The sequence below is a fragment of the Ursus maritimus genome, unplaced genomic scaffold, assembly GCF_017311325.1.
Source record: "Ursus maritimus isolate PB19 unplaced genomic scaffold, ASM1731132v1 scaffold_6, whole genome shotgun sequence".
Taxonomy (NCBI): Eukaryota; Metazoa; Chordata; class Mammalia; order Carnivora; family Ursidae; genus Ursus; species Ursus maritimus.
In genome coordinates, this window is record NW_024426774.1 from 66,291,858 (window position 1) to 66,363,946 (window position 72,089).

Sequence of the window (72,089 nt, forward strand, 5' to 3'; positions counted from 1 at the left end):
AATTGGAGATATTCCTAAAGCATGTATAAGTAGAGAAATCATATGAACAGTCAACATTTATCCTGCCAAAGGGCAGACCATTTTTGACTAAATGCTATAATTAGGATATTCCTCTGCTATTTATGCTATCATGAATATACAATTTTGTGCTGGAAAAGGCTTCTGAATTGATTTAATCCTAGTGCCTCATTTCACAATGGTTAAACAACTTTCACAATATTAGAGAGGATCATTCTGTCAATGGAAAACTAGATACAATAACTCAGGGATTTTATCTTCTATACTGGTATCCTTTCTTATAGTCCCAAGAAACTTAAACCTCATTACTTGCCATCTCCAACAACCTCTGTGAGTAAAGCTTCTAAAGAATCAACTTAGTTTTCAGTAATCCTTTGTTTAGATCATATGAATAACTGGACATTTATTTTTTCATCTTTTCTGTAGCAAAATATATCAGAGATATTGGCCAAATACTTTCCACTCTGGAGTCTCAGAAAAGGGTAACATCTTCTCCAAAAACAGGAAGAATCCCTGGAACAAAATCTTGTGTCTAGGAATATCTCAGAGGGTAGTATTTATAAAACATGATTGGAAGATTAAGCTTCATAAGCAAAAATCTGGTCCATCATTTACTGATGTATAACTTTAAAAAAATCCTTAATTTTTTTTTGGAATTCACCAAAAAAAATTTTTTTTGGAATTTAATAAAAAGGAGTAAGGAGAAAGCCTACATATGTAGCTTAATAATGCCCAGTGCTGTATAAGTACTTTGAGATTGACATATATTAGAAAGTAGTATTGGAAAACTTATGCTTGCTTATAACTAACCTGTGTGAAAACTGATGAAAGCCTTCTTACCCCAAATAGGACAGCAGAGACACTGGCTTAACGGCAAGATAGACTACCATTTACAGCTTCTTGCAGACATATCTCTAGCATTTTGAAAAGTGTGCATTGTGAAAAGGGAGCTGAAAGCTAGGGATAATGAGAGGCCAGATGGAAAGAAAAAGAGAGGCAGGAAAGCGGATCAGAAGGCATGATAGCACAGTAGTTAAACAGATGGACCCTGCGGTCAGATGATGTGTTTTCAAAAGCCAGCTCTACTATATGTAGACTTTTTGACCATGGACATAGTATCTTACGTTTCTGTGACTCCATTTATTCATATATAACATTGGGAAACTTAACTGTACAACAGTAGAATTGTTGTGAAGATTAAATAATATGCACAAAACACTAAAACAGTGGCTGGTATATAACTACTCAGTAAGTATTAGAAACTCTGATTAGATGCACACATTGACGTTAAGTGCAAGAATATGGTCAGAGGTGAATATGATGAATAATCCCTGGGCCAAACAGGTTGAAGAGAACAGAGTAAAAATTGTGTACAGGTGGAGTTTAATAATTTGGAGTCTTGGAACAAACAACACTCAGATACTCAGGAAGGGACAGGGTACAGTTTGCAAGGCTTAGAAGAAAAGACTGGGGCCCTGAGCTCATTTTCAGCATTCTGGCCATTTCAGGGGCTGGAGATTAGGAAGATAGGGCCATAGTCTTAAAGGAAAGGTGCTGAGGTCCTGGGCTTGTTATCCCACCAATTAAAGACAGAGTTACTAAATGTAGATAAAAAGCCTGGGGTTTAATCAGAGGAAAAGAAAAAGACCATAACTTCTTTGGATCTTGAAGTAAAAGTAGAATTAGCAGAAAGAATAACTGGTGCTGAATTAGCTGTACCACAAGACCTATCTCAAAAATTTCCTAGGGAAAAATTTAATACCTAAATCTCAGGCATATCAAAGTTATAGGTCTTGATTATGAACCTGTAGGTGGGAAGTAAGTGACACCTACTTCGTGGATCTTTGAAAACATAGCAAGAGCACAAGGACGTGTGCATCCATGAGTTTGTTAAATATCTTATAAGGAATAAAGTGATTTATAATTTTGATTTTTTCAAATTTTAGTTTCAGAACTCTACTCATCTCTGTTGTTAAAAAAGTTAAATATCAAAATGTAGCAGCATGCTGGCATTGGAATCTTAAGACAACAGAGTAGCCATAGATTCAGATTCTTCAAATATTTTACCTGCATCAGCAGTGCCAATATTTCATTAATTATAAAAATATATAAAATGTAAGAACAAATTTAAATGGGTATTATATATATATACCACTCTTCAATATATATTATTATTTGTTAATAGTTGACTTCTCCCCACATTTTAAAAGGCAAGTAACAATAATAAAAATGAAAATAGCAAAATATAAATGTAAATAAAAATAAACAAATGTCAAGCTTCATCATTTTGATAGATTATCTCTTCCCAAATAAAAAATGTAAATCAGACCTATCCATTTTTAGATTTCATTAGTATTACTTTATACTATAATAAAAAGTATATTTTCAAGTATAATCAGCTTTAAATCACATAAGGAAAAATTCAGATTCATTTGGATGAATGATATCTAAATAATTCTGAGTGACTTAAATATAATTCCAAAGAGTAATGATTCATATTTCACAGAGTGCTAGAATAAATGAGACAGGGTGCCTAACATGACAAAGCAACAACAAGAAAATTAAAACAACATTGTTTATTAAGCTTTATTAAACTTTATCTGACAGGCACTGTTCTAAGACACATCTCTGGAACAGGTTCTATAATGATTCCAATTTTAGGTAGGAAGAACTGAGGCACATTTCTCTTCAGTAAATTCTTCAGTGTAACACAACTGGTAATATAAGAAGCAAGATTTGTACCTAGATGGTCTGGATCCAGGGCCTAAATTTAACCACTTACTATATCCAGCCTTACAAAATGCTATTCTACAGGCATAATGCACATAAACAACTACATGTTTAGTCCTCACTTTTGCAAGCATTCTGATACTATGAGAATCACAGAGTTGCTTTCTGAAAGTCCTAATTCTATTTCTGGAAGTAATTCACCAAAATAGGGTCATCTGTGAGAGCATCAAAAACTTATATTCTTGGGGCACCTGGGTGGCTCAGTTGATTAAGTGTATGCCTTTGGCTCAAGTCAGGATCCCAGAGGATGGAGCCCTGCATCAGACTCCCTGCTCAGCAGGGAGCCTGCTTCTTCCTCTGCCTGCCATTCCTCCTGCTTGTGCTGTCTCTCTCCCTAGCTCGCTGTGTCAAATAAACAAATAAGTTCTTTAAAAAAACCCAAAAAAACAAAAACCTTCTATTCTTTCATCATTTTTTAAATTCCCCTATCATAATATTTTCCATGGTATAGACTCAATTATTCCTCAATCTGAACTAAGTTGAGTGTTGTTTAACCATTATTCTTTAGAATACAGTAAGTCAAAACTCAACAGGAAATTAAGCATAGTGTGTTAAATGGATGTTTGTGTTAACTGCAGAGCAAAATGAAGACTTAGACTAATATGTGCACGTCCTGTAGGAAAGTTAACATGCAGAACTTAATTCAAAGAAAACACTAGTATGCTATTATGACTTCAGTCAAAAGAAAAAAAAATAGGGAATATTTGAGTTTAAATGTGGCTATTGAATTGGCATGTGAAAGAAATCTCTGCATGCAATTTGCTATCTTTGATTCAAATCTAAAATCATGTAAGGAGAAGTGCCTTATAAACAGTGCCTAAAGTCAAAATCCCATGTATTACATTTAAAATGATACCTTCTGTACATTATCCAAAATTACTGTATTTAGTTTTAATAGCACTACTCTTAGTGACCTGGAACATGAAGAAGTGTATTGGAAAACCGTTCTTTAAAAGGTCACTTTGTGAGTTGGTCTAATGAGCCATGTTTCTGGTCAACAGGGAAGGCACCCCTAAAATGAGCCCAATCAATTGAGTCCACAGAAAACAAGCTGGGTATTTCTCATTCTTTCATATTTAGCCTACTCTATCTTTTAGCACCAGACTTTATTGCTGAGTACTTTGGGGAAAACATGTCTGCTAAGACTTCTCTATAAAAGTAGGGGAAAATATAAAATGTTAATATAATTGTTTCATAGTTAACTTTTTCTTAAAGGTAAATATTTTTCTTCAACCATCTAAGAAGGAAAAAACTTAAAATTCAGGGACATTAATAGTGGAAATGTCAATGCACTCTGGAAAAATTAACCTGTTCCCTTTTTATATGGTCTCTTTACTAGCCACTTTTTTTTTTTAATTTTTATTTATTTTTTTGAGAGATTGAGCATGCACAAGAGAGCAGGGACCATGGGGGGAGAGGGAAAGAGAGAGAGAAAGAGAATCTCAAGCAGGCTCCACGCTCAGTGCAGAATCCAAGGCAGGGCTCCATCTCAGGACCCTGAGATCATGACCTAAGCCAAGATTAAGAGGCGGATGACTTAATCAACTGAGTCATCCTGGTGCCCCCCTGGCCACTTTTTTGATAAAGTATAAGGCTGCAACCTGGAGTCCCTATAACCACTTTGAATTCTGGGTTCAAGTGTAACCCATATAAAAGAGAAAAATAAAGAAACAGAACTTTATTCTGAATTTCTTTCTGTTATGTATTACAAACTTCTTTCAAAAACTTCTTTTTTTTTTTTTTTAAAGATTTTATTTATTTGACAGAGATAGAGACAGCCAGCGAGAGAGGGAACACAAGCAGGGGGAGTGGGAGAGGAAGAAGCAGGCTCATAGCGGAAGAGCCTGATGTGGGGCTTGATCCCAGAACGCCGGGATCACGCCCTGAGCCGAAGGCAGACGCTTAACCGCTGTGCCACCCAGGCGCCCCCTTTCAAAAACTTCTTAACTCCTGGGAGTTCTCAAAGTATATAAGCAAATCAGTATATAAGCAAAAGGAAGATACTGGGATTGTTGATGTAAAAGCACTGAGAAGAGTGTCATATTGATTCATTTCCTTACTCCCTGATTTGAGTGCAATTACTTCTCCAGCTAGTGGACTTACATTAACAGGCAGTAATACTATGAAAGTGCTGACTCTGAGATAAGGAGTCCAAGTTACCATATGTCCCTAGACACAGCCTACACTTCCCACTGCAGATGACAGGATGAAGTCCTAGGCAAGGAAAAGGGGGTGATTCAGGTTTTGTAGGGCATGAAACTTTTATAATTTTGTGGGTGCTCATTATATAAAAATACAAATTAGGGGCGTCTGGGTTTGCACAGTGAGTTGAAAGTCTGACTCTTGGTTTCAGCTCGGGTCGTAATCTCAAAGTTGTAAGATCTGAGGTGGAGCCCTGCATTGAGGGGCTTGTTTGAGATTTTCTCTTCCTCTCCCTCTGCCCCTCCTGCTCACTCATGCTCTCTCTCTCAAATAAATAAAACTTAAAAAAATACAAATTATAAATACAAAATTAGGAACAAATGGACATATTTTGAATGATGAAAGTATCAAAAAATTATACATTTTATTTTTTTATTATTTTTAAAGATTTTATTTATTTATTTGACAGAGATAGAGACAGCCAGGGAGAGAGAGAGGGAACACAAACAGGGGGAGTGGGAGAGGAAGAAGCAGGCTCATAGCAGAGGAGCCTGATGTGGGGCTCGATCCCATAACGCCGGGATCACGCCCTGAGCCGAAGGCAGACGCTCAACCGCTGTGCCACCCAGGTGCCCCCCAAAATTATACATTTTAAAAGCTGACTAATATCTCAACTGGAAAAAAAAATATGTTGTCATTAGAATTCATTGTGAAGCACCACTGTCGGTGCTAAACAGTGCTATGTTAAGAGGCACTGTTTCCCAGAAAATCTGCCTCTAGAAGGGACTGTCCACTTATTGAGAAGAGAGTTATTTCACTTACATTATAGAGAAGATGCTGTAACTACATTCTGATGGCACAATCTGGATTTACATCTTGACAAAATTTAAAAACTCCCTCTTGTTTGAAAGATAAATATTGTAGAAAAAAGCTAACGGAGAAAAAATTAAGAAATAAGGCCTGGATAACTTCTTAATGATTTAGATACATCTAAATGCGAAATTTCAAGGATTATACTATATTCTTTATTCTTCACAAAAGACTAAAATGTTTCATATTACTTGTTTTGGAAATGATGATTTGTTTTTGGGTTTTTTTTGGTGAATGTATTTTTTAAATGCAAGGTTACACACAGCTCTGTTTTCTTAATGTTTCTGCATAAATCAAACAGGTGTACTTGATACATATTTATGGGGGATTTTTTTTTTTTTTTTCATTCTCTGATCTCAGGAGACATCTCAAAAGGAAGCAGCTAGGTCTTTGAAATGCATTGGTTTTGTGATTGTACTTGTAGGACAGAGTGAGTAGAGTCTGAGTTTCCCTCATAGTCTCACCAGTTAATAATTTTTATAATGCTAAGTTAACATTCTTACAAAGGTTCTAAATAAAAACATGATTCAACAAAATTGCAAGCAGGTAAGTACACTTGCTTCAGAAGTTTTTAGATTATTTCACTTATTCAGAAATGAATTACAAATTCATTCTCTATCAACCATCAGATATAAAGAATTGTTCATAAAAGACATTAAAAGAAAATTATGTGTATGAAGACAGTTGAAATGAGAAAACTTAGCAGGAAAAAAATCTGAGAACAATTACAAATATGTTAAGCAGTAAAAATGATAAAATATTACCTGGATGAATAGGTTCTCAAGGAACAGATTTTGTAGAGAGAAAAGCACTTCAAAAAAGGATAAATATTATGTCTCAATTAAATCCAAAGTTTGTCTTTCATTCTAAATGCTATAGCCAGGTTTGGGCTCTTGGCATTTTTTAACCAACTCATTTTATACAGTACCTTCAGTACTCCTGATTATTTCTTGTTTTGTTTTTTTTTTTTTTTTCCCTGTGACTAGGTCTAAACCCAAATCATAAATTATTTAAAATCTTTTAAGAAAACCCCTTATAATTTAATGAAAAGTTCAGTTCGAATGCTAATTCTCAATATTTATGGTTAAAACTACTGCAGCTCAAACTGAAAAGAAACCAAAAGGTCTTCGGTCATTATTTACCCAGATTTAGTTTAATTAACAGTTTGGACTCCCTGCGTAGTTGAAACTATTACCTAGCTATTTCGCTTAATCAGCAGAAAACTTGGTAAATGTAAAGCCTCATAAAATCTTCAGCCATGCTTTTTTAGTTACTGTAAATAATGAAGTTACAGAGTTAATAAATAATAGCCTAAAGAAAGAATGCAAGAGAGAAGCTATGACAAGTGAGAAAAGATGTATTTCTGACATCAATTGTAAATGAGATAGTTAATCATAGAATCATAGAATCAAAAAGCTGGAAAGGATTATAAGAGGCATTTTTTTTTATTTGCCCAGGTTTTTTTGAAAAGGAAGTTTTTAAATTTCTCTTTTCAAACCTTTGAAATCAGTTTTTTGCCTTTCTTCCAACATGGAGGGAATTGTAAAGACACAAGGGCTACCATAAGCTAGGGTCTCCTCAAGTAGTGAGGAACTTTGCACTGTTAGTTTTCATTAAAGTGATCTTTAATGAACTCTTTATTCAGCACTTTGCCAGATATTTTAGAAAACTGACAAAGAAATAGAAGTTATATTCTATTACCCTTGAAGAACTTAAGTTCTCCTCAAGAGAATACTGTCAGCAAAGGAAAACAAAAACATACCCGACTCCAATTAATTACAAAACCATACACTACAATTCAGTGTTTTTGTTCTAAGGCAATACTGAGTGTGTAGAGACACTGGAATGAAGTAAAATACATAAAAGTTCCTTTTTCCTTGGAAGTGAGAGCCACACGCTTCAGTACGCAGAATGATAGTGTATCATGGATAGTTTTCACTTCCTGTGTCACCTTTTATTTTGCAATCAATAATTTATTGTGTGTTTTCTTGAATGCTGAATTACACTGCCCAATCACTGGAAATATATCTTAGAATTCTTTTCTATGATGCCAATTCCATAAATAATACTGAGCTCTACTTAAGAAATAAATAAATGAATACCAATTGATTGACTAAATAAAAATTATTTCTGTAAGGAAAACTTAAACTTAATTAATTAATAAATAATTAATAAATAAATAATTCACTCAACTAATAAAGGAAGTTTGATGAAAATGTCATTTTATGCAAGAACCACAGAAAATTAAAAAATGCTAAAAATATCTCTGAAAACATAGTAATAAAGTATGATATAATGGTTTAAGATTTAAATAGCAAAGTGATTGTGATTTGAATTAATTCAAGGCTTCTCTTAATAACTGATGATTTGCTTTCACGTGCCTTTTCAAGTAGTAGGAGACTTGACCCCAAACATGATGAAAAGTCATTCAGAGAGGAAGAAACAGCTAGTACCATGTGGTGATTGAGATTATTTCCCAGGCATACATTAAGATACATCCTGACTGTACCCATAAATAGTTGGGAAGAATCATGAAAGAGGATTATGGCCCTCAAACTGTAGGTGGTGGTTTGAATCAGATACACAGATCATTATTACATAACTTTATTCCCCTCATTGTGGTTTATAATAAATTATAGTAGTTGTTCTTTAATTCCCACATACCTTCTATACATAGTGAGTAGGCATTTACAGTTCTGCACCATTGGAAATCTATCCAGGAACCAGCCTGGGAATTTACGTCACAGTCAAAGCAAGCAAGAACTACACAGAAATGTTATATATCAGCTGAGAGATAGATCTGGGGATAGAAGGGGAAGTATTATAGATCATGGTTAGGTTAGGCAATGTGAAAACTAGGAAAATACGCTTATAAGCATGGGGTTAATTGTTGACTGACTTTTTACTTTAGAATTTCTAATTCTATTCATTTTTACCTTAAAAAGGAAATACTAGTGATACTAATATTTAATATATGGAGTCCCCTCCCACTTCCTACTCAGTCTATATATCAAATTTTACAAATTTTCAAGTAAATGAGGTATATTGGCAGAGTAGAGTCAAAGTTCCACAATGCAGAAATTTTCATAATGAGACCATCACTGCTTCACTGGCTTTCAACATATTGTAATTTATAAGAGCTTATGTTTGCCAATTTACACTGATTTAGGGATTGTATCTTTTAGTTTTAACTAATTTAGTTCTCACCAAAAGGAACAGTAGCTTTGAAAGATACTTACAAATAAATGTCAGGTTAAAGAGAGTTATTAATAACACCAATAAAAGCAAGTACAACATTAGCAAAGGCTATACTATTACCACAATTACAAGTCCTGGTAACCATATTATAAGGTGAAATAAGATAATTTAATCACTAACAGAATTTAATATAGGAGTATTCTGTGGGGGCACCTGGGTGGCTCAGTTGGTTAAGCATCTGCCTTTGGCTCAGGTCATGATCCCAGGGTCCTGGGATCCAGCCCTGCATCAGGCTCCCTGCTCATTGGGGAGTCTGCTTCTCCCTCTCCCTCTCCCTCTGCCCCTCCCCTCCACTCATGTTCTCTCTGTCTCTCTCAAATAAACAAATAAAATCTTTAAAAAATAAATAAATAATAAATGCTTTTAAAAAGGCATATTCTGTATCTTAAGATATTAAGTAAATATTATGGAACCAATATGATTCTCAGTCTGCTTATAAAAGCTAAGCATCAAAACAGGAGCTCAAACTCTACATTCTTCTCAGTTATATTTAAAATCATGTAGTACTCAATCCAAACTTAATGACAAATATTTTAAGCCATCTTCAATACTTTCTTTCTTAATAATACAAAACAAAAAGCTACATGTTATTGGTAAGTCCTTTGTTTACTGTTCTATATAAAAATGGATGAAACAAGAAACAGAAAATAATATAGCACAAATTCAAATAAATTTATTATTTCAAAAAACATTAAAATCATTGCTGGCAGTTAGTAAAAATATCTTTTGCTATATAGTCATAGAAAATTAAAGATATTTAATTTTATGGTATTTTAATTATTAAATACGAAATATAATAAAAAAATGTAAGTTACATTTTTATGAGCCACAAAAAGAGTATACATGTATGAGAGACAGAACAGAAAGTAACCAAACAAAACAGAGACGGATTTTAATCCAACCATATTAATAATCATATTAAATGTAAACAATGTAAACCCACCAATCAAAACAAAGAGATTGCCAGACCAGATGAAAAGACATGGAGGCTATGCACATGTGGGAGTAGGGAGTTTATGGGGAATCTATGTAACTTCCACTCGTTTTCTGTAAACTTAAAACTGCTCTAAAAAATAAAACAAAAAAGAAAAAAAAAAAAGGAAAGAAAAAGCAAGATCCAAATATACCTCATCTATAAGAAACCCAAATGAAATATAAAGACACAGATTAGTAAAAGTAAAAGGCTGAAAAAAAAATGTACCACACAAACATTAATCAAAAGAAAGTGAGAGCAGAGGTGCCTGGGTGGCTCAGTCAGTTAAGCATTTGCCTCCAACTCAGGTCATGATCTCCGGGAGGTCCTGGGATCCAGCCCCATGTTGGGCTCCCTGTTCAATGGGGCGTCTGCTTCTCCCTATCTCTCTGCCTCTCCCCCTGTTTGTGCTCTCTCTCTCAAATAAACAGAATTGTTACAAAAAAAGAAGGAGAGGAGGAGGAGGAGAAGTGGGAGTATCTTTAACAGTATCAAAGTAGACTTCGGGAAAAGGACTATTACCATGGTTAAAGAAGGATATTATATAATAATAAAGAAGACAAAACATTCCTAAATGTGTATGCAATTAACAACAGAGATTCAAAATAATAAAGCAAAACCGACAGAACTGAAAGGAGAAAGACAAATCCACAATTATGACTACAGACTTCACAACTGTTACTTCAAAACCTGTGCATGCATAGGTTTTAATTCTAATCACCCCAAATTGGAAACTATCAAAATGTTTTCTAACAGATGAATGGATAAACAAACTGCACCAAAGGTACACAATGGTCAGCAATAAAATGAACTACTGGATCACACAATATTGCTCAATCTCAAATTCATTTTCTTACTAAAAGAAACTAGATCCAAAAGCTACATACTTTACCTTTCCATTTATAAGACATTTTGGAAAAGGCAAAACTTTAGAGGCAGAGAAAACATCAGTAGTTGCCAGGATGTGGGAGTGGAGGGGGAGAGATGCTACCATGGGGCCTCAGGAAGAATATTTTGGCGGTGATGGAAATGTTCTGTACCTTCTTATAGCTTTGAATACACTACTGTGTGCATTTGTAAAGATTCGTAGAATTATATACCACATGGTATGAATTTTCCTGTATGTAAATTAAAATTTAAAAAAATAACAATATGAAATACAACTGGCTAATAGAATTGAATATGAGCTAAACATAACCTTTAAAAATACTCTCCATCCATTCTACTATTAAGGGATTTTGCCCATTAATTACCTATTGAACACACTCTCAATATTTTCCCTATATTAAACAATGCTACCATGAGCATAACATTTTTATCCCTCTTTTAGATATTTGCTAGAATTTCTTGAGGATAAACACACAGAACTGTAATCTCTGGTTTATGTAATATGTGTATAATATAGACAAGTAAATACACAAAAACATAAATACATAAAAACACTAAGACATAATTGATCCTTTTTTCCCAAATCAACAGAATATATGTGATACTCATATTCAGTCTTCACAAAACACAGTGCATATTTTCTATATATGGATATTTTGAAGACTTCCAGATTCATATTACTTCTACATCTCTTCCTAGAGATGTCATAGAGTCCACAAAAAAATAACAGTTGACATTTATTAAAATATGGGATCAGAAATAAGTATATCTGCAACCAATTCAAGATGCTATATTTGGGCTATACCCTATATAATTAAAAAACAATGTTAATAATGGTTTCTCCTGTATCTCTGTTCTATACTAATCTTAAAAATTACAGATAATTACTGTGATGTGGGAGATAATGCTTCCTCTTCTTTATATAATTTTACTTCTGATTTATTTATTGCTAAGCATTATAGTATGATATGAATAATATATTAGAAGTACCGTTAACATGCTTTTATATGAAACTTATTTATTTCAGGCTATTTGTGATGATACAAATGGGTTTTGTCCATTGATCTCATCTTCTATATGATATTTAATTGATAATGCCCTACATCTTATTCAGTTATCTATGGATGAATCTGGTACGTGCTTCCAAATTTTACTATTTAAATGATGCCACTATGGGCACACATTTTAAATTTCTCTTAGATGTATTTACAAAAACTTCTCAAGGCAACACACTTAGAATTTTAATTTCTGGATTATATCATAGGTGTATTTTTAAAGTACTCAAAATTTCTGATTGAGTCTCCAATGTGACTAAACATATTTAAAGGTTCATAAAATGTGTATGAGATTTGGGGCCTTCTAAATAAATGTTCATTAACATCAAGAATTTATATTTGACTTTTGCCAAACCAATGGATGTAATGTAAAACTATACATAACTTGAAAATTAATTTGGAAAGCTACTGAGTGACAAACAACTGTTTTTGACATATCCTCTATTAATTTTTCATGCATTTGTACATTACTGCTAAATTTATTCCTAAATAATATATCTTTTGTCACAGTCTGAATAGCACCTTGCTCTTCTTCCATATATTTATTTAAATTAAACACTGATATGTACAAGTATTATATGTTTATCTTTTTATTAATTTTTATTGAGATTTAACTTACATGCAATCCACAAATCTTACTTGGTATCTTGATATAAATATGTGGCTTTCAAAGGGCACCTCAGTGGCTCAGTCAGTTAAGCTTCCAATCCCTGGTTTCTGCTCAGGTCTTGATCTCAGGGTTCTGGGATGAGCCCCGGTTTAAGCTCTGCAGTCAGCACAGAATCTGCTTGTCCCTCTCCCTCCCCCTCTGCATGTTCACACTCTCTCTTGTTCTCTCTCTCCAAAATAAATAAATAAATAAATAAATAAATAAATAAATAAATAAATAAAATCTTTAAAAATATATGTGATTTTCAAGAAGATGAAGCTACTACCTTTTGCCCCTCCTCAGTACGTACTGTCATTAAAAGTAATCATATATCGTTTTGTCTGCTATGGAACACAATAAACATAGAATTGTATATTGTATACTCCTGAGAGTCCAGTTTCTTTCAGTCTATATTGCATCAGTGAGATTGATTCATATTGTTAAATATACAATTCATCACTTGCCACTGCATTATTTTCCTCTCCTCTCCTTTTTTCTTCTCGTCTCTTCTCTTTACTTTTTTCCTTTCCTTTTCTTTTTTTTTTCTTTTCCTTTCTTTTCTTCCAATGTAGTTAACACACAGTGTTATATTAGATTTAGGTGTACAATATGATTATTCAACAATTCCATATATTACTCAGTGCTCATCAAGTGAAGTGTACTCTTTTTTTTTTTTTTTATGATTTTTTATTATATTATGTTAGTCACCATACAGTACATCCCTGGTTTCCGATGTAAGGCTCGATGATTCATTAGTTGTGTATAACACCCAGTGCACCATGCAATACGTGCCCTCCTTACTACCCATCACCAGCCTATCCCATTCCCCCACCCCCCTCCCCTCTGAAGTCCTCAGTTTGTTTCTCATAGTCCATAGTCTCTCATGTTTCATTCCCCCTTCTGATTACCCCCCCTTTCTTTATCCCTTTCTTCCCCTACTGATCATCCTAGTTCTTATGTTCCATAGATGAGAGAAATCATATGATAGTTGTCTTTCTCTGCTTGACTTATTTCACTTAGCATTATCTCCTCCAGTGCTGTCCATGTTGTAGCAAATGTTGAGAACTCGTTCTTTCTGATAGCTGAGTAATATTCCATTGTATATATGGACCACAACTTCTTAATCCAGTCATCTGTTGAAGGGCATCTCGGCTCCTTCCACAATTTAGCTATTGTGGACATTGCTGCTATGAACATTGGGGTGCATATGGCCCTTCTCTTCACTACGTCTGTATCTTTGGGGTAAATACCCAGTAGTGCAATGGCTGGATCATAGGGTAGCTCAATTTTTAACTTTTTAAGGGACCTCCACACTGTTTTCCAGAGTGGCTGTACCAACTTGCATTCCCACCAACAATGTAGGAGGGATCCCCTTTCTCCACATCCTCTCCAACAATTGTTGTTTCTTGCCTTGTCTATTTTTGCCATTCTAACTGGCGTAAGGTGGTATCTCAGTGTGGTTTTGATTTGAATTTCCTTGATGGCTAATGATTTTGAACATTTTTTCATGTGTCTGTTAGCCATTTGTATGTCTTCATTGGAAAAGTGTCTGTTCATATCTTCTGCCCATTTTTTGATTTGTTTATTTGTTTCTCGTGTATTGAGTTTGAGAAGTTCTTTGTAGATCTTGGATACCAGTCCTTTATCTGTAGTGTCATTTGCAAATATATTCTCCCATTCCGTGGGCTGCCTCTTAGTTTTTCTGACTGTTTCCTTGGCTGTGCAGAAACTTTTAATCTTGATGAAGTCCCATAAATTCATTTTATCTTTTGTTTCTCTTGCCTTTGGGGATGTGTCATGAAAAAGGTTGCTTTGGCCGATGTCGTAGAGGTTGCTGCCTATGTTCTCCTCTAGAATTTTGATGGATTCCTGTCTCACATCGAGGTCTTTCATCCATTTGGAGTTTATTTTTGTGTATGGTGTGAGAGAGTGGTCAAGTTTCATTCTTTTGCATGTAGCTGTCCAATTTTCCCAGCACCATTTATTGAAGAGACTGTCTTTTTCCCACCGGATGTTTTTTCCTGCTTTATCAAATATTAGTTGCCCAAAGAGCCGAGGGTCCATTTCTGGGCTCTCTATTCTGTTCCATTGGTCTATGTGTCTGTTTTTGTGCCAGTACCATGCTGTCTTTGTGATCACAGCTTTGTAGTACAGCTCGAAATCCGGCATTGTGATGCCCCCAGCTTTGTTTTTCCTTTTCAACAGTTCCTTGGAGATTCGGGGCCTTTTCTGTTTCCATACAAATTTAAGGACTATTTGTTCCAGTTCTTTGAAAAATGTCCTCGGTATTTTGATCGGGATAGCATTGAAAGTGTAGATTGCTCTGGGTAGCATGGACATTTTAACTATGTTAATTCTTCCAATCCATGAGCATGGAATATCTTTCCATCTTTTTATGTCTTCCTCAATGTCTTTCAAGAGTGATTTATAGTTTCTAGAATATAGGTCCTTTACGTCTCTGGTTAAGTTAATTCCAAGGTAACGTATGGTTTTTGGTGCTATTGTAAATGGGATGGATTCCCTAATTTCTCTTTCTTCGGTCTCGTTATTCGTGTATAGAAATGCAACTGATTTCTGAGCATTGATTTTGTATCCCGCCACGTTACTGAATTGCTCTATAACTTCTAATAGTTTGGGAGTGGCTTCTTTTGGGTTTTCCATATAGAGTATCATGTCATCTGCAAAGAGAGACATTTTGACTTCTTCTTTGCCAATTTGAATACCTTTGATCCCTTTTTGTCGTCTGATTGCTGTTGCAAGGACTTCTAGTACTATGTTGAATAATAGTGGCGAGAGTGGGCATCCTTGTCGAGTTCCTGATCTTAAGGGAAAGGCTTCCAGCTTTTCCCCATTGAGAATAATATTTGCAGTAGGCTTTTCATAGATGGCTTTTATGAGATTGAGAAATGTACCTTCTATTCCTACACTCTGAAGGGTTTTAATCAGGAAAGGATGCTGTATTTTGTCAAATGCTTTTTCGGCATCGATTGAGAGGATCATATGGTTCCTGAGTCTTTTCTTGTTGATATGATGTATCACGCTGATTGATTTGCGAATATTGAACCACGCTTGCATCCCAGGTATGAATCCCACTTGATCGTGATGGATAATCCTTTTAATGTACTGTTGGATTCTATTAGCAAGTATCTTGTTGAGGATTTTGGCGTCCATATTCATTAGGGAAATCGGTCTGTAATTCTCCTTTTTGAGGGGGTCTTTGCCTGGTTTGGGGATCAAGGTAATATTGGCCTCATAGAATGAGTTTGGTAGCTTTCCTTCTGTTTCTATTTTTTGAAATAGCTTTAGGAGAATAGGTATTATTTCTTCTTTGAATGTTTGGTAGAATTCCCCAGGAAAACCGTCCGGGCCTGGAGTTTTGTTATTTGGAAGGTTGTTTATCACTGACTCAATTTCTTCATAATTAATTGGCCTGTTTAAGGAATCAATTTCTTCCGGTTTCAATCTTGGTAGTTTATAGGTTTCCAGGAAGGATTCCATCTCTTCCAGATTGCTTAGTTTATTGGCATATAGCTGTTGATAAAAATTTCTAATAATCCTTCCAATTTCAATGGTGTTCGTCGTGACCTCTCCTTTTTCATTCATAATTTTAATAATCTGGGTCCTTTCTCTTTTCTTTTGGATAAGTCTTGCCAGTGGTCTGTCAATTTTATTGATTCTCTCAAAGAACCAGCTTCTAGTCCTGTTGATCTGCTCTACTGTACTTCTGGTTTCTGCTTGATTGATTTCAGCTCTAATTTTGGTCAACTGCTTCCTCGTGCGTGGATTAGGCCTGTCCCTCTGTTGCTGTTCCAGCTTCTTGAGGTGAGAATATAAAAACTGCATTTTAGATTTTTCTATTCTTTTGAGTGAGGCTTGGATGGCTATGTATTTCCCCCTTAGGACTGCCTTTGCAGTATCCCATAGGTTTTGGACTGTTGTATTTTCATTCTCATTGGTCTCCATAAATTGTTTAATTTGATTTTTGATTTCCTGGTTTATCGAGTCATTCCTGAGCAGGATGGTTCTTAGTCTCCAAGTGTTTGAGTTTCTTCCAAATTTTTCCTTGTGGTTGAGTTCCAATTTCAGAGCGTTGTGGTCTGAGAATATGCAGGGGATAATTTCAATCTTTTGGTATCGGTTGAGACCTGTTTTGTGTCCCAGAACATGGTCTATTCTTGAGAATGTTCCATGGGCATTAGAATAAAATGAGTATTCTTTGGTTCTGGGGTGTAGTGTTCTATATATATCTATGAGGTCCAACTCGTCAAGTATGGCATTCAAAGCCTTTGATTCTTTGCTTAGTTTTTGCCAGGGTGTTCTGTCTATTTCTGAGAGTGGAGTGTTGAGGTCCCCTACTATTAATGTATTTTCATTTATATGTCTCTTTATTCTGGATAAGAGTTGGCTTGTGTATCTTGCTGCTCCCCTGTTGGGGGCATATATATTTATAATTGTCATATCCACTTGTTGAATACTTCCCTTAAGAATAATATAGTGCCCTTCTGCGTCTCTAACTATAGTCTGTAGTTTAAAATCCAATTTATCTGATATGAGAATTGCTACCCCAGCTTTCTTTTGAGGACCATTTGCGTGAAAGATGGTACTCCATCCCCTTACTCTCAGTCTGAATGCATCTTTGGGTTTGAAATGAGTCTCTTGTAGACAGCAAATGGATGGGTCATTTCTTTTTATCCAATCTGCAACCCTGTGGCGTTTTATGGGATGGTTCAAACCATTTACATTAAGACTGATTACTGATAGATATAAGTGAAGTGTACTCTTACTCCCCTTCACTTATTTCACCCATTCCCCCAGCTAACTTCCCTCTGGTAACCATCTTTCATTTTAAGGTATATTTTTTTAGAGTAAAACTCACAGAATCAGAGAGTAAAAAAGTAAAAAGCTTTGAGGTATAACATGAATAAGGTCTGAGGATCTAATGTTAAACACGGTGACTATAGTTCATGGCACTGTTACACAATTGAAATTTCCAGTGGAGTAGAACTTAAATGTTCACACCAATAGTAATAAAAATAAATACTAATAAATAGATATATAAGGTGATGGATATGTTTATTAAATAGGTGGGGAGAATCCTTTTGCAATCCATACATGTATCAAATCACCATGATGTATACTTTAAATCTCTTATGATTTTGTCATTTATACCTCACTACAGAGGAAAAAGTTAAAAAAAAATTGTACCAACTTATATTCTCACCAAGCTTGTGTAAAAATTGCTTCATATCTAAACTACTGTTATTGTCTTTTTGTTTTCCCAATTGCATAGTTGTATGCCATTGACATTTGATGGTGTTTCTCTGATTCATGTTTTTGCCTCACTTTTAAAAATTTTATTAAGTTTTTTCATAGTTTAGTGACAGTTTTTAATCATAAAGTGCTGTTAAATTCTGTTGAATTTCCTCCTTCTGTTTTTGTCTGCTTTATTCTACCTATGTAGTGAATTACATTGATTGATATTTTAATGTTATACTTCCATTTGTGAAATATATTTCACTTGATTGTTATATATTATTCTTTATGTGGTTTAAGTGTTTTATTCCTATATTTACAAAAGACACTTACTTACAATTTTCCTTTTTTGTAATGTCCTTGTTAGCCATTTATTTTTCTTAAATTTTTTAAAGATTTTATTTATTTATATGAGAGAGCGAGAGTGTGCACACAATCAGGAGTAAAGGGAAAAGTAGGCTCCCCACAAGCAAGGAGACTGACCAGAACCCTGGGATCATGACCTGAGCTGAAGGCAAATACTCAACGGATTAGGCCACACAGGCGCCCCCTTGTTAGTTGTTTAAATCAATGCTAGGATGCCCTCATAAATGTATTGGTAAGTATGACATCTTTCTATACATATTCTCAAGAAGTTTGTGTAAGATCAGTATTTTTGTTTAATAGGTATACATCTAATCATTTTTCTGTTACCTCTTGTATGTAAACTGGTAACTTGTACTTTTCAGGAACTTGTCTATTTTATCTACATTGTTTTGGGCATTATACTAATTGAAATAAGCCAGACAGAAAGATAAATACTGAATTACCTCATCTACTTGTGGAATCATTAAACAATAACAACAAAAAAAAGTTGAACTCTTAAGAGTATAGAATGACTGGAGGTGAGGAAAATAGGCAGCTACTGGTCAGAGTACAAACTTATTTGGAACAGGGAGCCCGATGTGGGCTCAGTCCCACAACCCTGAGAACACAACCTGAGCCAAAACCAAGAGGCAGACGCTTAGGTGACCAAGCCATCCACGCACCCCAAAGAAGCTCTTCTGGAGTTCCTGGACCTCACTATAGGCCCAAGCTCGCCTCTGACTGCATGTGACCAGGAGGGAGTTAAGATGGCGGAGGAGTAGGGGTCCCCTTTTTCAGCTGGTCCCCTGAGTCGAGCTGGATAGGTACCAGATCATCCTGAAAACCCACGGAATCAGCCTGAGACACAGGAAGATACATCTGGATCTCTACAAATGAACATCTCCAGCGCTGAGTATTGAGGTACGAAGCAGGAAGCCGTGAATCCACACAGATACTGGAAGATAAACGGAAGGGGGGGGGAACCGCCGCGTTCGGGCAGCAGGAAGCAGTAGCCACCTGCACTGGGGAGTGGGCAGACTCGCAGACCAGCACCTGCGAGAGAGCAGACTGAGACCGAGAGCCGGGGAACACGCGTGACCAGACTGAAAACCGGAGCTCCGCAGTGCACGAACCACACTGAGACGGAGCTCCGGAGCGCGCAGGGGCAGGTGGCAGCTGGCGGTGTTAGAAACACAAAGGACGAAGACTTGCCAGCTCTGGAAGTGAGGGCTGGGACGCCGGCTGCGGGGCGCACATCCCGGGACGCTGCAGGGTTGAGCAGCACCAACGGAAACAGAGTTAAAGTGGCCAGAAGAGCCCAGTGGAGAGCGGGCTGTGATCCCTCTGTTCTGAGACAGAGGCTGGGATTCGGCTACTGCTGCTCTGACTCTCAGAAGAGGCACAACAAACTGCCAGGGAAAGCAACCAGAGAACAAAAGCCTGGAAATACCGGCTCACAGTGTGCCCATCCCCATCCCCCCTCGCAGGGAACAGGGAGACCCAACCCAAACAGGGTTGCCTGAGTATCGGCACGGCAGACCCCTCCCCCAGAAGGCAGGCTGAAAAATCAAGAAGCCCACATCCCTAGGTCTCTATAAAACAAGTGCACACTGCCTGGGTCCTAGTCAATAATTTGGGCTCTGGGCATCCCCGCAACCTCTCCTCATCAGAATGATGAGAAGGAGAAATCCCCCCCAGCAAAGAAAAGACAATGAGTCTGTGGCCTCTGCCACAGAACTAATGGATGTGGATATAACCAAATTATCAGAAATGGAGTTCAGAGTAACAATGGTCAAGATGATGTGTAGACTTGAAAAAAAAATATTAACGAACATATTAACGAGAATATAGAATCTCTAAGGACAGAAATGAGAGCAAATCTGGCAGAAATTAAAAATACTATGAATCAAATGCAGTCAAAACTAGATGCTCTGATGGTCAGGGTGAATGAGGCAGAAGAACAAATCAGCGAATTGGAGGATGGGTTAGTAGAAGAGAAAGCTAAGACAAAAACTTGGCTCAAAAAAAATCTAATCTCAAGAATGTAGGTTATGGGAGATTACTGACTCAGTGAAACGTTCCAACGTCAGAATCATCAGCATCCCCGAAGGGGTGGAGAAAAATAGAGGTCTAGAAGAGATATTTGAACAAATTGTAGCTGAAAACTTCCCTAATCTAGCAAAGGAAACAAACATTCGTGTCCAAGAGGCAGAGAGGACCTCTCCCAAGCTCAACCATGACAAACCTACTCCACATCAAATCATAGCACAATTCGCAAATATTAGATCCAAGGATACAGTATTGAAAGCGACAAGGGCAAAGAAATATCTCACATACCAAGGTAAAGGTATCAGAATTACATCAGACCTGTCTACACAGACCTGGAATGAGAAAAAGGATTGGGGGGGGCATTTTTAAAGCTCCTGCAGAGAAAAACATGCAGCCAAGGATCCTTTATCCAGCAAGGCTATCATTCAGAATTGATGGAGAGATAAAGACCTTCCAGAATCGCCAGTCACTGACCAATTTCGTAACCATGAAACTAGCTCTATGGGAGATATTAAGGAGGGTTCTATAAAAGTAAAAAGGCCCCAAGAGTGATACAGAATAGAAAGTCACAATCTATAGAAACAAAGACTTTACAGGCAACATGGCATCATTAAAATCATATCTCTCAATAATCATTCTCAATGTAAATGGCCTAAATGCTCCCATAATGCCACAGGGTTGCAGATTAGATAAAAAGACATGACCCATCCATTTGCTGTCTACAAGAGACTCATTTTGAACCTAAAGATACATCCAGACTGAAAGTAAAGGGATGGAATACCATCTTTCATGCCAATGAAAGAAAGCTGGGGTAGCAATTCTCATATCAGACAGATTGGATTTTAAACTAAAGACTGTAGAGATACAGAAGGGCACTATATTATTCTTAAAGGATGTATCCAACAAGTGGATATGACAATTATAAATATCTATGCCCCCAACACGGGAGCAGCTAGATACACAAGCCAACTCTAACCAGAATAAAGAGACATACAGATAAAAATACATTAACAGTAGGGGACCTCAACACTCCACTATCAGCAATAGATAGATCACCTAAGCAGAAAATCAACAAAGAAACAAAAGCTTTGAATGCCATACTAGACGAGTTGGACCTCATAGATATATATAGAACACTACACCCCAGAACAAAAGAATACTCATTCTATTCTAATGTCCATGGAACATTCTCAAGAATTGACCATGCTCTGGGTCACAAAACAGGTCTCAACCGATACCAAAAGACTGAAATTATTCCCTGCATATTCTCAGACCACAATGCTTTGAAATTGGAATTCAATCACAAGGAAAAATTTGGAAGAAACTCAAACACTTGGGGACTAAGAACCATCCTGCTCAAGAATGATTTGATAAACCAGGAAATAAAGAATCGATTTAAACAATTTATGGAGACAAACGAGAATGAAAACACAGCGGTCCAAAACCTATGGGACACTGCAAAGGCAGTCCTAAGGGGAAAATACATAGCCATCCAAGCCTCACTCAAAAGAATGGAAAAATCTAAAATGCAGTTTTTATATTCTCACCTCAAGAAGCTGGAACAGCAACAGAAGAACAGGCCTAATCCATGCACGAGAAAGCAGTTGATCAAGATTAGAGCAGAGATCAATGAATTAGAAACCAGGAGCACAGTAGAGCAGATCAACAGAACTAGAACCTGATTCTTTGAAAGAATAAATAAAATAGACAAACCACTGGCAAGATTTATCCAAAAGAATAGAGAAAGGACCAAATTAATAAAATTATGAATGAAAAGGGAGAGGTCACATCCAACACCAATGAAATCGGAAGGATTATGAGAAACTTTTATCAACAGCTTTATGTCAATAAATTAAGCAGCCTGGAAGAGATGGAGGCCTTCCTGGAAACCTAAGAACTACCAAGACTGAAAGAGGAAGAATTGATTTTTTAAACAGACCAATTAATTATGAAGAGATTGAAACAGTGATTAAAAACCTTCCAAAAAACAAAACACCAAGGCCTGATGGATTCCCCGGGAATTCTACCAAACATTCAAAGAAGAAATAATACCTATTCTCCTGAAGCTGTTTCAAAAAATAGAAACAGAAGGAAAACTACCAAATTCATTCTATGAGGCCAGGATTACCTTGATCCCCAAACCAGGCAAAGACCCCATCAAAAAGGAGAATTACAGACCGATATCCCTGATGAATATGGAGGCCAAATTCTCAACAAGAGCCTAGCTAATAGGATCCAACAGTATATTAAAAGGATTATCCATCAAGACCAAGTGGGATTCATCCCTGGCATGCAACGGTGGTTTAACATTCGCAAATCGATCAGTGTGATAGATGATATGAACAAGAAAAGAGTCAAGAACCATATGATCCTCTCAATTGGTGCAGAAAAAGCATTTGACAAAATACAGCATCCTTTCTTGATTACAACTCTTCAGAGTGTAGGGATAGAGGGTACATTCCTCAATTTCATAAAAAAACATCCATGAAAAGCCTACAGCAAATATCATTCTCAATGGGGAAAAACTGAAAGCCTTTCCCTTAAGATCAGGAACACGACAAGGATGCCCACTCTCGCCACTATTATTCAACATAGTACTAGAAGTCCTTGCAACAGCAATCAGACAACAAAAAGGGATCAAAGGTATTCAAATCAGCAAAGAAGTCAAACTGCCTCTCTTCGCAGATGACATGATACTCTATATGGAAAACCCAAAGAATCCACCCCCAAACTACTAGAAGTTATAGAGCAATTCAGTAATGTGGCGGGATACAAAATCAATGCCCAGAAATGAGTTGCATTTCTATACACGGATAATGAGACCGAAGAAAGATAAATTAGGGAATCCATCCCATTTACAATAGCACCAAAAATCATACGTTGTCTTAGAATTAACTTAACCAGAGACGTAAAGGGTCTATATTCTAGAAACTACAAATCACTCTTGAAAGACATTGAAGAAGACACAAAAAGATGGAAAATATTCCATGCTCAATGGATCGGAAGAATTAACATAGTTAAAATGTCCATGCTGCCCAGAGCAATCTACACTTTCAGTGCTATCCCGATCAAAATACCAAGGACATTTTTCAAAGAACTGGAACAAATAGTCCTTAAATTTGTGTGGAACCAGAAAAGGCCACGAATCGCCAAGGAAGTGTTGAAAAGGAAAAACAAAGCTGGGGGCATCACAATGTCAGATTTCAAGTTGTACTACAAAGCTGTGATCACGAAGACAGCATGGTACTGGCACAAAAACAGACACACAAACCAATGGAACAGAATAGAGAACCCAGAAATGGACCCTCGGCTCTTTGGGCAACTAATCTTTGATAAAGCAGGAAAAAACATCCGGTGGAAAAAAGACAGTCTCTTCAATAAATGGCGCTGGGAAAATTGGACAGCTACATGCAAAAGAATGAAACTTGACCACTCTCTTACACCATACACAAAGATAAACTCCAAATGGATGAAAGACCTCGATGTGAGACAGGAATCCATCAAAATCCTAGAGGCGAGCATAGGCAGCAACCTCTACGACATCGGCCAAAGCAACCTTTTTCATGACACATCTCCAAAGGCAAGAGAAACAAAAGATAAAATGAACTTGTGGGACTTCATCAAGCTAAAAAGCTTCTGCATAGCCAAGGAAACAGTCAAAAAAACCAAGAGGCAGCCCACGGAATGGGAGAAGATATTTGCAAATGACACTACAGATAAAAGACTGGTATCCAAGATCTACAAAGAACTTCTCAAACTCAATATGTGAGAAACAAATAAACAAATCATAAAATGGGAAGAAGATACAGACACTTTTCCAATGAAGACATACAAATGGCTAACAGACACATGAAAAAATCTTCAAAATCATTAGCCATCAGGGAAATTCAAATCAAAACCACACTAAGATACCACCTTACGCCAGTTAGAATGGCAAAAATTGACAAGGCAAGAAACAATTGCTGGAGAGGATGTGGAGAAAGGGGATCCCTCCTACATTGTTGGTAGGAATGCAAGTTGGTACAGCCACTCTGGAAAACAGTGTGGAGGTCCCTTAAAAAGTTAAAAATTGAGCTACCCTATGATCCAGCCATTGCACTACTGGGTATTTACCCCAAAGATACAGACGTAGTGAAGAGAAGGGCCATGTGCACCCCAATGTTCATAGCAGCATTGTCCACAATAGCTAAATCATGGAAGGAGCTGAGATTCCGTTCAACAGATGACTGGATTAAGAAGATGTGGTCCATATATACAATGAAATATTACTCAACTATCAAAAAGAATGATTTCTCAACATTTGCTGCAACATGGATGGCACTGGAGGAGATTATGCTAAGTGAAATAAGTCAAGCAGAGAAAGATAATTATTGTATAGTTTCTCTCATCTATGAAACATAAGAACTAGGAAGATCGGTGGGGGAAGAAAGGGATAAAGAAAGGGGGGGTAATCAGAAGGTGGAATGAAGCATGAGAGACTATGGACTCTAAGAAACAAACTGAGGACTTCAGAGGGGAGGGGAGTGGGGGAATGGGATAGGCTGGTGATGGGTAGTAAGGAGGGCACGTATTCCATGGTACACTGGGTGTTATACGCAACTAATGAATCATCGAACTTTACATCAAAAACCAGGGATGTACTTGTACGGTGACTAACATAATATAATAAAAAAAAATGATTATAATTAAGTTCATCAAAATATAAATAAAAAAAAAATAAAGGATGTGACAAAGGCCACACGTGTAGCAAGGATAGCTGGAGTTTAAATACCATGCCACACTCCCCGCCCCCCCGCCACAATAACTCTGGCCTTCTCTGAATCTTCTGTGCCCATCTTTTTAGAAATCAGATGTGACTAGTATAACTCGGATCCCAGGCAGACTTTTTTCTCATAGGAGGCTGACACGGTTTCCCCACCAAATAGCTGCTCCTACCAGGAACAGAAATGCCTCTGTTTTAAGATAGCGCCCCTCCAATATATCTCCCACCTCCCCCGCCACAGGGAGCTGTGCTGATTTTGTAAATGTAGGAGAGTCCCAAATACCTGGCCAGTCACAGGGCGTGAATATGAATAACACGAGCTGGATGGCTCACGGGTGCAGTGGGAGGTCACAGAGCTCATTCTCTTTGAAAACCAGTCTACATATCCTGCTTCTATACCATTTTATTTTTTTTTTTCTGAAAATTACCATTTTGAGCATCTCTGTATCATGTCCAATTAGGCTCACTATTTTAAAAATAAACTATACAGTCTTCTAAAAAAAAAAAAAAGAGTACAAACTTATTTGTAAGATATATAAGTTTTGGGGATCTAATATATAATGTACAACATGACGACTACAGTTAATATTGTATTATATACTTGAAATTTGCTAATAGTAGATCTTAAGTGTTCTCAGCACACACGCTTATGGGTAATTATTTGAGGTGATGGATGTGTTAACTAACTTGATTGTGGTAATTATTTTACAATGTACATGTATATCTAAGCCATCAGGTTTGTACATTTTAAATATGTACAATTTTATTTGTCAGGTATACTTGGTAAACCTGGGAAAAATAAATTTTAAAATTTATGTCTTATCTATTAAACATGTGGGAATCTAGAATGAAGTATTCTTTTTCATTGCTGATAACAATAATTTGTTTTAGGTTTTTTACTTGATTTGTCTTGCAATGGGTTTATATATTACATTAATTTTACCAAAGAAACAATGTTTAGCTATGATGAATTTTACAGAAAATATATTTTTTCTCCCTTTTAATTTTCATTTTTATGCTTATTATTTCTTTCCTTCTACTGTTTTTGGAGATTAATTTCTACTCTCTTTTCTAGTTTGGAGATTAGGATATTGTCATTGATTTTCAGCCCTTTCTCTACTGAGAGTTATAGTTCTAAGTTACTTTCTAAGTACTACATTATACTTTCATGATACAATTATGTTATGTTGTGTATTGTCATTATCATTCAATGAAAACATTCTGATTTTCATATATTTCTTTATTGACTCACAAATTATTGAGAAGAATGTTACATAATTTCTGAACAGTTGAGGGTTTACTAATTTTGATTTTCTGACCAATTTCTAGGATAATTCCAATGTGGACAGATGACATATTCTGTATGATTTTAATCCATAAAATGTGTTGAATCTTGATTTATGGCTCATTATATGATCAATTTTGATAAATGTGCCATGTAGCATTAAAAATCATATGAATTCTGCAAGTATTGAGTTTACTATTCCTTATATTTCAATTAGGTTAAGTTTCTTAAGTATATTTTTCAAATCATCAATATTCTTTCATGTGTATTGTTCTAGCAGATACTGAGGAAGTTATCTTAAAACCTCCAATAACTTTTGTGGGTGTTATTCTACCTGTAGGTCTTTCAGTTTTTATTAGTCATATAAACATTTTGGATTGATATACTGTCTTATTTTATTGACTGTTTTTCATTACAAATAATCATTTTCATTTCTGACAATGCTTGCTTTACAGACTACCAGATTTGTAAAGTAAGTACTTGTGTGGTATTTTATATTCATTTCTTTTCAGTTTTCCTTCATCCTCATATTGAAAATGTGGCTCTTATTGAAGTATAGATTTTTGTTAATTGTGTCCATCAAATTTTGCCTTTTACATGGATATTTGTTACATTTCCATTTAATGATATTACAAATATTGCTTCTATTCTATTTCCCCAGCCTCTATCTAAACATTTTTTTAAATTTATTTATTTGTCTTAGAGAGAGAGAGAGACCATGAGTCAGGGGAAGAGCAGAGGAAGAGTGTGAGAACTCGAGCAGACTCCACACTGAGCATAGAGCCCTATACAGGGTTCCATCTCACAACCTTGAGTTCGTGACCTGAGCAAAAACCAAGAGTTGGACACTCAACTGACTGAGTCACCCAAGCACCAAGCCCCCCAGCCTCTATATAAACTGAAATACAATTAAATTACATTTATCCACCAATTCCATATGCATCACTTATTTTCTGCTTTAACCACTTTAAATCCACCAACTTGCAATTTATTTTCTAATTGTTCCATTTGTTCTCTATTTCTTTTACTTTATCCTTCTTTCTTTGGGTTTTGGTTAACCAGTTATTGTTGTTATTATTGTTATTTGTTTCTCCTTTCTGAGGCTGTTAGTCAATATCTTTCCTTGAACTTTTAATTAATAGAGAGATTATAACATTCATATTTAATTGACTATAGACTACCTTAAATTCATAGTGTTGCATTTTCCTAGACAATGCATTATTCCCCACATATCTTTAGCAATTCATGTGGATTTAATACCTTTCTTGTAATATATCCCAATAGATCATATATTTAAACACCCATAAAATTTTAAAGTTACCCTCATATTTGCCCTTTCTGTATGTGTATGTGTGTGTTTTCTTGGTTTTATCTGTAGTTTTCTTCTGCCTGAATACCCTAAAGGTTTTTTGTTTGTTTCTTTTGGTACAGGGTTTTTGTCTCTGAACTCTTCAATTTTTGTTTGTGTTGAAAAACTATCTGTTCACCTTTATTTTTGAAAGATTGTTTGGATAATTATAAAATTATATGTTCACAATTATTTCACCACTTTCAAGAAGCAATTCTATTGGCTTTTGGTTTCCAAATTTTCTATTGAAAAGTAAGATCTTAATTTTATTATTGCTTCTTTAAAAATTTTGTGTATTCCTCTCTCCCTCCATTGCTGATATGAAAATTTTTCAGTATCTCATATTTCACTATTACATTTTTGATTCTTCTAAGTTTTTCATAGATATCTTGTATTAGATCTGTTATTAACTTGGTAAGCATTTACTGCATAATAGACTATTCAATCTAATTTTTTTTTCTGATTCTATTGACATGATTAGGTACTTTTTATATTTAATTTCTTATCAAGGAGAATCACACAATGTTTCTAATTTTGAACCCTAACATTCCTAAAGTTAATCCTATCTTTCACTAGTATTTTTTCATTGTTTTTATATAGTCTGCCATATTTTCCTTTTTTTTTCTTTTTACATTTTTTTACAGCCTTATTGAGATATAATCACATACCATACCATACCATTTTCAAGTATACAATTCATTGGCTTTTAGTGTATTCAGAGAGTTGTAGATCCACAACCAGTTTTCAAAAAGAAAACCTTTTTCTTTTTACATTTTTTTACAGCCTTATTGAGATATAATACCATACCATACCATACCATTTTCAAGTATACAATTCATTGGCTTTTAGTGTATTCAGAGAGTTGTAGATCCACAACCAGTTTTCAAAAAGAAACCCACTATCCCTTAGCTGTCATCCTTGCAAATCTTCCATCTCCCCCAGCCCTAGGCAACCAATAACCTACTCTCTGTTTCTACAGATTTGCTTCCTCTGTATATTACATGTAAATGAAATCTTGAAATATGTGGGCCTCTGGGACTGGCTTCTTTTACTTAGCATCATGATGTTTTTTTGTTTGTTTGTTTTTTAATTAACATGTAATGTATTATTTGTTTCAGGGGCACAGGTCTATGATTCATCAGTCTTACACAATACCCAGCGCTATAATCTGCCAATTTCAGTGGTCTAATATGCTATGCAGAATTTTAGCATTTCATACTTAAGATTAAGATCACCCCACAATTTTTGTATCAAGATATAGTTAGCAAAAAACAGGGGAGGGAAGTATTCATTATATTTTGTATGCAAAGAAAGATAACTTTTTCCATGATTGCTTGTTAAAAGTCAGCTGTATAGGGGCACTTCAGTGGCTCAGTCAGTTGAAAAGCTGACTCTTGATCTTGGCTCAGGTCTTGATCTCACAGTTGTGAGTTTGAGCCCCACTTTGGACTCTGCATTGGCCATGGAGCCTACTTTAAAAAAAAAAAAAAGTCAACTGTATATCATCAAGGGCTTTTATGGAGGCTATTTTTGGCTATTTCATTTTCCGTAATGATTAGTTTCAGTTTTGAATGTACCTTCATCAAATTTACATACTTTTTAGGTAGTATCTACAACATGTAAGTTTTCAAAATTGCTAAGCGTAATACTAGCTTATCCTTTAAAAAATATCCTGCATTAAGTGTTTTCCTTTTTAATTACATTAGTGTATAAGTTTGCAGTTTCTTTTTCCTCTTTATCAGCCTTTTCCAGCAATTTGGTTCTCAAATAATTTGTTTTGTATTGTTGGTGATTTCTATCGTCTTTACATTATTTTCTATATCCTTACTCGGTATTTTCTTTCTCATGTATATCACTGTGAGAAATATAATTTATAATCTCACTCGTGACTTTGGATTTGTCATTTTGGCTTACAGTGCTCTCAAGTTCTATCACACAAATCCTGATGCTATTTTACTATGTATAAGGTCATGATTATATTTATAATACACTGTCTTACTATCATTAAATATATCAAACTTTGCTGTATTGTTTTAATTTTACATCCTAATGTTCTGATATTAATAATGTTACATTAATTTTATTTGATTAGTTTTTTTATACTCTTATTTCAACCTTTCTATCATTATATTTTAGGTATTTTCCTTACAAGAAGCAAACAGATTGATATTTTGAATAAGATTCTGTCTACTGATTAGAGAATTTAATGAATTTAAATTTACTGGCTTCTCTGACATGATTAGAATTTAGTTACACAACCTTATTTTGTACCTTCTATTTAACGTAATTTTCCTTAACTTCAATACATTTCTTTTCTTAATCATGTTGGATTTATTAATTAATCCTCCATTACTTTGGATGCTGAGCATTTTATTGCTATTCTTTAGTTAATACTGATTTATATGCACTTTATGCCTCACGAAATATCCTTGTGTTCCTTTGCATTTCCAGCCTGTCTTGTAGTTATATGGGAGGCATCTAAGAGCAATAGCTGATGGACAGTGAGAAGTGATTAAGTTCCTCTAAGATGAGGCAATTAAAGGCCAGCGTACATTCCATGCTGTAGTAACACTGTACAGCACGTATTCTAGATGCATACATAGATACAAGAGGTAGGAGACTGTGTACATTAGAAATAAATTCTCATTCTTAAGCCACTGATATTACTGGGTTTGTCTGTAGCAGCATTAAACATAAGGTATTCTGACTGAAACAAATAACTATATTTTGCCAGCAAAGTCTAAATGTAATCATTATCTCTGTCCCTTTTCCTAAGATTAAAAAAAAAAAAAAAAAACAAACTTGGGGTTTTCCCTAAAAGCCCCTCACATATTCCATATTATTATTATAATTCTATCTTTTTATAATTCTATTTAATAATTTTATTTTCAACATACTAGTTTTTAAATTTTGTTTACTCTCTAACGCCTAATACTTATTTAAATTTTCTTCCATATTTTTATTTTATTTTTTGAGAGAGAGGGAGAGTGTGGGAGCAAGCGGGGGGATGGGCAAAGTGAGAGGGAGAGAGAGAATCCTAAGCAGTCTCCATGCCCAGCATAGAGCCCACTGCAGGGCTCCATCCCATGACCCTGAGATCATGACCCAAGCAAAAAACAAGAGTCAGACGCTTAACCAACTAAGTGACCCAGGTGCCCTTCCACATGTTTTAAAATCTTTGCTCATTTTTACTGCCTTCGTATCAGTCCTATGTGCTGGCTTTATTTTTCCTCTTGCTAATTAAAACTTTTAGCAGTTCTTCCTGCATTATTTAGTGAAATTTAAACTCTTACTCCTCATGTATTTTAAAATATCGTTGTTGCACTGAATGAGTTAATTCATACAAAGTGTTTATACAAATTCTAGAATTGGATCTTCTATTTTTTAATCTTTTCTACATATTCTCCAAATGCCCTGAGATGTAGAGGTTTCTGTGTAGTACAGTTTTGAGGTTTCCTTGGCCAGGTCCCATAGAATTCACTGGATCCAGATCATTTTTTATTGATTTCCTGCTCATTCTGCCACACAACTTTGGTATCAGAGCTATTTGGCCGAGCACACATACACAACACTGGCCATGGATTATGATTTACAAAGGCTGAGTATGTTGCACTCATGTATCAGGGCATCTTGATTTTTGTGCTAACTTATCAAGTTCTGTATGTGTGTTTTTCACAGTTCTAAGTTTCAGGCAAGGGTAACAGTGTCAGGTCCTCCTTGAGCATAAGGCCTAAAGCTCTCACTCCTGTTAAAACACCAGTCTTTAAGACATATATCCTTTTCCTCATGGGCTACTCCCACTTCCTCATTGTTTATAGCACCTGATGGTTTCCCTTGAAAGAACTTGCACTCAACATTACATTATGTGTTCATTGTTTGTCTTTTTTTATCTAACATTTTCATGTTTTTGAAATGAAATGAAATAATTTCTCCATAAGAAATTAAATATCACTGTTTTTAGCATCACTTCTCAAAAAAAAAAAAAAAAACTTGAGTTGAACTTGTTTCTTAAACATTAATAGCCTAAAATTCTATTGTTTCTACTATCCCAGATCTCTCTAGTGCCCTGAAAGGGTGGGGGACATCATTTAATTACATTCAATAAACATTTACTCTAGCCTCTTTCCAATTTTCTGTGAAGAAACAATGGCATTAACATTAGGATATTTCCAAATACAATTTCATTTAAAGCCAAGTTATCAACTCTAGGTGAGAGTTGAGGAATTACTCTTAAAGAAGCAGATCCACAAGACTGAGGATCTATAGCACACATGTTGCTTCATTGTTATTCCCGGGTTCACTTAGTCGGCTACCTTTTTTCATTTGTTTCCAAGTTCCCAGAGAGATGACAGAGAACTTATCAATGAGTCAAACAAGAAGCTTTAAGAGATTCCAGTTATTTGTGGCTAGGGATGTATCTGGCAGTGACTGGTTTGGTCCTCTGTCAGTTTTATTTTTCTTGCTTACTGCATCTCTCTGAGGACCTGGAAAGAGTAAAGATTATGCCATCAAAGATAGCTCTGAGCTAGGAGGATGACCCTGCTTTCTTTCTTTCACTTAGTCTGAGCTAAAAGAAAACTGGATTCCATTTTCCCTGAATGATCTGATTTAACAAGAGATCCTTTGGCTTAAAGATACTGTTCCTGCTTCTGTGCTTGCCTGAATTTTTAGTTTCTCCACTCCTAACTACAAAATATCCTCTTGTAAAGGTTTCTATCTACACTTTCCTCCCAAATTAAGCAAAAATGATTATATTAAGATGGATGGGTAGACAGAACGATAAACAGAGAGATGGATAGACAGATAATCTGCTTTAGAAGGCACTTGTCAGACATGTAACTATTATGCTTGTGATTATACATTAAATGTAAAGAAACTGAGTATAACAAAGCTAGTTCACATTCTTCTAGTTCCAAAGCTTTAATAAGGAATTAAAGAATTCTGATTGCTCAATTCCATATTTACTATTAAGCTTTTCATTTTATACAGACTTTCTCCAATCCCTTTATCAGCTCCAGTGATAACATGAGCAACTCACTGAGAATTACAATTCACAGCTCATAAGAAGTGAGCACTGGTTATTAACAAATTCTCTCTCATTTCTACTAACTCTTATAAGCCTCACAGTTTTGCCCATCATTTTATAATGTTCTTACGTGTCCTTTCATTCTTTCCTACATATTGTTGTTTGGATTCCTACTTTCCTTTCTTTTCCAGACAAAGATACAAGCATATACTCCAGAAAATAACCTCACGGGAGCGGCTGCCAAAATCACTATCAGAATTCCATATCACTGTGAAAGTTCAATAGCTTTGTTAGTTCCTCTGCTGGAGGCAGTCTGAAATAGGTAGACAGAAATTTTGCTTTGCAATGAACAGGATGTCGTAGTGAGAAGTGAAAAACCATTTTGTTTTAGGCAAAAGGAAGTTGGTCTGAAATGCTGAAAGACTCACTTACCAGACTCTCAATTTCTAGCAAACAGCATGCTGCAGGTCTACATAAAACACTTAGAATTCAATGTTTCGTCTTCAAACATATGTGCTGCAGTTAAAGCCTATTGCTACTCTCTAGTGTAGGATATTGGTTGGGGGAAAGTACCATTCCTCAGGCATAAAGAAGGAAATACAGTTGATGGAGGGGGGAAAAAAAAACTTTCATAGGCAGAAATTTCTAAGAAACAATAAATGTCAGAAGACACAACACTTGTGATTTTTATCTGGAGCAAATCTATGTGGCATTTATCCAACTGTTTCAATGCACATCTATAGTTTAATTATCATACTCTAGGATGTACAGATTTCTGTGGGGTTACGTGATAATAACCATGGCCCGAATACAGAGCTGTATGCTGTTAGATATCCTACTTAAACCCCAGTCAAATGCAAGCTGTTTTTGTTTTTTTCCTGAGAATGTTTTCAGCTCCTTCTGACAGAGTTCATCATTTCCCTCACTGTGTTATTATAATTTTCACTTATGTCTACTAGATTTTTCATCATTTCAAGTTTTTAAATTTTTTTAAGTTATATTGGTATAAAATTTTAAAAAGTCTGTAGTCCTGCCACATTTAAAAAATGAGAAACAGCAGTTCCTGTTCTATTTCTTCCCTTCCCGCATTTCTATTCCTTGAAAGCAACCACTTAAATTTTCAGTTGCATATTCTAGAATATATCTTAATATTTTTAGAGAACATGATTATATAGGTATTTACTGAATTTAAATATCATTGGTGTTGGTTACCTTGTTACCTCTTGGTGGACTTTTTTGTAGCATGAGACACCTGGGTTATTATGACTTTTCCTTTGGGTGGGGTGAATTTCTGCAGCATTTTCAAAGCTTAATGCTGAAAAGACATCTTTGATCGCCACACTGTTTTCATTATGAAAATCTACTTTGACTATGCCTCGGGTCCCAACGTACCATTTTATTCAAACTTTATAGAGACTAACTCTCTAACCATCCCCTTGGAGTCTTGACACCTAAGTTTTACAAACTGGCAAACAATTCTCTTTTTTCACTTTCTCATACTAACATCCTTCCTTCATATATATTTCATACTTCCCATCTCTGGGCCTTTTGGAGGCTCCACAATGACTCATTTATGTGCTCCCCCCATTACTGGCATCAGTTTTCATTTTCTCTGATTGCTCAGTAATCATTCAGGTATGATTTGCAAATTCCAAAATTGCTTTGCTGGAATCCCTTTTTTCATTATGTTTGTCCTTAAATATTTTCTCTTTCTATAGGTGTGATAAATTATGTTTAGAGAAATTATATGTTTTTCCCATTTAAGAAATCTGCTTTCTCAGCCATTCTAGTGTTTAATCAGTAATTCAATAAAGTTTGTGTTAACTGGCTACTAGGTATTTGGCATTCTGACCCTGGCCTCAAAGAACTTATATTTCATCGAGAACAACATGGTCAATATTAAAAAAAAAAAAAAAAAAAAAAAAAAAAAATAGACCAGCACAATTTATATTATTGGGGTAAAGAATATAACTGCAACTCAGGAAAGAAGGAAATCAGTGTGGGCTACACATTTAGAGAGGACAGAGAAGAAAATGTAGTTCTTGCATTGATTCTTAAGAAATGGAACACAGCTGGTCTCTGGGATTGAAGAATAAATCAATAATAGTAATGAAGAACATTTATAGAATGCTTACTCATAGTCAGGAAATATACTAAAACTTTGCATACATTATCTCATCTAATCCTTAAAACAAATATATGGGCTACCTATAATTACTTTCTCCATTTTTATAAATGAAGAAACTGGTTTGGAGAAGTACTTGACTTGCCTAACATCAGACAGCTAATCAACAGTTGAATCAGCAATCAAGTCCAAAAGTCTAACTTCGAAACTGACACTCTCAAACAGTAGGTTATAGTGATATTTGTATAGATACATCTTAAATTTAACAATGTATTTGAATTCAATATAAACATTTTCACAGATTGTTTTAGGAAGTCAAATATAATTTTAATTGTGACAGGCAATGACAAGGAAATGTGAACTGGTTTATAATATATCCAAACCAAAGAAGACACTTAAATTTCTCTCATTAAAAATTAGTCAATTGAGACTGAGGAAAAAGCTTCAGCGTTAGCTGAAGGTAAATAAATCAACAAAGAGCTGACATGGGCTATAGTAACTTACACCTATTGGTAAATGTAATAAACAAATCTTGAAACGAAAATGTCATAGAACATTATTGATATTATCCCCCTGCCACATACACACATACACACGCACACAAAATTCTCAGTAAGAACTGAAGAAATGTAAACAAACAAATGAAATGAAAGACACAAATAAATCTGTAAGTAAATTCTATTTCCAATAAGATCTTTCCCTAACTATAATAAATTCATTAAGATTCTACTAAAACACAACTTGTTACATTGTATCCGTTCGAAATACAACAACTAATACACTGGAAGCCTACTGCAACAAAGCTAGTCAATCAGGCATATGATGATGCCTACTTCCATAAAGATGACCACATCCACTAATTATTAATAAATGGTTTCCACAGAGCTAAGAAGTACTCTTCACTTACTGACAAAATAACTTCCAGGCACACTTATTAGACACAATTCTCCACTATTTTTTGTATGTCCATTTATTGAATTTTAACATACAAATTTTTAATTGGATAAGAAACTTTCAGTGCTTAAAGCAGAAAAGCTTGGAGCAATAGAAAGAGAAGGATTGGTGTCCAAAATCCTAAGTATAGGTCCCAACTCTCCCACCAACCTTGTATCTGCCTTGGGCAAATGACTTCTCTTTGGACCTCAGTTTTCTTCACCAATAAAGAAGAGGGACAGGCTGGATCTCTAAGGTATTTTGTGACCTAATATTCAACACCTCCAAAACAGAGTTTCACGTTATTTCCAGTTTAAGAGTTTTTAACAGCAACTTGCAAATTCACATGCCCCCTATGGTACATGTGACTTAGATTCTGTTCTTAAGTGATAATGTACTCATAATTAATTAACTAGATAAAAGATCAGAAAGCAAGTCTATCCAAGAACCAAATGGGAAAAAGTAGTATTCCACATAAATTTCTGTTCCTAGGCCCCTTAATAGAATTTCAAATAGTGATGTATATCCCCTGCCCACTTCAGGTGATTTCTAACTTTTTTCATTAAGTTTAACTGGAAAGGCAGTAATTTCTCGCATTTTTCATACGGGCTGTAAATATCATTGCTGTTGTCATTTTTATATTATTATTATGACTATCTGGCGATAAATTTAATTCATTCAATTTATGCAAAACAATTCAAATCCATTTGGTCTGGCAGTTTTCCTGGTCAAATGACCAGTCAAATATGTTTATTTTCTGTCAGAAAGAAGTCTGACTTCATTACATTTTACAGTGGCTTTCATTTCAGAATAAGTGTGCTAATACAAATCCCGTGAGATCTTACTTCTGAATTCAAGTTCTAAGATAGATGGATAGAGAGATAGATAATAGGCAGGTAAACAGCTAGATATGGCACAGGGAGCTCTACAATGAGCTTGTTATTGATGCTCTGTTTTGCTTTTGGTCTGTTTGTTTTAAGTTCATGTTGCTTTACTTCCAATCTACCCTTCTTCAGGAGCTATACATTTTTCAATTATCCTTTTAATTGGTGCCCAAGAATATGGATGGGACTGGTATGATTCTGGAAGATTGAACAATTTGCCGTTCCTTAGTAACCTGGAAGGAAGGTAATTGTGCTAAGTGTGGGGATGGGAAAGAACCTTCAAATTTTCAGTAGATCTGGGTTTCAGAACTGCAGAACTCTCAATCAGATCAATTTGAGACAGAAGTACATTAGAAACACGAAAATCTTGTACCCCATTCTCTTAAAACAATCTGTGCCCTGTATTCTCTGAAAAGTCTTTGTATCCCTCAAAAATAAGCACACCTGGGGTTGAAGACATCTGTTATAAAGCATAATTCATTCTTCATCCTAACAAAATTACTTTGCCTGTTGACAAGGTCAGGAATTATAAAGTGAAGCTAAATAAAAGAGTTTATTCAAGAAGATTTTAATGCCTCAACACAGTCCGTTTAATCTAACAGGCCAGGAGAAGGAGACGCATTTGTCTATGGTGATGCAATTCAACTGAATTTGATTAACTTCTTGAAGAGAACTGTCAACATCTCTGTGAAACTAATCTGAAATACTCTATTTCCTTAAATGTATTTAATTGGGTTGGGGCCTCAGGGTATATTTTTATCAGACATCTAGTGCTTCATAGCTAATGCCCTGTCCTGATGTTTCAAAATCTGTCTTTCCCATACTATTTGATCTGTCTTTTACGTTTCAAATCAGTAGCTTAGAAGTCACGAGCACACATAAAACGAGCAGCCACAAATTACACCAACATTTCACTAATTTAAGTCTATATTGATTTAAATTATTACAGAAAGATTTATATTCAGAGCTACGTGTGTGTATGTGTGTGTGCATGTGCACACACGCGTGTGTGTGGAGAGAGAGACAGACAGAGAGAGAAGAAAGGAAGGGAGAATTTTTTTTTAAATAAAAGTAAAACTTATCCTATCGGTTTATAGCTACAGAGTTATTACAGTGATTTTTTTTCTTTTTTTGACCCCTGCTGTGTTTACTCTGCTGTTTATTCCTTTGATTTCCATTTCTCTCTGTTTTTCATAGATTGACGGATAAAGTCACAGACACATTATCATATACCTATAAAATATCTGCAAACAGCACTTCAGAAATATTAATATATGCTTTAAATAACAAAATATTTAAACAGAATAATCGATTAGTTAAACTGGAAATGTGCAGGATTCGTTTTTTTGGGTCTTGGACTCCATTATATAATCACATTAATTGCATTAAGAAATAAAAGGTGGACATCCATCACAACAAATTTATATTAATAGTCAATGTAAATAAAGATTTGTATGCCATGAAAACTTGAAACAATGCAAAGATATTACAGAATATGAATTCAAAACTGAAACACTAACATGTAATTTTTAAGTTTCCATGATGAGATGGAGGCAGAAGCAACCTACCTACACAGGTATATAAAGAAGTAATGTAGAAGAGAATTATGCAAACCACATGCAAATGTGTACTGCATTATAGGATCTTAGTCTTAAAAGTACATCGATAATGATGGTGAAGATTTTGAATTTATATTTCCTTTTAGTGTTTCTCACAATATCATTAGCATTATTACAGATACATGTTTTTGGTTTCTAGAATTTGCATCATTTTTTTTCCAAAATGCAATGTATAATTAACTGATTAATTCAAGGTAATATAATGACTTTTCTTTCCCTTACATCCTTGCTATCTCCTGATTGAGTTACAGTGGCAGAAAATAACACTTCTATTTTACTCATGTAAATGAATCTGTTATCCATTCGAAAAAGAATAAAGAAAAATAACAAAACACTTGTAGCTCTAGAAAGCCAACCTTTCCAATTTGTTCCTTCAGGACTGTCCCAATGTTATACAGCAACATTCATGCACCTTCAGTTATGCCAAGGCTCTGAAGTCTATGCCCCAGGATATGACAATTAACTTGCTGTTCTGACAATTTTCCTGGGGTATTCTTTTTTCTACTTATTTCCTTTCCAGGAACAAAACACTCCTAACGAGGAATAATACACACTTAAAACATCCACAGAATTCTCTTTATCTGAGAACTTCACAATAAGAAGATGGTAGGCTTCATAGGTTACTTTTCAAGCTATTATTGACTGAACCTCTGAAGCAGGGATGTCCCTGGATATACAGACAATGGGGAAGAAAGCTCACAAACAACCGTTCTCTCATTAGAATAATATGTTTTAGGCCTGACTCTCTGGAGATCAGAACATTTTTCCAGGCCTTCTTGATTGATATTAGGCCACATGGTGTGCTTCCTTGGGCAGGCTTCTAAAATGGGTAGATACTCTCACTTTATCACAGTTTCAATTCCATCTTCAGCCCTGCTTATAAGAGAGTTTTTGCACTCTTCAAGTTATATTTGAGAAAAGATACCAGTCCCTACTTTGGAGAATGAAAGGGTGTTAGAAATTATATTTTTTCCACCTGTAGTTGCTAGTGTGTCCCAAGCCCACTGGGATTAATTAAAGCATTCCACTGGAATTAATTAATTAATAATGGTGGAGAAAGGAGGTACAGTTTGTAGAGAACAAGTATAAAATTAGACAACATTGTCAATAACAACCATTTACAGGCACTGGAAATCAACAAATGTCAGACAAAAAATTGAGAAGCATTTGTTCTTTAAAAACTGCTGAAATGTTAGAAAAATACAGGCCAAACTTACAGCCTTCTTACACTCCTCCATGCTTGGTCACTGGAAACCACAGCACTATTTGTTGCCTTTGGGTTCGGGACAAACTAGCGACTACAGGTGACAGAGCTGATTTGGGGTGAAAGCAAGGGATAAACCCATGTCTTTGCCAACTAAGCCCAGCCAACTCAGTTTGAAAGACTGAGGAAAACCCACAATATGCTAGCCCAGGATGGTGGTCATAGTTCTAGAAGAGCAGTAGACAAGGCAGGAATTCAATGGTGAAGACCTGGAAGCGCCAGATCCATAGAAAGAAATTCTCAATGCATATACACTTGGCTGACAGATAAACTGTACATGCATGGAGGTGACCTGAGAGAACCAAGACAAATTTAAAATCTAAGGCATACTGAGAATTTCTGGGAATCTAAACGAACTTCTCTACCCATGTATAGACACCTCAGTAGAAGGCAGAACCTTATGGACTTGAGCTGTCTAAACACAAACTCCAAACAAATCATCGCCTGACCACTAACACAGAAAAAATACCAAAGGAATCCAGGTAATAAAAATATAATATATATATATATATATAATATATATATTGAAATTGCATGATAGACAAAGTTTAAGTACCAGGCAAGTTACTAAAAACAACAGAAAAAGACCCTCAGAAAAATAAAATAGAATCCAGAACTACTTTAATATATTAACGAAAACATTCAATTTTAACCAAAAACTATTAAGTGTAAAAATTAAGTGTGATAACATAGTAGAAAAACAGCAAAAATGGTAGCCAATAAAAACTAACACTGAGTGAGCCCAGATATTATCAGACAATAATTTGAAAGCTGCTATAATAAATATGTTCAAGGTAAAATAGGAACACATATTTAAAGAACTAAAGGGGAGTGGGTTAACAATGAGCCACAAATAAAACTCTCAAGAGAAAAATGGATATTATAGAAAAGAAACAAAAGAAAAAGTTACAATGAGAAGTATAATAATTGGACTGAATATATGCAAAGATGGGCTCTTGAACAGATTTGAGCTGAGAAAAAGATTAATAAAACAAGTAGAAAATTACTAAAGATATGGAAGACTAAAATTGATGAAAACAATATTAGAAAGTAAAGTATTTTGGAATAAATATAACAAAAGCAGTTCAAGTCCTATAAAATAAAACTTACAAAATATTGGTGAAAGAAATTCAAGAAAGCTTAAAGGAAGAGGGAGACGTATCATGTCCATACGCTGGAACACTTACTATTTTTAAGAGCAGCTCATCCCAAATGGATCTGTAGATTCAATGCAATCCCTGTGAAAACCCCAGCAGAATTTTGAGATGGACCAAGTAACTCTAAGTTTATATGGAAACAAAACAAAACAAAACAAAAAGACCTAGAACGGCTACTATGTATTTTTATATATGTTATTTCAAAATAATTTTAGAGTTACTGAAGAGCTGCCAAGATTGTATGGAGTTCTCACATTCCCCCTTCCCCTAAAGTTAGCAACTTGCATAACAATGGTATCTTTACTAAATTACAGAAATCAACAATGGAAAAATATAATTACTGAAAGTATATACTTTATCCATATTTCTCCAGTTTTTCTACCAATGCTCTTTTTGTCTTTAGCCTTATAGCCTCTAGACGGTTCATATATTATTTTTATTTTATTTTATTATTTTATTTATTTTCAAGGATCCTTCTTTAAAACATTCATCCTCTCATTGTTTTGTTTGTTCCCCCCTCCCCAAGCCCAGCATTTCCAATAGATTCTTACTGTTTCCATTTCCATGCTGAAATTCCCTATCCGATCATGTGTGTTTTCTATACTTTTTCTTAGAGCCATACTAAAATAGTTCTCTTAAATTCTTGTGTGTTGGCTCTAAAATCTGTGGCAAACCTCAATCTAGTTTTGATGATATCTTGGTCTCTTCAGACTGTTTTCCTTGCCTTTTTGTAATGCCTTATGATTTTTTGTTTGAAAACTGGACTTGAGAGTAGCCATTAAGGTCTATCTATATCTACCTATCTATATAAAATTTATATTTATAAAAATATATTTATACTCATACATATGCATGCCTTTCTTTTCAAAGGGGCACAAATGTGAGGTTGTATGTTAATGAAGTAAGGAATTGGGGGTTAAAGTTTGCTGTTACTACAGGTTCCTTCAGTATAACACAGGTTTCATATGCTTCTATCAATTGGGTTTATGGTGTGGACTATTCTGCCCAAAGGGTTTCCTCAATATCTTCTCTTTGAGAGAATCAGTCTCTTGCAGTTCTTCCAACTGTATTCCACTGCTACTTTGATTTTTACGTTGACAGCCTGGAGGTGAGCAGAGTGGGCAGATGGCATTCCCTGATGTTCTGATTCATCCTAAGTCTCAAGCGGGTTCTGTTTCTCTTGTCTCAAGGCTTTGTTTTCACAGGAGCTCTTTCCCCTCCTGTATCTACAGTGACAAACCTAGCATGCAAACCTGCCCTTATCATGGGGTAGTACTAACTCACCCCTCCTCTTGCCCCCTTTCTCAGCTCAACAGATTCCCAACACTGCCAATATATTTAGAGTTTTTGTTCTTCTTCCCTCTGCAAATTTTTCCATGATATAGTAGAGATGAAAATAGCATCTCTCCATGAAGACATATCAGTGGCTGCTGTTTTTCTTCCCTCATCAGTACTGCCAAAAAGTTTTCTCAGGATTCTATCCAGTTTCTCCTGTGAGTGGCTTCAGGGAATCCTGGAGGAAAAGTTCACAAAAAGGTAGAGACCTGCCAATATCTACCACCCTGTGGACTTCACACTTTTGTGCTCTCCCACACTCACATTTTGAAAATCATTACGATTTATTAGCTTTTGTTCTTATTGGCTTATGTGGGGTATCCTATGGTGTCTGCCCTGGGTAAGCAAATGCTTAGATTGTGTTTCTCCCCACAGGTATATATTCCCCACCCCCATATTTTAGGTTACTTGATTATCCTGTGACTTCTTTTCATTGATGGGTTCAAGAAAAGTTATTAATTTCATTTATTTGCAGTTTGTACAGCTTGGTTATAAGAACTGGAGTGACACTTCTAGTTCTCTACATCCGAACTAAAACTGTATGGTTTCTATTTTTTTTATAAACAACAAAATTAGTTTGAGACTGGTATTGTATTGTCTCTATATTCATTTTTTTATTTCCACAGGTAAAACTAGTTATGTAATAAAAAATACTAAAAGATTGATTCAAAATTTACTAAAGCTGTCTAATATGCTAAAAATACCAAAAAATATCTACTTTCAATAGTATATCTTTAAATTAAATAACCAAATAAATTGATTTTCCCAAAACTTTGGCCTTTCACATTTGTACTACAGCAAAGATTTTCTAACTGGCTCATTAACATTGTTCCTCTGCATATGAAATTAACTTTGTTTGGGGATAGGGACATGAAGAGAAGACTGGCAAAGGAATGATAATGGAAAACCGGAGTATGAGAAAAAAAAAAAAAATAGAGATAACTGAAGTTATCAAAATAGTGATGTTTGACCTTAAAATGATCTTTTCAATTTGTATTCTGCTTTAGAATTTCCCCAACACTGACCTAAAAACGTTCATTTTTATCCACACTAAAGATATATATCTGCGGTCTCCAAAGTGACAACAATCCTGTAAGAATTATCGCTGACTTTTCTTTCTCAACTATTCCTGGAAAATATTTTTTCATCATAGTAATAAAATAATAGTAATAATAATAACAAAACTTGCATTCTTGTTAACATTAAACTTTCTCCCAAGAATTTTTTTTTTTTAAAGATTTTATTTATTTATTTGACAGAGATAGAGACAGCCAGTGAGAGAGGGAACACAAGCAGGGGGAGTGGGAGAGGAAGAAGCAGGCTCATAGCGGAAGAGCCTGATATGGGGCTCGATCCCATAACGCCGGGATCACGCCCTGAGCCGAAGGCAGACGCTTAACCGCTGTGCCACCCAGGCGCCCCTCTCCCAAGAAAATCTATTCATGCCTGGAAGGGACATATAGATGGAAGAGTTTTGAGTAATTTGCTCAAAAAATTAGCATATGCAAAGTATGCAATGGATGCCTGAAGAGTCAGAATTATATGTGAAATATTGAAGTTTTTAGTGTAACTAGAAGTTGAATGCTTGTGGTAGCTGGAGATGAAGCTGAGCATGTGAATCAGGCCAGATAAATAAGGGCTTATAAGCCAGGCTAAATAACTGGCTCTTTTGTAATAGGCAAAAGAGCTAGCAAATAGTTTCAATTGTCATAATAAAATTTTTAGAAAAGTAATACTAGAAGTGACATAGATAAAGACCTTAACTAAGTGGCAGACGTGCAATTAGAGGGCTGTTGCAGTGCTATTGGCAAGAGAGGATAAGAGTGGAAAGAAGGAATCATCAGTATGTGTCAGTAAGCAGAACCAGATTCAGAAGATAATTTTTAGATATGACTAATAAGATGTGGTTCCTGATTAAACACAGAGGGGCAAGCTTTGAAAATTAGGTGGATGATGAAGCCTAAAATTAACTAATATAAAAAAAGAAGGATAAAGTTTGAAGACCAGATTTTCTGAACTTTAAATCTATTTATGTTTAGTTAGAGTCTGGCAGCTCTTAGATATGATCATTTTATTCTGTTTTCAGGGACATTCCTTTGACATTGTTATAAATCTCTTTTGTCATTGTTGCCATTGTTTTGGCTAACCCCTTTGTTTTCAAGAGCTATTATGATTCACTGATTAATATTTTCCAATAACATTCTATGCTTGTCCACATACATGCAAACTATTTACTCATCTTCCTGCAGATATTTAATGTGGTAATCTGTGAGATTTCTTCTGCACCTAACAGTGTGCCTTCTCCTTTGGGGATTCTTTTTCACTCTTTGACTATTTTATTCTTTCTTATTCAAACTGGATTGTTTCCTCAAATGCCTGCTGATTCTCCACTGTATTTTTAAGAATTAAATACTCAAAAGTGATTACATGTCCTGGTTCATGGCAATATGAATAATCACTGGCTTCTCTATAAAAGGATAAAATGGACAGTGGATGCTTTTTTTTAGGGTCTATCAAGTATCAGTATTTGGAGACACTTTCTCTGATTTAATTTTCTTTATTCAGTTTCTCTGAGTAAGAATTCTGCAACCATATTCCAGAGGGCACATTTCCTGGATGTAGAAGTTCTCAGACAAGTAAGAGAGGCTGTGGGACACTTTGTCCATCTTTATAGTCATGCAGTTCAACCCCCTTCTCAATATACCTTGGTAAACCCAAATTTCTGAGGCTCATTAGGGAATTTAAGGATAAATTTGTGTATTTCTTACCAACAGTCCCATCAGCAAGGGCTTTAAATCGGAAGTTACTATTCTCTAACAAATCATTTATCCTTCCTCCTCCACTTTCTTTCATTGTTCTAAACATTTTCTCTTCAATTTATTGATTTCTATTGTCTATCCCTTTGTTATCACTGTCCTTGTGTGTTTTTATATTTCCTGTTTATTTTTCATCATTTGGATGGAATCTAGGTATGGAGAGAATGTAAATATATATGGTTAAACTGTTCACTTATTCTAAATATGTTATTTAATTCAGAAATTATATTTTTTTCCAATTAAAATCTCAATTCTGTCCTTAAAAACTAGAACATTTGGGGCACCTGGATGGCTCAGTCAGTTGAGCAACTGACTCTTGGTCTCAGGTCAGGTTTTGATCTCAGGGTTCTGAACTCAAGCCCTGTGTTGGGCTCCAAGCTGGGTGTGGAGCCTACTTAAAAACAAACAAACAGAGCATCTGCCCTACCTATCTCAGAGAGTGTCTTACAATTATAAATATTATAAATATGCAAATGTGATGGCATTATTAGACATTCAAGTTAGTATTATCATGAACCTAATCTAAAATCAAACCCTTTGTTTTTCAGATGTGACTTAAGCTGCACTCTCAATTTGTGGGGGGAAAAAAAAGTATAAATCATATCAGCATGAGATGTTTATGGGTTTTCATGGAAGATGTGTGGCCTACATAGCACTCACAGAAAGTTTTCCAGTAGAGCTATATTATCATGACTATTCTCAGAGCGTATGCAGTAAATTGCCCAGAGCCTTGGGCATAGCAAGGATAAAAAAAAAGGGTATTTAGATTTTATTACTTGGCTGTCACTACCCAATTTCATAGTCTTCCTTTATTTCATAATTCATGCTCAGATTTTTTTAAAAATTGGTTCAAAACTTGAAAAAGACTTAGTCTAATTTTATAAAGTGTGCGTGCATGTGCGCGCGCGAGCACACACACACACACTTCTACCTACCCACTTGTCAATGAGCACTGGGGGAAAGAAAGGAAGGAAACACATCAATATTTAATAGGACTGACTTTAAATACTGGATTACTCTATGGATACTTTATATTTTTGTACTTCATATATTCTAACTTTCCAAGTTTCTACAATGAGTACATATTTTATATTCAGAACATAATTTATAATTTATTTTTGAACTAACTTCAGCAGATGTAGGACTGTCATGCCACAGAAATGAAAAACTCTAGTTATTGCTGATTTAAGACATGACTGAGCAAATCTTGGAAGATCTGCCTTTATAATTCACCAAATATTGCCTTTAGTAAATTAATTGCTTGTTTATAAGAGTTTGGTTTTCAGGTAGGTAGAGAAAACCCTGCAAAGAATCAATTACTCTTTTCTCAATCCCAGGATGAGTTACAGAATATGCTAAATGATGAGTAAAAAGACTCCTTCATTAATTCTCCTAAAACTGTGTGGCTCATAACACGAGAAAGTTAGAAATAATTTTTGATCACTCAGTTTTGGAGACCCAGTATTCTGGAGAATACAGGTGGGTATTGGTTATAATTGTAATAAGATGAAAAATCAGGGTTTGAATATATTTTGTATAATGATCAAATCCAGGCAATGTCCAATTTTGTTTGGCCATCCTTAAAGATGAACTCTGAGATACTGTTAACTTTTACAGCAACAATATGCTATTTAAAGAGAACAAAAATATAGTATAAAAAATATTGGTTGCATGTTAATAAACACCAATGTGTCTGAAGAAATGTAGCTAAAACAACAGAAAGATGTTCTGTATAAATTAGCAATTTCATCCCTGATGCCAAAACCAAACAGATATATTTGCCTTGAGTAACAGACAGAAAAATAGAATTGCCTTAATCTGTTTTTCAAAAGATCATCCTGAGATTTCTGTCATCTGCCCAAAGAAGCCCCTGAATTTCCAGATACTTATGCAACAATGTGGTATATTAAAATACTAATAAAATAAATTATAGAAATGTTTGGTATCATTCTGTCATTCAGTAAGGTTTTAAGCATATTTTAAGTGACTAGCGAGTTTGTTCTGTTTTGTCAATTTCTACATACAATTGAAAGTCTTGTACTTGCATCAGTCTGCTCAGGCTATTATAACAAAATACCACAAAAACAAAAAACAGAACAAAACAAAACAACCCAAAACCACAAACTGGATGGCTTAAACAAAAGAAATTGATTTTGTCATAGTTCTGGAAGGCTAAAAGTCAAACATCAAGGTGCTGCTATCAGGGTTGGCTTAAAGAGCTATCTTTCTGGTTTGCATACACCTGCCTTCTTATTGTGTACTCACATGGTCTTTCCTCTTTTGTGTGTATGTGGTGTGAGAGAATTATAAGGTATCTCTTTCTCTTCTTATAAGGATACCAATCCCGTCAAATTTGGGCTCTACAATTGTGTCTTCATTTAACCGTAACCGCCCTAAAAGCCCTAATTTTAAATACCACAACATTAGGAGTTAGGGCTTTTAACATATGAATTCAGGAACAAGGGCATAATTCAGTCCACAATAATACTATACAATAAAGTGACTTACTATTTACTAATCACAGGGCATGTTCAAGAAACATTTTAAGTTAAACTTAGAATTGGGGCACCTGGGTGGCTCAGTCTGTTAAGCGTCTGCCTTCGGCTCAGGGCGTGATCCCAGAGTCCTGGGATCAAGCCCCACATCAGGCTCCTCCGCTGGGAGCCTGCTTCTTCCTCTACCACTCCCCCTGCTTGTGTTCCCTCTCTTGCTGGCTGTCTCTTTCTCTGTCAAATAAATAAATAAAATCTTTAAAAANAAAAAAAAAAAAAAAAAAAAAAAAAAAAAAAAAAAAAAAAAAAAAAACTAGAACTAAGTAACTTGCATGTGGATAAATTTTGGAAAAGACAGTATTCAAAAAGTCATTTGAAATTCAAAATACTGCAAATATATGGGTTAACTTTTAAAGCATCACATGAAAACTTGAGTTGCGAGAGGGGGCATGGATGCTACTTCTGTTTCCAAAAGTGAACAAATAATACCCATTCATAATATTTCCATGTTTGACCAATATCATAAGGCAAACGGAAGCAAAAACAGAATCACAGCTACCTGACATCAGTGATAACAAGAATCATCTGCAACTACGCCATGAACCTTCAACAAGGTAGGATTGTAGAATGTAATGGAATTCAACTTAATTGAAATAGAGGAAAGAGAGATCATGAATAATCAACCTTATTAACAATGGCATTATAATGTTGGGAGAGTACTATTATCCCCATAAGTAAGAGTCCACCCCTTCAAATTAGAAAATTATGAGACTTTGCAATAGCCTTTTTTTTCCCCCTCAAATTCCTAACAGGGGAATAAATAAATATCTAAGTTGGGAGGATAAAACACAGGAGTGGAATAAGATAAATTCTAAATTACTTTAAAATAACATATGGACAAATAAATCTGACTGGTTCTTAATCAGGTCAGTATTGACTAAGAATTAAGTTAGCAAAATGAGGTGCCAGTTGAAAACTGTCCTTGACTTTTTATTACTAAGCAAGCAACTGCTTAAGTCTACATATGTTAATGATGATTTCAAAAATCATTCACATTTTGCATAATAAAATAACAAAGCCAGAGATAGCTTTGGATTTATTTTCCTCACAAAAGGGCATTATACTAACTCAGAAATCAAGCATTTCTATGAAAATCCTTTGCAGAAAATGTAACATGATGATTGGATTACCATTTATTTTCAGCACAGCCTAGAAGTTGAACAGATGGCAGACTTACCACCACTGTGAGTTTGATAACTGCATTGACTTTCAGTAATTTAAGACAAAGGATAGCACAGTTTAAAGGACGTTTTATCACAGAGAGGAGTTTCTGCTCAACATATGTATGGTGTGGATATTTTGCAGGAAATCAAGAGATATGACCACAAAAGTCAATGTCCCATCATTTAGAAATTCTTACAATATGACAAAATATTTGGAACACCAATGACACATTTGGCTGAGCAACTGGCAGATTAGGCATTGGACCCTTCTATTTCTGTTTCTTGGTACCAAAGCCCACACTCAGATAAAGTAAATTGTTTCGGATTTTTCACCTAAGATCCCTTAAATTTGCAGCTGGAAGTATTAAGGAGTTATGTCCAAATCGTCATACCCTGGTGTCTGTAATATACATTGTGAATACCCTAGAATTTCAGTATCTCTATCTTGGTAAACCTAGCTGCTAATCCTATTATCTATTTTACTGACACAAGCACAGCGCCTTGGGAGTAATCAACACTAACTGTTAACACCAGGACCTTGCCTCTTCTGAAATGTAGCCAATATATAGAGCTGGCTGCTGTAAGCAGGATATTTAGTAAATAATGTTTTTCCTTGTTTTTAAGGAGTAGAAATTATTAAAAATTTTAACTTCTGAATATAGCACATTTTTTCTTTAGGTATTTTTAAGGCTAAAATAAAGTTCCTAAATCTCTTCTGTGAGAAAAAACAAAACAAAAAAACCACTTACTTTGGATCAAGTTATTTCACAGGCACTCTTCATATGTTTTGTTTTAGTTTGTTTGTTTTTTTTTAAGATTTTATTTATTTGAGAGAGAGAGAGAGCACGAGTGGGGTAAGGGGCAGAGGGAGAAGCAGGCTCCCTGCTGAGCAGGAAGACCAAGGTGGGGCTCAATCCCAGGACCCTGGGATCATGACCTGAGCTGAAGGCAGATGCTTAACTGACTGAGCCACCCAGGCACCCCTCTTCATATATTCTGGAGTAGTTTTTGTACCGTGATACCCAATATAGGGTCTGCTAATGAGCTTTTTTAAGTGTATCACATAAACATGGAGAACTCCTGTTAACACATCTATACTTAACTGTATGTAGGTGTCCATGATTTCAATATTAGTAGGGTTCTGACATAAGCTCGTTAATTATTCACTTGTTTCTTTATTTCAACTACTTGTGCGTTTTTTTATAAACCCATTTTTCTGCCTCATTGATTAACCCACAAGAACCCTAATTCCCAGAAAACTGTACTGTTTGCAGATAAAAATAAATCACAAAAGGGAGTGCATTTGGATGAAATATAAAGAGTATAAGATATTATAATCATCTCACTAATTTCTTTGTATTCTCTCCCCCGCCCCCTTTATCTTCTTACTTATAGGCTCCAGAGTCTTTTTCTGGCCAGGAAATTTCTTTTCTTTCTTTCTTTCTTTTTATCTTTTCCTTCCTCCTATGGCCTGTAACAAATAATGACTCAATATATACTCACAAACTCTTCCTTTCTTTCTCTCATTAACATCCTAGCGCATGCTAGGCAGTCTAACTGTATTCAAGAAATCAGGATTCTGTATAAAACTACCTTTGTTGAACACTAGATCTACTACTTAGTACCAACTTGTTCTTAGGCAATTTAATAAAACTTTCTTTGCCTTAGCTTCCTCATCTTTCAAACAGAGAGAAGAGCATTACAATTAATAAATATGTATAGGGCTTCGCACTTAGATAAAAGCATTCACTGAGATTAGCTATTTTATTATACTCTTAATGTAAAGATGATGTCTCCCTCATAGGTCTATAATGATTACATAAGGTGATATTTGTATAAAACTTAGGACCTGATAAATATCAGAATACTACTTCATTCCTTTAAGACAATTTCACAGTTTTTAAATGTACATTATTCCAATTTTTTCTTAACAATTTAATAAGATAGCTCAATTTATATTGAGAGTTTGAAGCCAAAAAGATGTGGGGTTTTTTTTGTTTTGTTTTGTTTTTGTTTTTGAGAGAGAGAGAGACCATGGAAGCAGGATAGGAGGGGCAGAGGGAGATAGAGAATCTTCAGCAGGCTCCACGCCCAGTACATAGCCAGATGTGGGGGCTTGATCTCAGGACCCTGAGAACATGACCTGAGCCAAAATCAAGAATCAGCTGCTTAACTGAGTGAGCCACCCAGAAGACGCTGTTCTTACCTTTTTTTATACGATCTCAACCTGTTCCTGAGACTTTTAAATGATGTTAAAAACATTAAACTATAGATTTTAGTAAAATTATAAACACAGACCTGATTGACATGGCAGTGCAGTCAATTCAAGAATAAAAGTGAGTCTCGGGTTCTACCTTAGTTGCTGGATTAGCCAAAACTGATCTATAAGAATATTTTAAGCATACAGGCTCATATAAAGTAACTACACAATACTTTTGTAAAATCATGCTCAATATCAAGAATATTATTTGAAAATATATAAATGAGTCTACTCTCCTCAATTTGCAGTTAAGAAAATTGAGATTTAAAGAGAAAAAAACTTGTCCAAAAGGAGATACTGAGAAACCACCACTGTAATTAATTTAATGTTGGTGTTGCCCAGGTTTCTCTTTCCCATGTCTTGGGTACACAGGGGAACAGGCACACTGGACTTTCAATTTATGTTTGTGTGTTCTCAGTCCTGAGAATTTTGAAAAGATATCTTTGTTCATTCATAACAGATGTTTCAAACTAAGCACTATTGATATTTTGGGTACGATAATTCTGTACCGTGTTTAGGGGAAAGGACAGCTCTCTTATGCATTGTAGGAGACTGAGAAGCATCTCTATCCACTAGATTCCAGACACATGCCCCCAAACAATTTGTAATAACCAAATATGTGTCTAGATATTTGGTTCCCTGGGGACCAAAATTAATCCAGTTTGAGAGTCACTAATTTATAGATTAGTTTTTTATTTTTATTTTTTTTACAGATTAGTTTTAACCAGTCCACACCATAGCCAGAGTGCTTTATTCCATTTCCCACCTTATTACAGGATGATACCATTTTAAGCTCAAACTGAATTTTCAAAGAATTTAAGTAATGCCTTCTTCTAACTTCCCTATAATAAAACTTTATTTTCTAATTTTCCATCTCTAATATAAACAAGATAATAATGAACAAGAAAATCATATTTGTTCATTTGTTAAAATGATTAAAATGAGAGCACATACACATTGACTGATGCCTCAAAGGTTTACAACTAAATAAATTATAGGAATTTTAGTCAAAATATCATCTGGTTTGGTTGTCTTGGTCATATTGCTAATAGTGTTGGAGGTGATAGAGGAGTGAAAAATATTCCTTATAATTGTAGGGTAATTATGATTACCAGACTTAATGATTCAACAGTGACTAGACAAACTCTATAAAAAGATGACAAGATGTATTAGCCATGGTCCAGACAGGATAACAATACCACCCTTTAAACTTCAAGCAGAAGATATTTAATTTAGGGAATTGGTAACAAAAAAAAACAGATCTTTTCAACATTTGGTAGAATCACTGCTTCTTGGTAATCCATTATTTGGTCATACTACTATGTCTCATGTTAATGAGTTCATGGCTACAGTTCTATTTTAAAATGAATTACGTGTCCACAAGAAAAGTTGCTCAACATCACTCATCATCAGGGAAATACAAATCAAGACTACAATAAAGGGGCGCCTGGGTGGCTCAGTCATTAAGAGCCCTGGGATCGAGCCCCACATCGGACTCCTCTGCTGGGAGCCTGCTTCTTCTTCTCCCACTCCCCCTGTTTGTGTTGCCTCTCTCGCTGGTTGTCTCTCTCTCTATCAAATAAATAAATAAAATCTTTAAAAAAAAAGACTACAATGAAATATCACCCTACACCTGTCAGAACAGCTAAAATTAACAATACAGAAAACAAGAGGTATTGGCGAGAATGTGGAGAAAGGGAAAGTTTCTTATACTGCTGTTGGGAATGCAAACTGGTGCATCCACTCTGGAAAACAGTATGGAGTTTCTTCAAAAAGTTAAAAAAAGAACCACCCTGTGATCCAGCAACTGCATTACCAGTTATTTATCCAAAGGATACAAAAATACTGATTTGAAGGGATACATACACCCAATGTTTATAGCAGCTTATCAACAATAAACAAATTATGGAAAGAGCCCAACTGCCCATTGACTAATAAATGGATAAAGAAGTGGTGTGTGTGTGTGTGTGTGTGTATACATACATACATATATACACACACACATACATATATAAATACATATACATACATATATATACATACATACACATATGAATATTAGTTAGCCATAAAAAAAGAATGAAATTTTGTCATTTGCAAGGATGTGGTTGGAGCTAGAATGTATTATGCTAAGTGAAATAAGTCAGTCAGAGAAAGAAAAATATCATATAATTTTACTTATATGTGGAATTTAAGAAACAAAACAGAGGAACATGGGGGGGGGCGAACCATTTAGACTCACTGAGTTCTACTCTTAAAACTAACATTACACTGTATGTTAACTAACAGGATCTAAATAAAAACTTGAAAATAAATAATTTAAATAAATAAATAAATAAATAAATAAATAAATAAAATTAATTATGTGTCCAGAAGTAAAGATGCAAAAGATACCTTTCAATTTATTTCATGACATTCTATAAGTCCTTGGATGGTAGTGCTGGCAGAAGTATCTGTGATAGAAAAGGCAAATCCTCATTAAATATTAGTGTTTATGCCAGTAAGAACCACTACCCCTTTCATGATCCAAGGAGTCTGATATAATAAGCTGACTTCAAGTGCTTGACTAGTCCCTGTTCAGATCTGTAACATTCTGGGAACTCATGGCTGTTTCTGGAGTTTGTAGGGTGGACGTGAACACTGGAAAAGAATTAGCCTCCCTGGGGCATGTGGGTGGCTCAGTCGGTTAAATAGCTGACTCTTGATCTCAGCTTAGGTTTCGATCTCAGGGTTGTAAGTTCAAGCCCTCCGTTGGGGTCCATGCCTAAACCCCCAACCCCTCCCAAAAAAAAATTAGCCTCCCTGAGGGGAAGCCTAGGTTATTTATGTTCAAGCATAATTTCTTCATCCTCACTGCCATGAAGACTTTGTAGATGAGATCACTAACAAGAACCCAGCTGTCAAAGAAAGAGGCTAACTAATACAAAGAGGGTAGATCATCTTGTCCTTTGCCTTCTGAGACCCTCCTCAGTAATGGCTGCTGTCTAGAGATGAGTCACGGGACACAAATATTCTATATTTTATGTTCCTTCTGAAAGATCCATCCATGTGTCTCTTCTTCTAACTTCTCTGGCATCTTCTAATCATGTTATTTACATATTTTTGACCACTTATCCAAACTATGAGTTGCTGTCCAAAACTTAACATGGACTTATACCTCTGATCATCCTTCCATCAAAGTGAGTAGAAAACAAAATACCTTGGCTAAATATCTGCCAAGATATTTAGATTGAAGAATTTCCTTTCACCATCTTTTAGCACCATTTGAAACTTTCATGGTAACAATATCCTTTCATATTGTGCCATATATCATGCAGAACCATGTATGAACCATGCCCAAGGATTTTCTTCCTCAGTGTTATAGTTTTGGGAACTCAATATGAAATCATAGATGTGGGAAAAGAGAGATTAATCAGTGTAGCAGGAATAGGTGCCTTAGAACTCTTAGCTTCCTGTTCATGCACTTGACAGTGTCTTCATGATTTGTCTGGATATAATTTAGTACGTACTACTCCCAGGGGGTGCCTGGGTGGCTCAGTCAGTTAAGTGTCTGCCTTTGGCTCAGGTCTCGATTTCAGGGTCCTGGGATCAAGCCCCATGTGGTTTAAGGCTGCCTGCTCAGCAGGGAACCTGCTTCTCCCTGTCTGCCCCTACCACCACCCCCTCCCCGCTCATGCCTGCACATGCTCTCTCTCTCTCTCTCTCAAATAAATGAATAAAATCTTTAGAAAAAAAAAAAAAAGACATGTATTACTTCCATTTGATTAAGGATTGTGAATTGTGACAGGTCACATCCAAATTTGATGGTATGGCAGGTTAGATAGATCAGGTTCCTAGTGTGACACCTGGAATGCATAGTTCTTCATGTTTCATGGTGAAGCATCCAGTCTCTACTGGCTCCCAGAGCAAGTTCTCAAAAGATAAATAGTATCTGGCAACATGGCTTTCCTAAAATGCCTCAGGGGCTGGCACCACGATTATATTTATGGGCTTGCTAAGGGCTCCATAAAGAATCCCTGTCTGCTTCAAACACTTCAGTGCCATTGGACTTACTGTATCCCACGGCCCAAGGAACAGCTTGTACTTAGACTGGATCCGCTGCAGAGCACTGGTTTAATTTGAACTTCATTTAAACTGGCATTCCTAGAGATAACTTGAAGCAAAACACTCAGATAAACAAAATGCCTCCAAAATGAAAAAAGCAGAACATGGTACTAAGCACTATATGTACATGTATGTATGGGAAGGGGGGTCCTGTGATGTGATAGTAACAGATTTATGTACTGACTGACTTTCTCTCTCTTTTAAGGGGATATTCTGACAAGCCTTGGAACACTGGGATACAAAAAATCAGAGAGCATCTAGAAATTCACAGGATTCTTCCTCAAGGGGACATAGATTTCCTTCATTAAATGAATGTGTAAACAAGCTGCTATCTGTGAGATGACTCCAGTCAGATCTCTGCTCACCCCATCTCTGCTCCCACATCTGCCTCCTTGATTATGTGGGCCATGTTATATTCTACTAACTGCCCATCTATTTCATTGCTATGATCAATTAGCTACCACCAACAACTTTCACATATTAAAACACTTATTTACTGCTCCAGCCCTGCCTGCCTTTTTGCCCTGCCAGTTCAAGATCCTACCGTGCCATTTCAAACTGGGGTACTGATTTTATTTTATTTTATTTTATTTTTTTAAAGATTTTATTTATTTATTTGACAGAGACAGAGACAGCCAGCGAGAGAGGGAACACAAGCAGGGGGAGTGGGAGAGGAAGAAGCAGGCTCATAGCAGAGGAGCCTGATGTGGGGCTCGATCCCGGAACGCCGGGATCACGCCCTGAGCCGAAGACAGACGCTTAACCGCTGTGCCACCCAGGCGCCCCTGGGGTACTGATTTTAATGGCCACATCTCCTACCCTCAGATACACAGAGAACAGTTAGCACAATGATATGAGGGCTATACCCGATGGTGCATTTTATAATGTTGGATTGAAGAGAGAGAATCTAGGCACTCTTCAGTTACATATTTGGGGCAGTGCGAGTTACATAAGAGATTCAATTGAACATTCTTATACCCTTATATCATCTCTTTGATACTAGAAAATTTCTGTTCTCTCAGCCTCATTGAATATAGGACAATTTTGGATCCAGGCTCCTACAAATTAATTGAGCTACTCTAATAAACACATAACTTCTGGGTTTGAGTAAAAACACCAATATCAATAAATTTAGCCTGATTTAATGTGACACTACCTTCCTTGGCCTAGATCAGGGGTCAGCAAACCTTTTCCTGAATGATCCAATAGTACATATTTTAGGCTTGATAGCCGCAGGATTTCTGGAACAACCACTCAATTCTGCCATTGTAACACCAAAGCAGCCATTGATATATTTACAGACATGAATGCATGGCTGTGTTCCAACGTCCTACACTGCTGGTGGGAATGCAAACTGGTGCAGCCACTCTGGAAAACAGTATAGAGGTCCCTCAAAAAGTCAAAAATAGAACTTAAAAATAGAACTACCCTATGATCCAGCAATTGTACTTCTAGGTATTTACACAAAGGATACAAAAATACTGATTTGAAGGGACACATGCACCCTGATATTTATAGCATCATTATCAACAATAGCCAAATTATGGAAAGAGCCTAAATGTCCATCAACTGATGAATGGATAAAGAAGTGATATAGATAAATAGATATAGAGAGATATAGATACCATATAGATATCACATATATAATACATATATACATATATCATATTCATATATATATCATATATACATATGCATATACATAATACTCATAAACATATGAATATTATTCACTCATAAAAAATGAAATCTTGCCATTTGCAACAATGTGGATGGAGTTGAAACTATTATGCTATAGTGAAATAAGTCAGTCAGAGAAAGACAAATACCATGTGATTTCACTCATATGTGGAATTTAAGAAATAAAACACATGAACACTTTTCCCCTATGGGAAAAGAGAAGCAATCCATAAAACAGACTCTTAACAACAGAGAACAAACTGCAGGTTACTGGAAGGAAGGTGGGCAGGGGGGAAGCTTAAATGGGTGATGGGTACTAAGGAGAGCACTTGTGATGAGCACTGGGTGTTGTATGTAAGTGATGAATCACTAAATCCTACACCTGAAACTAATATTACACTGTATGTGAGCTAAGTGGAATTTAAATTAAAAAAAAAAATCTTTATTTACAAAAACAGATGGGCCTACATAATTCAATTTCTGACCCCTGGTCTAAAACCCTAAATATTTACTTCCTAAAATATTTACCAACTTTACGCTGAAATAAAGTAACAATTAAAAAATATTTTGGTGTATCAGTTATCTCTTCCTAGAAGATTCTGTATTTGTTTCCCTATACCAAGCATGATAAAATATAAACCTAATTTTGAGCCTGCGTGAGAAGTAGTTAGGGGGAATCTTGATGCAAATGTGCATGCTTTTGAAATACGAATCTGCAGCTGATATCATCATAGGGTACTGAAACAAAGGAAGGCTGTCTCCTCACACAGGGAAGGATATATGTTCCCTAGTTGTGGAGGCTCTAGGGGATATAGGTGCTCCAGTTTCAGAGAGTTATCTGAGTCTTCACATATGTCCTCATTACAATTCTCAGTGTCCCATTTCTTTCCCATAAATTTCTTAATTTTACATAAGATCTATAAGCTTATGACTCAACTTACATTTTCATTCTCTCTCATGCAAAATCAAATTTAGATTTGAATTTTAGCTGCAACTATCATATACTGAGACAAAACAGTTGTAGCATAATCATTGAAGGTTAGTTGTTCTCATTCCGTGATTTTTGCTAAAATTTTAAAGCCCATGCTTGTCCATTTCCCCCTAAACTTAATATGAAATTGCTAGTAAGCCTGAGTCTTTGTAATATCTTTCCTACCAAAAAGTCAACTGCAGCAATAACTGATATCTCAAAGCCTTATCTTCAAATGTAACCCATCCCAAGCAAAAATAAATAATTAACAAAAGTGTTCTGTTAACTGCATACATTTATATTATCCCATATTCCACTAAACAATGAGGTTATTTTCATGTTCAAGCCTAGTCGATTCATGAAACCCACCCCAGATTGCCATCTGCAAAGACCAATTGCTTGGGACTACTTCCCATGGTAAGTACAGTATCAGTCAGAGTCAACTTGAGAAAATAGAAAGATTTCTAGACATTGCTAACAGACAAAGATTTAGTGCAGGGAATTTGCTACACATATGCCATAAGTAACTGAAAGAATAAAAGGAAAAAGAGGTGGTTCTTGAAGAGCACTTAAGATAAGAAATGAAACTTAGGAAGAAGGAGATCATTACAACTCCTAGAGTAGTACGAAGTCTGAACTAACTGCAGTATAACTGAAGTTATTACATGACCAGGGCTGGGATTACTGTAGAGGTGCTAAACAGCAAGTATTTGAATCCTGAGATGGGACTGCCACTTCAGAAAAACAAAAAACAAAAAACAAAAAACAAAAAAAAACGGACTCTTTTCCTTTATGACATGTCTTATCTTAACAAGCCTCATAAGAGGCCAGCTAGCAATGGATTTAGAATGTAGTCTACAAGCTTCCAGTCCCTGCAATAAAGAGCAGAAAATAAATGGAAAAGGGGCTGTAGTCAAATGAAAACCAACTGACAAACAGGTAAATAGCCAAGTGACTAGAATGATCTAGATGGAAACATTGTATGTATGTCTTAGTGTGATAATAGATAAGTTTCCTGGAAAAGCAACAGGCCATCATTCAGAAGTTCTGCCGCTGGCAAACAGATCATGATAGCAATGGTGTGTGATGGAGAGTATCATGCATCATGATAGCAATATCCAATAACCTTGGTGTCCCCAACAAAAAATTATCTAGAAGGAATGAATTTAAAAAGGACAGAATTTTTGTTTAAACAAAAGCTTAGAAAGTAAAAGAGAATCTCTATGGGAAATGAGTTCTTAATTCTTTGTTTTAAAATCTGGAATAAATCCTTCTGCTTATAAATTTATAAAAATATTGGCTTGAGAATAAGGGTAAGCATGCAAAATCTTTGCAGTTTGTTTTTACTAAGCTCTGAGGTGTGTGTGTATGAAAGGGAAGACATCTTATAAGGTCTTAATTAGACTGCATCTGTTTGAATTAAGTTCTTCATGGTACATACAACTTGTAGGTGAACACAGCTGTCTCTTCCCACAAAGAAACATTTGTGACGATATTGCTATTGACTACACCATCAAATTCCCATAAAAAGGAAAAAGTGTGGATCAAGAACATTTCAACACAATGAGAAGGTGATGAGAAAGTTTTAAAAATACAGCAGTATTACTAAATTCCAATCTGTTCTCTGGTTGGGGATTGCTTATGGAACCTCATCAACCTGAGCTGAAGTTTATCTAACAAAATATTATACCTAAAAAGTTAACTCTAATTTATTAAGCCCTGCATGAGAGAGTAAATATCCATGAGCTTAAAAATTATATTACTTACTAGCCATTTATTCTTTGATACTTGGAAGTACCACTTTCCTTTCATTTTCCTCTACTTGCATCTTCTAGCAAGATTATTTCCATGGGTATGAAGTTGTTTGCACAATATGAAAGTAAGGCAAGGTTCCCTGTATATGTCAGTATACAATCTACAACTGAACTCTGTTTTACAATAGAACTAAATTCCTCAGAATTCATCACTATTAGGATTATATATCTATAATATTAATCTATATATCAGAATACTAGAATGAAAATGAATCATAAAAGTATTTAAAACACATATTTACCAGTATTAATGTATACTTAGGTAGGTAGGGCAAGATGCCAGAAAGTGGGATCAAAAGGTTACCATTCAAGTAATTTAAACACCACATATAGGGGTGCCTAGGTGGTTCAGTCGTTAAGCGTATGCCTTCGGCTCAGGGCGTGATCCCAGAGTCCTGGGATCGAGCCCCACATCAGGCTCCTCTGCTGGGAGCCTGCTTCTTCCTCTTCCACTCCCCCTACCTGTGTTCCCTCTCTCGCTGTCTCTCTCTCTGTCAAATAAAAAAATAAAATCTTTAAAAAAATAATAAAAATTAAAAAAAAAAATAAACACCACATATGACTTTTGCTCCTTTCACAGTTTCATATATACCTTGCCTTGAAGTTAAAAATAAATAATTTATTTAAAGTTCATTAGAAGTTGGTTGGGGGATAAGGAAGGAATATTTCCCATACGGATCATGCTATAGTTTCAATAATTCCTCAACATTCTTGGTGTTATTTTTGATAAAAATGTGCTTCACCGAATAGCTCATTGGAATATGGTGATTAAAAGAGTAATAAAAAATTAGTAATATCTTAGTATAATGGTTCTAGCCCTTAAAGAAAAAAAAAACACACACGAAACTATATATGCTTAAAAGATTTTTTGGGGGGTGTCCTCAAAATTGCTCAAATGAGCATTTGTTTTCCAACATACCTTTGAGATAGCATCTAAAAACAACTACATACAAGACAGGATGCCATTTTTTCCCAGGAAGATTATAATCAGCCAAGGACTGCAGCAAAACATTATAGAAACAGAAAAGAGCTAGTAGTCAGGAGAAATGGTTTCTGCCACTAAACTTAAATAATTCTTTTAAATCTTTCTGGGTTTCAGTTTTCTCATATGTAAAAGGGGATGATCATATGCATTTCATGTCCCTCACTTGGTGTGCCGGGACTCAAATGATTAGCATAAGCTATAAAAGTTCTTAAGAAAGTTCAAAGGGTGATGATAAAAATTAGGATAATATTACACAATCAGGACAGAATGGAGCTGTCACCAGAGACTGTTTTCTGGTCCATTCAGTGCAGAAAGGACCACAGAAGTGATGAGTCTTACCAAAGCATACACAGTAAGAATACTACATGGAAAGCCAGTTTTCTAAGACTAGTAATGTGTTTTGTATCAGTGATGAAATCTGACAAATAAAATTGGAGGTAATTAATCTGTGTCTGTTCCTTAATCCAAATGTAAAGCAGAATGAGCAATAATAGCACTGTGTGGAGTAATTACTAAGAATATTAAAGAGGTAAGAATGGCTTGGCTCACAGCCTAACAAAAACTCAGTCAAGGAATGTGAAGGAAAATATTCCCTCAAAGCCCATTTACAACCATTTGACTAAAAGCGAGGAGACAAATATCTGTTTATTATGATATGGGGAACAGGGAAAAGTCACAAAATAACCTTGACTGCAGAGTAAATAAAATTTCAATTATAATATCACTTCTTATTTAACGATCTTTCATAAAGGAGCCACATTTAATGATCTTTTATAAGGAGCCATATTTTAGACTCAAGGTATGCAAATATTTATGAAGATTTCTATGAAATCATAGTCAGCTGAACTATAAATACAAGCTCTCTTTTGAATAGAGTAAAAAGAACAATTGCTACATTTTTCTGCTTATATTGTTGCTCACTGGGGAGTTCTCTGGCATTTCTACACAGAAAAGTATTTAACACTTTTCTAAAATAACTGTTAATTGCCTCTTTTATTGCAGCTAGAGAACAATAGCTGGAGATATTTATGATTATTAGAGCATATGGTCTGTACATATATGAAACATGATCTATTTAATGAATAACATGTTGCCAACCTTTGATAAGCAATTTACATTACAGTTTTAATTCAGTTCAACAGATATATTCTGAGTGTCAAATTTATACAAGACACTTAGAAAGGTAATGGATAAATACAAAGATGGAAAGGCCAACCTCTTCCCTCAGAAAATTTTCAAGGAAGTAAAATGTGTATATATTTAAAGACTACAATAAAATAATGCCTAGGATAAAGTATTGCTAGTAAAAATATCCAGTGTACAGGTGAAAAGGTTTTGTGTAGAAGGAAAAGGTCCCCTAAATAAGTGGTATTTGTAATTGGATGAATGACAGAAATAATTTAGATGCTACTAGTGAAGAGGACACTTAAGGCAGATGTAGAAGTAGACACATTATTTGAGGAACAGCAATTAAATTTATTTTGCTGTCTTATAGAATTTGGGTAATATGACAATGGAATAAAAAATTTACTTTTGAAGCCTTAGGCGGAGAAGAGTCTCGAGGCAGAACCTTCAGCCAGGAATCAACTGCAATGGATTTGCTTGGAAAATATAAGAATATAAACTGGGTGATGGTGTTTAGAAATGGGGTCCTGACAATTTACTGACAGTTTATGAACTATAGAATATGAGGATAGATAATGCAAAACTGATGCCAATGTTTTCCACCTTGTGTCATTAAAGAAAAAGGAAACACAGAAATAGACTTGAGGTGGAGAAAAATGAAGAACATAGTAGGTCAGAACAGCATTTGACTCTTAATCTACTGGGTGTAGAGATTATTTAAAAAAAATAAAAACAAAAAGAACATACTGAAGTTTAGCTTTCAGCTAGTCATGTTTTAATAATTTCAAATATGGATTGGAATATATGCTATGTTCAGACACATATATGTCTGAAACATTCTGCCTATTCATGCCAAAGCATACTTGTTTAAATTTTTAATTTCTAATTTCAGTTTCTTCATATTAAAGAAAAAAACATTCAGAAGATAATCTCAACTGCTTTCTTCATGTTCTTAAATGTCATGTATGGCTCTGGACATCAGTGAAAACGGTCGAATAAAAAAAGTATCAAAAGTCTATCCCTCCATAAAAGCAACAAATAAACTGGCAAAAGCAACTGGAATCAATTTTTTGGAATTCTAGAAACTTATAGGAAGGTAACTTAAAGGAAGAAAATCTTACAGCAACCAAAGAAATGCATAATCAAGAAAAAAGTGGCTGAATCTCAGTAAGAATAAAGAACTCTGTGGTATTTAACCTACCCTGTTCCCCTCCCTCCCTTCCCAGCCAGGTGGTTGCCTTGAAGGTAACGACCACTTTCCTGGTACAGGTACTGGTACCCAAAGTTGCAGAATGACCTCATTTGCAAGGCACTGTGCTTGTGTATTTTGACTCATGTGCTGCCTCCAAGGGGGATGTCCAAAGGGCTTGTCTTTGGCCTTTCAGAACATTCTGAGTGCTGAAGTAACTACTCAGGGGGCGTTTGTCTAAAACATTTACAGGGAAACATGTTAGTCACTACTGCCTAGGGCCAATCGATCACTGTTGGGGAAAACAAGAGACTAACCAAAATGTTTGAGAGGAAAGCTGACAAAATGATGTTTTGGGGGAATAAGTTTTGAAAAGTTCCAACACCCTCCTAGGAAACTAGAAAGCCATGAGCTCCCATACACATGCTCAGGAAATACCTGAAAATGCCCTAAGCTTCTATCTCTGACTGATACTTAGCCTTTGTGCAAACAGGAAGCAGAAGCTACGGTGTGCTTCAAAGGCATATTCCAGTACATACAGAGCCCATCTTTAGTTCAGTAAGGTTACTAAATAAACAACATCTACAAGCAGCAGCAACAAACCCTCAAGAGGAGGGAGAATCTGTTTTCCTCTTTTTTAAAAATTTTATACTTTTAAAAATGTCCAGTTTTCAACAAATCTTATGAGAAATGCAAGGAAACAAAGTATGATTTATACACAGGAAAACGGAACAGTGCCTTAACTTTCTTTCTCATAGACATATTCTTTAATAAAGTTTGATATAATTCTTATGCATGTTTGCATAGATTTGTGTGTGTGTGTGTGTGTGTGTGATTTTGATAGTGGCATGATCTAAATTTCATTATGTTTTTTACTTTTTTTACTGAAAATCGTTTTTATGATCTGCTCATTTTGCTGTATTTTATTGTACCCACTTACTATGTAGTATACTCACAGCACAATTTCTCTACTTGTTTTTAATACATTTCTCTAATCATAGACCATACTTGCCACCAGTTCCCTGTGAGGGTAAAAAGAGACAGAGATTAACAACATATTAATGTTGCTTTTGAATATGTGAAAAATTTTTGTCTGGGAAATATGCCAGCAAATGTGATAGTCTGACAGGACACACAAGTATTATTATCCTTCAGTACTACCAGATTGCATTCGCGAATGGCTTTTAATACTGTTCTCTGCCAACAGCATCAAGAAGTGTTTTCCTCTGTATATTTTTATGCATCCTCCTAATAATCGTCTTCCAATGGCACAAAAAAATCTCATTACATAATCTGATTTTCTCTGATTCCTATCATATCTTAGATAATCCTTAAATCTTATCTTTTACAATTGGCAAATTACATCATTTGACCATATATAATTCCCCCCCACCTTTATTTTATTTTATTTTATTTTTGTTGGTGTCCACAAGTTCTTTGTGTATTGTAGATGTTAATCTCTAGTCAAGTTTAGCGACGGAAAAATCCCTTCTTCCAATTTGTCAACTACCAGTGAGACTTTTGTTAAACACAGATTTTAAGTTAGTTAAATCCGTCCATGTTTATCCTTATGGTTTATTTGGGGTGGTCTTTTTAAGAGATCTTTCACTATCACTAGGTCAGAAATATACCCTTCCAAATGCTTTGCAATATTACTGCGTTGTATCTTATTCTGTATTTATTTTGGCTTATCCTTTTGGGGACTCTTTTTGTGACAATATTCTGAGGATTCTTGATTGTATGTAATACTGAATGCTTATCAGTAATTTTCTCTTCTCATACTAACTTCTTCCATTCTCTTCTAATTGTGATACCATTTCATTCCACCCTTCCAAATCTGATTTTCTTTTCCATGTTTTTTTTTCCTCTCAGCTACAGAATTAATAACCTTTTTCAAGGGTATCTTCCAAGCACAGATTCCCCATTTTAATTGTAACTGGCTGACCATTATTCTTGACCATTTTATCAATTTTAATAGCTAGAATCTTTGTATCTTTAAAATAAATCCATTCATTTTCTTTCATGCTATAATGTTATTGTTAGATGATTTCTATTCTTTAATTTATGGCTTTGAAGATTTCGAGCACATTTGTTCAATCTACAGATGTTCTATTATATTGTTTGAAGTAAAGCAGGAATTTTTCTATTAAATGCTTAGTTCACCATGTTAACTGGAATTCTCATAATGTCTTATAATAAAAAGGATTTTTTTTTCAATTCACTTGCCTTAACGTGTTTTAAGATGCTTTGCTGCCCTTTATTCCCACAAAATATATTAAATTTCAAACCAACAGCATAACACTTTACAAGTAAAGGGTTTTCCAAAATGAACGTGAAAACCCTTATATCTCCTATCCTCACTTCTTTATAACACTTTCCTTGAATAACCACAGGTAACAGTTCCATATGCATTTTTCAGATGTGTGCTCTGCAAGTAAATGGGCATAAAAACACACATGTTAGGTCCATGCAACTCCTCTTCTTTAGGCATACGAGTCATATGCAATTTTCTGTATTAACTTATTACCAACATTGAAATTCTGCCAGAAAAATTGTACAAATAAATTTACATGCTCACTAACACAGCATAATAATAGCTATTTCTCTACAAACAATTGCTGTTCTACTGGTTTCTCTACACCCAATAATTTTTTGTTAATATTGCCTATAAAACAGGAGAAAATAGTATATTCTTCCATTAATCAAAGTCTTCTGATATATTTCTGTTTATGGTTTAAAACCTTTCGCCATCTAGTTTCAAAACTGGTAATCAAATTGAAGACGATACTTTATCAACATTATAATTTTATGGGTGAGAAAATCAAAGGCCACAGAGTTTAGGGCTAGAGGTGAGACTCAAGAGATTTTCTGATATGTTTTTTTCAAGTGCGGTCCTAATTTGACTTTTTATTTTTCAACCCCTATTCTCTCCAAATCAGAATTTAAGATGGATATAAATCAAGCAACTTCTCCCCCTTATTAGCTACATAACACAACCTATGCAATCACATTTCAATCTGTTATCTAAAAAAATAAATAATTTTTCTGGATTAACTTGGGTTTGTTTTGCTTTGCTACTAGCCCTTTTCATTCTCTATAACCTCTTAAACACATTTCTCTAATCAGTGTCACCTTAGTGTACCTTAAAGTTATCTCAGCTTTGAGGCCTTGACTGTCCTTTATCCCTACAAAATGCACTAAGAAATAACTTTGAAAGTGAAGGTTTTCCTAAATGAATGTTCTTAGATGTGATATCTCTAGTGGCTCTGTGGGACAAGAAATAGTACCACTAATCAGGGTAAGAAGACAAACTTATTTAATATCTGGCCTGATGAAACACTGATTTTAAGAGCCAGTATATCCAACATCCAAATCTGACCAGAACCCAATGGTACTGTAAGACTCAACATTTCTGAATATTCACCATGGAGTCAGAGGATTCATGATGGCTGGAATAGAGTCAGGGCACTTTGTATATTTTAAGAGATCAGGAAGTTAAAATGAGTTTTTTGTTAACCCAAAGAATCTGAACGGAATTAAAAAGTCATTCAAAATAGAATCATTCTCTATTGGAAAAGTTCTGTAGTTGATGATGAATATAACTACTTGCAGCTTTTTTCTTGCATGAATCCTTTTGCCTTGACTGGAAGGAAAACTATTCACGGGGAGAACATTTCCACTGAAATTATGATTCATCCTATTCCAGGTATTTTGCTGATCAATTATAAATGCTGTACTGGGTAATTATTAAAGAACACTATGAGATAGGTGTTATATATTACCATTTTGCCAACTGGAAAGCCGTACTACAGTAAGAAAAAAGCAGCAAGTTAAAATTGCACAGCTAAAATTCACTACGTGATAGAAGAAAAGAATGTATGATAAAATATCAGTCTCAGCATCTAGGTGGATATATGGATGCTAGCTGAAACTTTCCTGCTTTGATACTTTCGTAAAAAAATTTGGAGAAAATATTGCATAGCTAATAATTAGAAGAATGGGAATTTTTAAAAATAACCTCCCACCCTTCCAGTGCTCAACAGACTTGCAAGAGTATTACTATAACAGAACGTCCATCAAATCATGGGAAGAGCATGCAATATGGGAACAGAAGTGAGTTCAAGTCCCAGCTCTCCCCATATTTTAGCTGATCTTGACTGCTAACCAATAAAGCCAAGCTTACAGAGTTTTCAAGCTTTGACTGCAATAATATTTGTGAATTAGTGTAATAATTATATTCGAGTACCAAAAAAACCAAGTCAGGGGACAAAAAATGGTGAGAAAGAGTCTGTTCCTTAGTCCCATTACTATCTTAAGAGCACTAGATTATCAAGGAAAGAAACAATAATTCTTTTTCCAGTAGGATGCTGTAGGTCCTTCCTTAGAATGGTGGGAAAAAATGAAATTTAAAGCTCTTAGGAAATGAAGGCAATAGGCTCAATAGAGGAAGTCAGGAAAATAGGGAAGAGAAGTGCTATGGATAATAAGGGAACTCAACCTGAGAGAAGAGGATGCTAAGCCATCTGGGCTCTGTTTTGGATAACTGCTTTGTGGACATTGGGGAGGATCATTATGAATGCTGATACTGTTTGCTGCCTCATGAGTAGCCTCTGCAGTGGAGAAATGCAGAAATGGACTCAAGTAGGCATAGACCCTGAACTCCATTGGAACAATAGGAAAGTGATTCTGGAAAACTCATATTTATTCAAATTTTCAGCAAGCACTCATGAACATGCTTAGATTGATCTAGTACCTCATGTTGGTTAGCAGGTAGTCTAAGGGTTAGATTCCCTGGAAAAATTAGGAAAGGATGAAAATACAGAAAAATCTGCTATGAGGATGGCAAAAGTTGCTCCTGAAAAATTTGATAATTCTTGCCCCAGTCAAGCAGCTTCACTGGCAGCAGCAACATTAAATAAAGAGACTTGAAGGTTAGAGAAGTTTGCCCCTTCATGGGAAGAGCTATTCTGTAACCTCTACATGTTACTCTATGTTAGGAGGTTGAAAATTTTACCCACATTATTTTTACCCACATTTTACCCTTTAATAGAGCTACTATAGTTTTCCAGCCAATCACATTCTCTCTCTTTTGTGATGACCATGGAGAAGACTTCCATAAAAAGGTCCTGCCATAGAATAACTTGTCCACCTCTTAGAATAACTTGTTCCTTGGCCATCAGTCCCAAATCTCTGCTCTTGAATAGAGCTAACTGGACCAGAAATCAGAGCCAAGACAAAACAAACATACCCTTCTAAAACAACTGCTCCTTATGGTGGCTGATGATCAAATGAATTCGTATTTCTTAGGAGGTATTAAATTAACAGAACACTTAGTTATTATGAGTATCAGAGCAATGGTTTCAGAAGACTGCTAGAGGTTCTGTGCCTTAGTCTTACCAACATCATGCATCTCCATGAGGCCTAACTATTGAATAGCGGAGGTGGTTCTGGAGGAGATTTATAGTCACTCATGTTCTTTGACTCCAAGGAACCGCAGTCTGTGTTTGCTCCCTTGAACATGAAGTAGTTAGGCAAACACCTTCTTTTATGTCATTCCCAGGGAACTATCTTAAATTCCAAAGAGAGGAATTCTCCACACTGAGAGAAACAAAACACCAATGAGAAGTCAACATGAATTTATAACCACTGTATGGGAGATGAAAATGGTGAGATGAGAGGTAAAACCAGTAGCAAGAGTCAAGAGTCAATAGCTAAGGTGATCAAGGAGAGCAGAGATGTCGGAAGTGTAAACCTCAAGACTGGCTGTGGTTAGACAAGGGAAGCCACAGGAGCAGCAGATATCCCTGAGACCTTCAGATAGCCTAGCAGAGTGTGGCAAGTAGGGACCTCAATAGCTGCTTTCATTTGTCATTGAGGAAAACACAGAAACCATCAGGTAGCCAAAAGGAAAGGAAGATGAATGAAGGTCTTTTGTCCTCAAAAGCCCTATAGCCTTAAAGATTATTAGGCTTTTCTCCTCAGCCTTGGTCATTTCCTCTGACTTACAGGGCCTTGGGAAAACATAGTATAGATTATAAAGAAACAGGCACTTGACACTTAGAATGAAGTAAAATATAAATATGTATATATATCCCAAATAAAAATGAAGTTGTATAGCTATATATGGTGAATAGAAAAGTTGTTTTAATAGATATTTCAAACAAAAAGCAATACCTATTTTCCCCATAATAATCTATATCATTCAATCATATAATAATTTTCAAACAGAATTTAGAGACTATAGTGACATCTAACAGCTGTCCTCTGAGTACAGTTTATGATCTTGAACTGTCATAATAGCTTTACATATATTTTTATTTAATCCCAGTGATAACCAACCATAAGAAGGAACTATTATCCTTTCCTTATAGTTAAGTAAACTGACTTCTGTTATATAAAAAAAAAAGGGCACTGTTTATACCAGTAGAGCCAAAGGCACCTATTCTATTACAGAATTTGAATGGTATTTTTCTTATAAAAGTGAAATGCACATATAAGATTCCCTTCAACTACTACTGAATACAAGAAAATACATTCCAATTTTTATATTTGATTTCTGAGCAAGACAATATTTCCCTCAGCATGACTAAAATTTAGACAGTTTTCTTCCTATTGCTTCTTGAGCTCCCTTTCCTTAGAGCACATGCTTTAGAAGACTTTCAATTATAAATTCTTTCTCTGCCCTGTTGAGATGTGAATATTCTCTCAGCCTCTTGCTAGGTTTACAACCCAGGAATGTCATTCTCAAGGTCCTGCAAGCCATCCCTTTGAAATGTAATCATCAAAGAAAACTATACACATGTGCACACATGCATGTAGGTGTGTGTGTGTATGTTCACACATGTGTGTTGGATGGGGAGCCTAATTTTCATAAATATAAATAAGCAAACAAAGAAGCCCTAATCACAATGACCAACCTCCCCCTACCACCACCCCTTTAGTACTTTTGCTGGAGCTCACCCTAGTGCTCAAAAACATTTCAGTCTTGTTTGGGAGGAGTTGAATTCAACCTCTCCTCCCTATTGCAACAGTCTTGAATGGAGTCTTCCCAGCCTGCTCCACTTGTCTGGTACAATTTTTCTTTGACACATCATAAAAGAACTTAAAATTGAAAGAAACCTGAAGATATATGTTAGCAACTTAAGAAACTCAAGGATAAAACTTATCTCCAATTCCTAATTATTCATTCATCCTTCGTAAAACAAGAAGTGACACACCTTCTCAGGATTAGTGTTCTGATTTAAAAGAAGCTATACCAGCCACCTGGATCTCTTGTCAGTTAAGTATCTGACTCTTGGTTTCAGCTCAGGCCATTGATCTCTTGGGCCGTAGTGGAGGGCTGCATGAGATTCTCTACCTCCCTCTCCCTCTGCCCCTCCCCCACCTTGTGGATCTCTTTCCAGGGCTCTCTCTCAAATTAATAAATAAAAGAAGCTACACTGTATCATTAGGGTTGAAGGAGTATATTGAGTGTGTTTGGAGGAAAATTTAACCCTTTCTGGTCTGTCTGGTTAGTGTAGGTCAAGATTTATGTTATCCTTAAGCTTTCCTCTAATGGATACTTTTTCTGCCATGTGGTCTATGTTGCAGCTGTATTTGCACAAATATGCAAATATGTAGTAAATAAGCAAGATAAATCTAGGCACGGATTTTTCTTAATGGTTAACTGTTGCATGCTATGGAAGTAGTTATCTTGATTCTAAATTTAATCTCTCATCTCTAATCCAGTTATTGTTTTTTCAATGCCCTGGTCACTTTATTGAGGAAAATAAATTATATGTTTTTTAAAAACACAAAATTAAGAGTGGAGTGGAAAAAATCTGCACCATCAAATGCAAGGTGCAAATCTCCAACCTACTGTAAAATGGGAGAAACCTAGTCTGTCTTCCAAATTCTCCTATACCATGCCTTTTGCTGCCAGCACAAAGTCAGTTATTTCAAATTGAACATTTTATCTATAATATGGGTATAGAACAATATGTAAATGGGTAATGCTGGGTGAGTGCATGCATGGGAGATTGCTTATCAAAATGAGATGTTTTTCTCAGTGAAGATGTCTTAAAGTAAACTTAAAATCAATTAAAATGCCCATAAATGTTTGGGCTTCTGGAGTCAAATGAAAGCACATAACATTTTAAGTGATGAGATAAATACACATTTGGAGCCTGTGTTGGATTGCTGAAAGTCTGGCTTAGCTTATTCTATGTTTATAGAAGTTTATAAAGTATATAAAGTTTATAAAGTATATAAAAGAAGTTTATAAACTTCTTTTAAATTTTAGATTGTTTTGTCCATATTACTCCATCCAAAGTAAGTTTACTAACTTATCAACTGCTTTGATATATCATTCAAAAGCCAATGTTTCCTATATTTCTTTTATGACTTCTCTTTACTTAAAGAAATGTAGCATCATGTATCCTAGTACTAATAGGACCTCATCATGTAGTCTGTATTAAAATTATAATGATACAATGAGATCTCTTGGGGCACTTGTAATTCATGTTTTCACAGATGTTGCTGGTGCTTGTGAAAGCAGGTTTGGATTTAGTAAGCTGGCAAAACTAGAGTGGCAATAAAGTGATGATGACTTCAAAATGGCAGTGGAAAGTATGCAAATGGGAAATTAATGCTTTTACATTCAGAAACTTTCTTATAATTGAATTGTGTTATTTTCCAAGTGAATGTTGTTGCCTTAGGTTTCCAGGGATCTGTGTCTAATGATTATTGCTATTTCTTGAAAACAGCAACTCATTAAGATGGCTATCTTCTGGCCGACTTACCTTTTATGGTATTTTTCATGTCATGGAGCAGACTGGGGAAGAAAAGAATGTTTACAGTTTGACTCATGCAAAATATTCATTAAGTGAAAAAGTCACACTGAAATATTTTGTTTACAAGAGACACTGGAAATGGCATACAACAAATACATATTAAGAGCAAGAGGAAGGATAGAATTTATAAAAATGTAGCGGCATTCGAGCATACCAGCAAGTAATAACAGATATGCAAATTAATATAAAACTGCAAAGCAAAGTAAGAATTAAGATTTAGGTATATTGAGATTTGTGGTAGAAACTGTTATTAAAGACATATTTTTCTATTTGGATTTTTGTTATGACATGATTGAACTTGAGATAGAATCCATTTTAACATTTATTATAGCTTTGTGATCTATAATGGTATTTTTACACTTATGATGATAAAGGAAATGTAATAAAAATAAATATGTCTCAAAAGTACAGATTACTAATATTTCTCACACTGGCAATGAGGTCATCTACAATATAAAGGGGCACATTTTCAGTTATTCAGTACAGAACTTTACAGCTCTGTATCTTCCTGAAATAGAATTTCTGAGTACTTATATTTGAAAATATTTTCATGCCTATTGTACTTAAAATAC